Genomic DNA, 72089 nt, shown 5'->3' on the forward strand with positions numbered 1-72089 from the left:
GGTCCCCGAAACTAGTGGAGGCAGGAAACGACCCTCAGCTAGAAACCGGAGGCTGTGACATTTAATGTGGCGCAGCCCCTCGCTACACCCGCTAGGAAGGCACCACATAGGGTCAGGGAAACTGGCGCCAAGTTTACCAAGAGGAGGCCCGAGGCAGCCGGACAGAAGGGTTGGTAAGAAAGGCCAGACAAAGGACACACAAAGGGGGTCCTGTGAAGCGCTCCAAAGTTATCTGGGAGTTGTCTGAGCCCCTCACCTGGTGAGCACAGTACGACGTGGGCAGCCGTTACCTTCAGACGTGGTCTGGATAATAAGAACTGTGAGTAAAGGCCCTGGACTGCATCACTGACTCCGTGTCGTTACTGCTGCTGCCCTGCACCATCACCCCCATCCTCCGCATACACTGCCCTGAGGCTATACGCCTCCCGTGGGGAGTTATGCTACGCTCTGCTGCACCCACAACACCAGCCTCAGCGGTCTGCCCTGCAGCGGCGGTTCACTCTGACCGCAATCCACGGGTGGCGTAGTCGGACATTTAAACATCAAAACCACATAAATAGTTCCGCCACTGGTTTGACCACCCTGAGCCACGGAACCGGGTTGCCGCCACGAAGACTGCAACCACCAGCATCCACCAAAAAGGGTCCGGCTCCGGGTGTCCCAAGGCCCAGGGGGTGCATCAGAACATTTTCATCACCTTTCACAATCACCAATGGGACAAGGCAGGGATGTCCTCTGTCCCCTCTCTTATACATCCTAGTGACGGAGCACCTGCTCTCATCAATTCGCCATAACCCCAATATTAGGTGGATTGAGGAGGGAGGCACCAAGTACAAGTGCTCTCTATTTTCTGATGATGTTCTAGTATATATCACTCAATCACATATATCCATCCATGCTGTTATGGCTGAAATAGATCACTTTGTTACATGGTCAAATTTTAAAATCAATGCAGCGAAGTCTGAGGCCCTCGATGTCTCCCTCCCCAAATCCATGTAGGATTCCATCCAGTCCAACTTTCCCTTTGCCTGGCCCTCACAGGGTATCAAATACTTAGGAATTCCTATTCATAGAGACCTCTCCCATCTATGTTATCTTAATTTTGGGCCCTTTATTGAACAACTCCATACAGACCACGGTTGGCAAGTTAGAACTGTAAGATTCACTACGTGAACCACTGGTGTTTTGTGGAAAAGCACATGTACACTGTGTTCCAAATTATTATGCAAAAAGTGTTTAGGAGTGATAAGGGAAGAATTTGTTTGCTTGTCAGTTAAACTCATTGATGGTGATGTGTGTCAGGGCTCTTTATATCACTGTAAGCAATTGCAGACACCTGTGCTAATTAGTTTGGCAGGTGTGTCCAATGAAAGGCAAGACTAATGAAAGCTTAAAACGGTTGGTAGGGTGATTTTAACCAATCATCCATCTTTTACTCTCCCCAGGATGACACAGGATGACACAGTCGTTTCGGATCCATGTTTTGTTCATCTTTATGAACGTGAGTCTGTCTACATTATCAGTGGAGAACCGCGTACGCTTATCTGTCAGCACACCACCAGCAGCGCTGAACACACGTTCAGACACAACGCTGGCTGCGGGGCATGACAAGATCTCCAAGGCGTAAGTTGCTAGCTCCGGCCATTTATCCAGATTGGAAGCCCAAAAAGAGCAAGGGTCCAGTGACACAGTCATGGCTTCAATGTTTACTTGGAGATACTCCTGTACCATCGTCTCTAGGCGTTGACTATGTGTCAGACTTCTTGTCTCCTGTGGCCTTGCAAAGGATGGGCTAAACAAGTGGTGAAATGATTCTGCAAAATTGATGTTACCAGCAGATACTGTGGTTCTGTTACGGTTTGAGTGCTGAACACTTGACGGTCCCACGGTTGGCAAGTTGGAACTGTGAGATTCACTACGTGCACCACTGATGTTTTGTGGAAAAGCACATGTAAGATTCTGCAACAGTCTCTGCTGATACTCCTGCATCCGTGCATCCCTTTCTATGGTAGGAATAATTTCTGCAAATTTACTTTTGTACCGGGGATCTAACAGTGTGGCAACCCAGTAGTCAGGATTATTTCTAATTCTCACAATTCGAGGGTCATGTTGCAGGTAGTGCAGCAAGAAGGCACTCATGTGTGTTGCGCATCCAGGAGCACCAAGTCCCTGTTGTGTTGGTGGCGAGGTAACAATCATGCTTCCTTCCTCTGTCCTCTCCCCCCAACCTTGCACAACAGAAATGTGATCAAGGTCTCCCTCATCTGATGAGTCTTCCATCAGTTTGTCCTCCACTTCTTCCTGGGCTCCTGCACCTTCCTCACTAGTTTGGCTGCTACCATGCGCCCTGGTAAAACCATCTCCCCCACCCTCACATGCCTGCCGCCTTGGTGCTGCCGACCGTCTGGACCTTGCAGATGTTAGCCCTTCCGCATACAACTCCTCCTCCTCTACTTCCTCCACCTCCTCTTGTGCCACCACCTGACTCCGAATTCTGTTTAACATGTGCTCCAGCTTATAAATCACCAGAATAGTCATGCTGATAATGGCATCGTCAGCACTAAACATCTTCGTCGCCATTTCAAAACTGTGCAGAATGGTGCATAGGTCCCTGATCTGAGACCACTCCTCCAGCGTGATTTGCCCCACCTCTGGATCTCGTTGGCCCAGGCTATACGTCAGAACGTATTGCACCAGGGCTTGTCGGTGCTGCCACAGTCGCTGCAACATGTGCAGAGTTGAATTTCACCGGGTAGGCACATCGCATTTTAGCTGGTGAAGTGGCAGGCCCAACGACTTCTGTAGAGATGTAAGTCGCTGAGCTGCGGGATGCGAACGGCGGAAGTGAGCACACAGCGACCGTGCCCTCTGCAGAAGGCCATCTAGTCTGGGATAGTGGGCTAAAAATTGCTGGACAACCAGGTTCAACACGTGAGCCATACAAGGCACGTGTGTGACATTGCCCCGGCGAAGGGCCGCACCCAGGTTTGCAGCATTGTCGCACACGGCCGTCCCTGGTTTCAGGTCCAGTGGAGACAACCATTCATGAAATTGGTTCTCCAGAGCTGACCACAACTCCTCAGCTGTGTGACTCACATTTCCCAGACATTTCAAAGTAAAAACCGCCTGATGACGTTGAGCCCTACTGCCAGCATAGTAAGGAGGTGTGCAGGATCCCTTCTGCGCAGTTAGAAAGCTTGTGGCATGACCAGACAGGCTTTGGGTGCAGGTGGAAGACCGAGAGGAGGTTGAGGAGGCAGAAGCAGTGGAGGAACTTTGACATAAAGAGGATTGACGCACAGCTCGTGGGGACGGCAAGACTTGGACAGCAGCCCCTTGTCCTGCTGTCACCATAGTTACCCAGTGCCCAGTCAGCGACATGTAACGCCCCTGTCCATGCCTACTCGTCCAAGTGTCTGTGGTGAAATGCACCCTGTCACACACAGAGTTTCTCAAAGAAGAGGTGATGTTGTGTGCGACATGCTGGTGGAGCGCAGGCACACCATTCTTTGAGAAGTAGTGCCGACTGGGCATCTGGTACTGGGGCACTGAGACGGACATAAGGTCTCGAAAATCCTCTGTGTCCACCAGGCGGAAAGGCAGCATTTCTGTAGCCAAGAGCTTGCAGATGGTGAAATTCAACCTCTTAGCTTTCTCATGGCTAGGAGGAAATGGTCTTTTACTTGTCCACATCTGAGGGACCGAGGGCTGGCTATTGTGCTTAGACAGGGTTGATAAGGGTGTCCCCGGCAAACTGCCGGTCTGTGAGGAAGATGCAGGCGGACATGTTAGGTTGCCTTGATCCAAAGGTGGTGCTATCGATGTCGGACAGCGCTCAACACCAGCTGGTGTTACCACCTCCAAAGAAAATGATGACCTGCCAATCACGCTGGCTGTTGCGGGTAAAGAGGTGGCAGGTCTGTGCCCCAAAACAGGTGAGACTGCTGTCCCCCCAGTGACAGAGGATGAAGAGGACGCGGATGCACAAGATATGGCAGACGGTGGTTGGCCCGGCTGGCTAGGCCGCATTGTATCACACTGAGCTTCAAACTGCAACTTATGCTTCATGTCCATGTGCCGGTTCATGCATGAAGTACTCAAACTATGTATTTTTTGGCCTCTACTTAGCTTTTGCTGACAAATGTTACAGATAACACAAGTTGGGTCATCTTTATCGATCTGAAAAAATGCCCAGGCTATGCAAGGCTTAGCACCCATGCGACCTGAAGAGCCACCACGACTTGTGGTGAGAGGCAGAGTTGTGTTTGAGGATGCAGTTGTTGACGTGCTTCCAGTACTACGTCTCTGTCCAGGAAGGTGCAACCTGACCTCGTCGTCACTAGCATCTTCCTCCACCTCATCTGCTGACCTCATCTCTTGGCTGACTGTGGGTTGACAGTAAGTGGGATCTCCAACCTCATCATCATCACCCTGTGCGTTATCACACCCGTCGTCCTCAGAGCCAACCTGTTCCTGCCCTGACAAAAAACTAAAGTTGTTGCTCCAATCAGGTATTTGAGTCTCATCGTCGTCTTCCTCATTGTCTCCACCAACAGGAGTTACATTTTGGGAACGAGGGTCTACATTATGGTCAGAACCTTCTGCGTCTGGTCCTGGATCCGACTCATAAAGATTCTGGGCATCAGTGCAGATCATTTCCTCATCTGGATTCACAGAAGCGCTGGAGTCGACCTCTGATTCCCAGGCTATAGTATGAGTAAACAGCTCTGCAGACTCAACCATCTGTTCTACCTCATACTCAGACGGGCAGCTGGAGATTTGGGAGCTGTGAGGAAGCAAGTGCGATTGGGGTGACACCTTTGAGGACTGGAGTATTTGTGATGTTGAAGTTGATGTGGAGGAGAGCCCACTTAAAGGAGCACTTGATATCCGTTGAAGCACCAGCTGTTTTTGTGCCTCATCTGGAATTTGTAGCGATTGGCGTGGCCGTAAGAAAGGGATCGTATCACATTGTCCGCTAAAAGAAGTAGACATTTTAGTTTGGCTGGAAGATGGTCTTTCTTCTGCAGATGTTACTGTTGCTTTAACACCTACCCCACGGACACAACCTTTTTTCCCCTTCCCAACACGCCTATTCCCCTTTCCACCAGCAGCAGGCCTTTTTCCACTCATTTTGGTGGTTAACTAATTCACAACTCTGGAGTTGTTTGCACAAAAAAACAATGGATGGGAACCGAGCAGAGCTGAGTGGCCAAACTGTGGTATTAGGCCAAAACTATTGGCTGGGTTAGATGCAGAAAAAAATTATATTCAATTTGCAACCTGATGGAGGTCAGTATAGATGGACTAATAGAACAAGTCCCACACACAGCTAGAAGCCCAAATATTTTTTCAGAGGTAGATGCAGAAAAAAATTGTATTCAGTTTGCAACCTGATGGAGGTCAGTATAGATGGACTAATAGAACAAGTCCTACACACAGCTAGAAGCCCAAATATTTTTTCAGAGGTAGATGCAGAAAAAAAATGTATTCAGTTTGCAACCTGATGGAGGTCAGTATAGATGGACTAATAGAGAAAGTCCCACACACTGCTAGAAGACCAAATATTTTTTCAGAGCTAGATGCAGATATAAATTATTTTTAATTTGCAACCTGATGGAGGTCAGTATAGATGGACTAATAGAGAAAGTCCCACACACTGCTAGAAGGCCAAATATTTTTTCAGAGCTAGATGCAGAAAAAAATTATATTCAGTTTGCAACCTGATGGAGGTCAGTATAGATGGACTAATAGAACAAGTCCCACACACAGCTAGAAGGCCAAATATTTTTTCAGAGGTAGATGCAGATAAAAATTATTTTTAATTTGCAGCCTGATGGAGGTCAGTATAGATGGACTAATAGAGAAAGTCCCACACACTGCTAGAAGGCCAAATATTTTTTCAGAGCTAGATGCAGACAAAAAATTATTTTGAATTTGCAGCCTGATGGAGGTCAGTATAGATGGACTAATAGAGAAAGTCCCACACACTGCTAGAAAGCCAAATATTTTTTCAGAGCTAGATGCAGAAAAAAATTAGATTCAGTTTGCAACCTGATGGAGGTCAGTATAGATGGACTAATAGAACAAGTCCCACACACAGCTAGAAGCCCAAATATTTTTTCAGAGGTAGATGCAGATAAAAATTATTTTTAATTTGCAACCTGATGGAGGTCAGTATAGATGGACTAATAGAGAAAGTCCCACACACTGCTAGAAGGCCAAATATTTTTTCAGAGCTAGATGCAGACAAAAAATTATTTTGAATTTGCAGCGTGATGGAGGTCAGTATAGATGGACTAATAGAACAATTCCCACACACTGCTAGAAGGCCAAATATTTTTTCAGAGCTAGATGCAGAAAAAAATTATATTCAGTTTGCAACCTGATGGAGGTCAGTATAGATGGACTAATAGAAAAAGTCCCACACACTGCTAGAAGCCCAAATATTTTTTCAGAGCTAGATGCAGAAAAAAATTATATTCAATTTGCAACCTGATGGAGGTCAGTATAGATGGACTAATAGAATGATGCTATGCCCAAAAGATTTTACTTCACTAGGTGCAGTAAAAAAATTGGTATTCTATACACAGATGGTATATCTTGCAACACAGATAGGCTACTCCACTGACTAACACACTCTGCAATAGGCCAAAAAGGATTAGCTTTGCTAGATTCAGCCAAATGCTGTGAAAAAAACTTGCACAGCACTGGCACAGACCTGCCTGGCAAAAACTGATAGGAACTGATGTAACCTAGTCCTGAAAAGGACTGCAATTACAATTAGTCTTTACTCCCACAATCTATCTATTTAAGAGCACAGACCTGTCTGATAAAAGTCATAGGAAATGCTGTTATCTAGTCCTTAAAAGGACTGCAATCACAACTATTCCCTACTCCCAAGCTATCTGTAGAATTGTGCGAAAATTGGCTTGAAATTAACAAGGTACAGCGCACACAGCAACAGCGGTGCCGTCTAACACGCAGCTGCAGCAGTGAGAAAATGGTGGCAACGGGGAAAATGGCTTGGTCTTATAGGGCAAGGACATGTGACATACACTGCCAATTACACATGCCCTTGCTTGTGTGAAAAAAAGCACTTCGCTCCGTGTGTGCGCTGCTGATAGGCTGACAGATTGCACCTCCCCACTGTAAATGCGGGAAAGAGAAAAAAAAATGGAGTTCTTCATTATTCCTGCAGAGATCCATCCCCTGCCCCTCCCCCCACCCCGCTGTACACTCAAACTGCATATTAACATTAATTTTCATCATTACTGAGAAAAAATCCAGTTATGATTTTGGTGCACGAACAGTTATCGAACATAACCTCGAACAGCCGAATTTTTCTCAAATCGTTCGTGTTCGCCGAACGGCTCGAACACCGCCCAAAACAGCTCGAATTTGAGATTGGCGAACAGTTCGAGTCGAACAACGCTCATCTCTAATCTTGACACTTGACCTTCCTGTCCCAATTACTAGGGGACCGCAGAACACCATTATTGAACACAGAGCAGTGTCAAAATGTTGTTGGTTGGAGAGCAGATAATGCTCCCAGTCACTTTGCCACTACCACTCTGTTTTTCACACAGTCAAGTCTCAGTAGCAGTCAGTCTGGATTGCATATTCCTCATCCTGATTCTCCATCCTCCCACCATGCAGAGTGCCTGGAGACAACTGATCCCACACTTGGACACTCGGAAAAGCTGTTCACGTTTCCATTTATAGATTCGAGCCTCTCACCCAGCCAGCTTCAAACGGGTAAAGAGGACAATGCGTGCAGCGATGCCCAAATATTTGAGCAGCCACAGTCACATGAAACCCACGGTGGGAAAGTGCAATTACTATTACAAGAGGTGGATGATGATGAGACATAATTGCCAGAAAGTCAGGAGGAGGACAATGGTGCGATTATGGAAGAAGAGGTAGTGGATGATATAGTAACTAGTGTTGATCGAGCACTAAAATGCTCGGGTGCTCGAAGCTCGGGCCGAGCTCGCCGTGTTACTCGGGTGCTCGACCCAAGCAACGAGCCCAATGTTAGTCTATGGGAGATCCGAGCATTTTTGCGGCGGCACCCCCGGCAGTCTGTAGAAAGCCTAACAAGTGCCCAAAACGATAGTGACAGTGCTCAAATGACATGGGGACAGCATGGGGATCGCTACAGGAAGCATTTCTGACCCCCAGGTCACTGCTGTCAACAACGTGGTCAGAGGTATTAAGTAGAGATAAGCGTTGTTCTACTCGAACTGTTCGCCAATCTCAAATTCGAGCTGTTTTGGGCGGTGTTCGAGCCGTTCGGCGAACACGAACGATTTGAGAAAAATTCGGCTGTTCGAGGTTATGTTCGATAACTGTTCGTGCACCAAAATCATAACTGGATTTTTTCTCAGTAATGATGAAAATTAATGTTAATACGCAGTTTGAGTGTACAGCGGGGTGGGGGGTGGGGCAGGGGATGGATCTCTGCAGGAATAATGAAGATCTCCATTTTTTTTTCTCTTTCCCGCATTTACAGTGGGGAGGTGCAATCTGTCAGCCTATCAGCAGCGCACACACGGAGCGAAGTGCTTTTTTTCACACAAGCAAGGGCATGTGTCATTGGCAGTGTATGTCACATGTCCTTGCCCTATAAGACCAAGCCATTTTCCCCGTCGCCACCATTTTCTCACTGCTGCAGCTGCGTGTTAGACGGCACCGCTGTTGCTGTCTGCGCTATACCTTGTTAATTTCAAGCCAATTTTCGCACAAATCTACAGATAGCTTGGGAGTAGGGAATAGTTGTGATTGCAGTCCTTTTAAGGACTAGGTTACAGCATTTCCTACGACTTTTATCAGGCAGGTCTGTGCTCTTAAATAGATAGGTTGTGGGAGTAAAGACTAATTGTAATTAGAGTCCTTTTCAGGACTAGGTTACATCAGTTCCTATCAGTTTTTGCCAGGCAGGTCTGTGCTAGTGCTGTGCAAGTTTTTTTCACAGCATTTGGCTGAATCTAGCAAAGCTAATCCTTTTTGGCCTATTGCAGAGTGTGTTAGTCAGTGGAGTAGCCTATCTGTGTTGCAAGATATACCACCTGTGTATAGAATACCAATTATTTTACAGCACCTAGTGAAGTAAAATCTTTTGGGCATAGCATCATTCTATTAGTCCATCTATACTGACCTCCATCAGGTTGCAAATTGGATATAATTTTTTTCTGCATCTAGCTCTGAAAAAATATTTGGCCTTCTAGCAGTGTGTGGGACTTTCTCTATTAGTCCATCTATACTGACCTCCATCAGGTTGCAAACTGAATAATTTTTTTTTATGCATCTAGCTCTGAAAAAATATTGGGCTTGTAGCTGTGTGTGGGACAAGTTCTATTGCTCCATCTATACTGACCTCCATCAGGTTGCAAACTGAATATATTTTTTTCTGCATCTACCTCTGAAAAAATATTGGGCTTGTAGCTGTGTGTGGGACTTGTTCTATTAATCCATCTATACAGACCTCCATCAGGTTGCAAACTGAATATAATTTTTTTCTGCATCTACCTCTGAAAAAATATTTGGGCTTCCAGCAGTGTGTGGGACTTTCTCTATTAGTCCATCTATACTGACCTCCATCAGGTTGCAAACTGAATATAATTTTTTTCTGCATCTAGCTCTGAAAAAATATTTGGCCTTCTAGCAGTGTGTGGGACTTTCTCTATTAGTCCATCTATACTGACCTCCATCAGGTTGCAAATTAAAAATAATTTTTATCTGCGTCTAGCTCTGAAAAAATATTTTTGCTTCCAGCTGTGTGTGGGACTTGTTCTATTACTCCATCTATACTGATCTCCATCAGGTTGCAAATTGAATATAATTTTTTTCTGCCTCTAGCTCTGAAAAAATATTGGGCTTCTAGCTGTGTGTGGGACTTGTTGTATTAGTCCATCTATACTGACCTCCATCAGGTTGCAAACTGAATATATTTTTTTCTGTATCTACCTCTGAAAAAATATTGGGCTTCTAGCTGTGTCTGGGACTTGTTCTATTAATCCATCTATACAGACCTCCATCAGGTTGCAAACTGAATATAATTTTTTTCTGCATCTAGCGCTGAAAAAATATTTGGCCTTCTAGCAGTGTGTGGGACTTTCTCTATTAGTCCATCTATACTGACCTCCATCAGGTTGCAAATTAAAATTAATTTTTATCTGCATCTACCTCTGAAAAAATATTTGGGCTTCTAGCTGTGTGTGGGACTTGTTCTATTACTCCATCTATACTGACCTCCATCAGATTGCAAATTGAATATAATTTTTTTCTGCATCTAGCTCTGAAAAAATATTGGGCTTCTAGCTGTGTGTGGGACTTGTTGTATTAGTCCATCTATACTGACCTCCATCAGGTTGCAAACTGAATATATTTTTTTCTGCATCTACCTCTGAAAAAATATTGGGCTTCTGGCTGTGTGTGGGACTTGTTCTATTAATCCATCTATACAGACCTCCATCAGGTTGCAAACTGAATATAATTTTTTTCTGCATCTAGCTCTGAAAAAATATTTGGCCTTCTAGCAGTGTGTGGGACTTTCTCTATTAGTCCATCTATACTGACCTCCATCAGGTTGCAAATTAAAAATAATTTTTATCTGCATCTAGCTCTGAAAAAATATTTGGGCTTCTAGCTGTGTGTGGGACTTGTTCTATTACTCCATCTATACTGACCTCCATCAGGTTGCAAATTGAATATAATTTTTTTCTGCATCTAGCTCTGAAAAAAATATTGGGCTTCTAGCTGTGTGTGGGACTTGTTGTATTTGTCCATCTATACTGACCTCCATCAGGTTGCAAACTGAATATATTTTTTTCTGCATCTACCTCTGAAAAAATATTGGGCTTCTAGCTGTGTGTGGGACTTGTTCTATTAATGCATCTATACAGACCTCCATCAGGTTGCAAACTGAATATAATTTTTTTCTGCATCTAGCTCTGAAAAAATATTTGGCCTTCTAGCAGTGTGTGGGACTTTCTCTATTAGTCGATCTATACTGACCTCCATCAGGTTGCAAACTGAATATAATTTTTTTCTGCATCTAGCTCTGAAAAAATATTTGGCCTTCTAGCAGTGTGTGGGACTTTCTCTATTAGTCCATCTATACTGACCTCCATCAGGTTGCAAGCTGAATATAATTTTTTTCTGCATCTAGCTCTGAAAAAATATTTGGCCTTCAAGCAGTGTGTGGGACTTGTTCTATTAGTCCACCTATACTGACCTCCATCATGTTGCAAATTCAAAATAATTTTTTGTCTGCATCTAGCTCTGAAAAAAATATTTGGCCTTCTAGCAGTGTGTGGGACTTTCTCTATTAGTCCATCTATACTGACCTCCATCAGGTTGCAAACTGAATATTTTTTTTTCTGCATCTACCTCTGAAAAAATATTTGGGCTTCTAGCTGTGTGTGGGACTTGTTCTATTTGTCCATCTATACTGACCTCCATCAGGTTGCAAATTGAATATAATTTTTTTCTGCATCTAACCCAGCCAATAGTTTTGGCCTAATACCACAGTTTGGCCACTCAGCTCTGCTCGGTTCCCATCCATTGTTTTTTTGTGCAAACAACTCCAGAGTTGTGAATTAGTTAACCACCAAAATGAGTGGAAAAAGGCCTTCTGCTGGTGGAAAGGGGAATAGGCATGTTGGGAAGGGGAAAAAAGGTTGTGTCCGTGGGGTAGGTGTTAAAGCAACAGTAACATCTGCAGAAGAAAGACCATCTTCCAGCCAAACTAAAATGTCTACTTCTTTTAGCGGACAATGTGATAAGATCCCTTTCTTACGGCCACGCCAATCGCTACAAATTCCAGATGAGGCACAAAAACAGCAGGTGCTTCAACGGATATCAAGTGCTCCTTTAAGTGGGCTCTCCTCCACATCAACTTCAACATCACAAATACTCCAGTCCTCAAAGGTGTCACCCCAATCGCACTTGCTTCCTCACAGCTCCCAAATCTCCAGCTGCCCATCTGAGTATGAGGTAGAACAGATGGTTGAGTCTGCAGAGCTGTTTACTCATACTATAGCCTGGGAATCAGAGGTCGACTCCAGCGCTTCTGTGAATCCAGACGAGGAAATGATCTGCACTGATGCCCAGAATCTTTATGAGTCGGATCCAGGACCAGACGCAGAAGGTTCTGACCATAATGTAGACCCTCATTCCCAAACTGTAACTCCTGTTGGTGGAGACAATGAGGAAGACGATGATGAGACTCAAATACCTGATTGGAGCGACAACTTTAGTTTTTTGTCAGGGCAGGAACAGGTTGGCTCTGAGGACGACGGGTGTGATAACGCACAGGGTGATGATGATGAGGTTGGAGATCCCACTTACTGTCAACCCACAGTCAGCCAAGAGATGAGGTCAGCAGAGGAGGTGGAGGAAGATGCTAGTGACGACGAGGTCAGGTTGCGCCTTCCTGGACAGAGACGTAGTACTGGAAGCACGTCAACAACTGCATCCTCAAACACAACTTTGCCTCTCACCACAAGTCGTGGTGGCTCTTCAGGTCGCATGGGTGCTAAGCCTTGCATAGCCTGGACATTAATTCAGATCGATAAAGATGACCCAACTCGTGTTATCTGTAACATTTGTCAGCAAAAGCTAAGTAGAGGCCAAAAAATATATAGTTTGAGTACTTCATGCATGAACCGGCACATGGACATGAAGCATAAGTTGCAGTTTGAAGCTCAGTGTGATACAATGCGGCCTAGCCGGCCGGGCCAACCACCGTCTGCCATATCTTGTGCATCCGCGGCCTCTTCATCCTCTGTGACTGGGGGGACAGCAGTCACACCTGTTTTGGGGCGCAGACCTGCCACCTCTTTACCCGCAACAGCCAGCGTGATTGGCAGGTCATCATTTTCTTTGGAGGTGGTAACACCAGCTGGTGTTGAGCGCTGTCCGACATCGATAGCACCACCTTTGGATCAAGGCAACCTAACATGTCCACCTGCATCTTCCTCACAGACAAGGCAGTTTGCCGGGGACACCCTTATCAACCCCGTCTAAGCACAATAGCCAGCCCTCGGTCCCTCAGATGTGTACAAGTAAAAGACCATTTCCTCCTAGCCATGAGAAAGCTAAGAGGTTGAATTTCACCATCTGCAAGCTCTTGGCTACAGAAATGCTGCCTTTCCGCCTGGTGGACACAGAGGATTTTCGAGACCTTATGTCTGTCGCAGTGCCCCAGTACCAGATGCCCAGTCGGCACTACTTCTCAAAGAAAGGTGTGCCTGCGCTCCACCAGCATGTCGCACACAACATCACCGCTTCTTTGAGAAACTCTGTGTGTGACAGGGTGCAATTCACCACAGACACTTGGACGAGTAGGCATGGACAGGGGCGTTACATGTCGCTGACTGGGCACTGGGTAACTATGGTGACAGCAGGACAAGGGGCTGCTGTCCAAGTCTTGCCGTCCCCACGAGTTGTGCGTCAATCCTCTTTATGTCAAAGTTCCTCCACTGCTTCTGCCTCCTCAACCTCCTCTCGGTCTTCCACCTGCACCCAAAGCCTGTCTGGTCATGCCACAAGCTTTCTAACTGCGCAGAAGGGATCCTGCACACCTCCTTACTATGCTGGCAGTAGGGCTCAACATCATCAGGCGGTTTTTACTTTGAAATGTCTGAGAAATGTGAGTCACACAGCTGAGGAGTTGTGGTCAGCTCTGGAGAACCAATTTCATGAATGGTTGTCTCCACTGGACCTGAAACCAGGGAAGGCTGTGTGCGACAATGCTGCAAACCTGGGTGCGGCCCTTCGCCGGGACAATGTCACACACGTGCCTTGTATGGCTCACGTGTTGAACCTGGTTGTCCAGCAATTTTTAGCCAACTATCCCTGACTAGATGGCCTTCTGCAGAGGGCACGGTCGCTGTGTGCTCACTTCCGCCGTTCGCATCCCGCAGCTCAGCGACTTACATCTCTACAGAAGTCGTTGGGCCTGCCACTTCACTGGCTAAAATGCGATGTGCCTACCCGGTGGAATTCAACCCTGCACATGTTGCAGCGACTGTGGCAGCACCGACAAGCCCTGGTGCAATACGTTCTGACGTATAGCCTGGGCCAACGAGATCCAGACGTGGGGCAAATCACGCTGGAGGAGTGGTCTCAGATCAGGGACCTGTGCACCCTTCTGCACAGTTTTGAAATGGCGACGAAGATGTTTAGTGCTGACGATGCCATTATCAGCATGACTATTCCGGTGATTTACATGCTGGAGCACATGTTAAACAGAATTCGGAGTCAGGTGGTGGCACAAGAGGAGGTGGAGGAAGTAGAGGAGGAGGAGTTGTATGCGGAAGGGCTAACATCTGCAAGGTCCAGACGGTCGGCAGCACCAAGGCGGCAGGCATGTGAGAGTGGGGGAGATGGTTTTACCAGGGCGCATGGTAGCAGCCAAACTAGTGAGGAAGTTGCAGGAGCCCAGGAAGAAGTGGAGGACGAACTGATGGAAGACTCATCAGATGAGGGAGACCTTGATCACATTTCTGTTGTGCAAGGTTGGGGGGAGAGGACAGAGGAAGGAAGCATGATTGTTACCTCGCCACCAACACAACAGGGACTTGGTGCTCCTGGATGCGCAACACACATGAGTGCCTTCTTGCTGCACTACCTGCAACATGACCCTCGAATTGTGAGAATTAGAAATAATCCTGACTACTGGGTTGCCACACTGTTAGATCCCCGGTACAAAAGTAAATTTGCAGAAATTATTCCTGCCATAGAAAGGGATGCACGCATGCAGGAGTATCAGCAGAGACTGTTGCAGAATCTTACATGTGCTTTTCCACAAAACACCAGTGGTGCACGTAGTGAATCTCACAGTTCCAACTTGCCAACCGTGGGACCGTCAAGTATTCAGCACTCAAACCATAACAGAACCACAGTATCTGCTGGTAACATCAATTTTGCGCAATCATTTCACCACTTTTTTAGCCCATCCTTTGCAAGGCCACAGGAGACAAGAAGTCTGACACATAGTCAACGCCTAGAGACGATGGTACAGGAGTATCTCCAAGTAAACATTGAAGCCATGACTGTGTCACTGGACCCTTGCTCTTTTTGGGCTTCCAATCTGGATAAATGGCCGGAACTAGCCACTTACGCCTTGGAGATCTTGTCATGCCCCGCAGCCAGCGTTCTGTCTGAACGTGTGTTCAGCGCTGCTGGTGGTGTGCTGACAGATAAGCGCACGCGGTTCTCCACTGATAATGTAGACAGACTCACGTTCATAAAGATGAACAAAACATGGATCCGAAACGACTTTTCTACCCCTGTGTCATCCTGGGGAGAGTAAAAGATGGATGATTGGTTAAAATCACCCTACCAACCGTTTTAAGCTTTCAAATTACTAATCATGTTTATCTGTATCTTGGCTGGAAAATAATTTGGGCTTTGTAGCAGTGTGCAGCACTGATTCTATTAGGCCATCTATAATAAGCTCCACCAGATTTAATATTACTAATCATGTTTATCTGTATCTTGGCTGGAAAATAATTTGGGCTTTGTAGCAGTGTGCAGCACTGATCCTATTAGGCCATCTATACTAAGCTCCACCAGATTTAAAATTAATAATAATTTTTAGCTGCATCTAGCCCGGAAAATAATTTTGGGGCTCCGAGATGCGCAAGACACATAAGTGCCTTCTTGCTGCACTACCTGCAACATGACCCTCATATTGTCAGAATTCGAAGTAATCATGACTACTGGGTTGCCACACTCTTAGATCCGCCAAACTTTTCGATCAACCTTTTCATTTTAATAAAGACCAAAAAAATGGTCATTTTTGAAATTATAAGCATTAGCAGGATATTAGAAACTGAAATCAAACAGTTTTCAACTCAAAACTTTATTCTAGGTGATGTTACATTTTCACATAGGACCCTTTGTTCGAAAGGAGCTTCTGAACTCTCTCGTCCATTGAATTTGTCAGGTTTTGGATGGTTTCTGCTTCAATTGTTTTGCATGAGGACAGAATACCCTCCTAGAGCTGTTGCTTAGATGTGAGCTGCCTCCCGCCATCATAGACACTCCTTTTGATGATGCTCCAGAGGTTCTGAATGGGGTAGAGGTCAGGGGAGCATGGGGGTCACACCATAAGTTTGTCCCCTTTTATGCCCATATCAGCCAGAGATGCAGATGTTTTATGTGCAGCATGAGATGGTGCATTATCATGCAAAAAAATGATCTTGCTGTGAAATACACGGTTCTTCTTCTTGAACCATGGCAGGAAGTGCTGTTTGAGAAAATCCACATACATTATGGAGTTCATCTTTAGCGCCTTCAGGGATCCTAAAGGGGCCGACAATCTCTCTCCCCATGATTCCAGCCCAAAACATTACTCCACCTCCTCCTTGTTGGCGCTGTAGCCGTGTTTGCGTGGGGTGTCCATCAACCAGCCATCCTCCACTCCATCCATCTGGACCATCGAGCGCTGCACGGCACTCATCCGTGAACAAAACAGTTTTGAAATCAGTCTTCATGTAATGTTTGGCCCACTGGAGCCGTTTCTGCTTGTGTGAAGTGGATAGAGGAGGTCGACAGGATGGCGTATGCACAGCTGCAAACCTCTGAAGGACCCTGCATCTTGTTGTTCGGGGGACGTTGGAGGCACCAGCAGCTTCAAAAACTTGTCTGGTGCTATGACAAGGCTTTTTTGCCGCTTCTCTTTTAACCTGACGTAATTGCTTGTAGGAAAGAGTCCTCAATTTGCCCTTATCAGCACGCACACGTGTGTACTGAGAATCAGCTACATACTTCTTGATTGCCAAGACACTTCATCCTGATCATTGCACAATGTTGATTGTAGTCATGCCTTGACCTAAACACTCCACAATTTGTTGCTTCTCAGCAGCCGACACATCCTTTTTCTTTCCCATTTTGGCAGAAAATGTAGGCTGCTTAATAATGTGAGACAGCCTTCTTAAGTAGTCTTGCCTTTCATTGGACACACCTGCCAAACTAATTAGCACAGGTGTCTGCAATTGCTTACAGTGATATAAAGAGCCCTGACACACATCACCATCAATGAGTTTAACTGACAAACAAACAAATTCTTCCTTTATCACTCCTAAACACTTTTTGCATAATAATTTGGAACACAGTGTACATGTGCTTTTCCACAAAACACCAGTGGTTCACGTAGTGAATCTTACAGTTCTAACTTGCCAACCGTGGTCTGTATGGGGTTGTTCAATAAAGGGCCCAAAATTAAGATAACATAGATGGGAGAGGTCTCTATGAATAGGAATTCCTAAGTATTTGATACCCTGTGAGGGCCAGGCAAAGGGAAAGTTGGACTGGATGGAATCCTATATGGATTTGGGGAGGGAGACATTGAGGGCCTCAGACTTCGCTGCATTGATTTTAAAATTTGACCATGTAACAAAGTGATCTATTTCAGCCATAACTGCATGGATGGATATATGTAATTGAGTGATATATACTAGTACATCATCAGCAAATAGAGAGCACTTGTACTCGGTGCCTCCCACCTCAATCCACCTAATATTGGGGTTATGGCGAATTGATGAGAGCAGGTGCTCCGTCACTAGGATGTATAAGAGAGGGGACAGAGAACATCCCTGCCTTGTCCCATTGGTGATTGTGAAAGGTGATGAAAATGTTCTGACGCGCCCCCTGGACCTTGGGACACCCGGAGCTGGACCCTTTTTGGTGGATGCTGGTGGTTGTAGTCTCCGTGGCGACGACCCGGTTCCGTGGCTCAGGGCGGTCAAACCAGTGGCGGAACTATTTATGTGGTTTTGATGTTTAAATGTCCGACTACGCCACCCGTGGATTGCGGTCAGAGTGAACCGCCGCTCCAGGGCAGACCGCTGAGGCTGGTGTTGTGGGTGCAGCAGAGCGTAGCATAACTCCCCACGGGAGGAGTATAGCCTCAGGGCAGTGTATGCGGAGGATGGGGGTGATGGTGCAGGGCAGCAGCAGTAACGACACAGAGTCAGTGATGCAGTCCAGGGCCTTTACTCACGGTTCTTATTATCCAGACCACGTCTGCAGGTAATGGCTGCCCACGTCGTACTGTGCTCACCAGGTGAGGGGCTCAGACAACTCCCAGATAACTTTGGAGCGCTTCACAGGACCCCCTTTGTGTGTCCTTTGTCTGGCCTTTCTTACCAACCCTTCTGTCCGGCTGCCTCGGGCCTCCTCTTGGTAAACTTGGCGCCAGTTTCCCTGACCCTATGTGGTGCCTTCCTAGCGGGTGTAGCGAGGGGCTGCGCCACATAAAATGTCACAGCCTCCGGTTTCTAGCTGAGGGTCGTTTCCTGCCTCCACTAGTTTCAGGGACCGGTCTCCCCCTTTGGCCTGACCCCTCCACGCAGGTGGATTCGGGCGTGCGGTGGCGACTCACCCGTCCGCACCCCTGGGATCCCTTCATTCCTCGTTCCTGGAGCCTTCTCCGCTCCTCTTCCTTCCTTCTCAATCTTCCAGGCCTGGGCCTCTGTTATTAGGCCCGCCTCCGGAGCAGAGCTCATGCAGAGCCCCTGCTCCCTGCCACTTCTGCTCAGACTTCTCTGCACTGAACTAAGATGGTGCCCACCTTTTATACTCCCTTCTCAATGCACCCAGGAACTGCTTCCTCCCTGCTCCTGCACTACAGGGTTCCCCTTCCTCAGTGTTCCCTCCCCCCACTCCAGCCAGGGACAGGGACTGTCGTGCCCATCTCAGGGGCATATTGGTCGCCCTGCCCCACGGCAATGTGGTGTAATGCATGCAGGTGTCGGGTCCTGATCCACACTCCATCCTTACCTGAGAGTGAGATATCACACCTCTGGGTGAGGTGCAATACCTCTGTAGCAACCGAGCCCTCAGGGTAATACAGTTCCATTTATCTTCAGCCTAGGTGACGTATTGCGATACAGGGCCGTGATTTTGGCTATAAAAGCGTCCCCTAGACCCCTACCCCAAGCTTTTTAAGAGAATCATATATGGCGTGCCAGGAGACTCTATGGAATGCTTTCTCAGCATCCAACGAGAGTATCTAATTACAAATTTTTAACTGCATCTAGCCCAGGAAATACTTTGTGCCTACTAGCAGTGTCTGCTAGTCAGCGGATTATCCCGGCTGTTAAGCAAGCTACACCACCTGTAGTTTTGACACTTAATTTTTTCAAAGGAAATGCTTCGGGACCACGGGATACTCAGTGAAGAGCATCAGGAGGCACCCCAAGGCATAGGGGCTGGGACTGGAAGTAGGATGCCTTGCGGTGGACAGCCGAGCTCGATCCTTATAAAAGCTTTTTAACTGCAGCAGCTTTAGTGGACGCTACTGGAGCTGGAATTACGCGGCTGCTGGCATGAGACTTGCCCTCCAATAGATCCTTGTAAATGGATTTAAAGTGTATTCATTCAAATTAGAGAGACAATTTAAATTAAAAAGCTTAGAGCTGCCTCCACCACAGGGGGGCTCGCTCGACCCACCAGCTGAGAGGTTGAATTTCACCATCTGCAAGCTCTTGGCTACAGAAATGCTGCCTTTCCGCCTGGTGGACACAGAGGATTTTCGAGACCTTATGTCTGTCGCAGTGCCCCAGTACCAGATGCCCAGTCGGCACTACTTCTCAAAGAAAGGTGTGCCTGCGCTCCACCAGCATGTCGCACACAACATCACCGCTTCTTTGAGAAACTCTGTGTGTGACAGGGTGCATTTCACCACAGACACTTGGACGAGTAGGCATGGACAGGGGCGTTACATGTCGCTGACTGGGCACTGGGTAACTATGGTGACAGCAGGACAAGGGGCTGCTGTCCAAGTCTTGCCGTCCCCACGAGTTGTGCGTCAATCCTCTTTATGTCAAAGTTCCTCCACTGCTTCTGCCTCCTCAACCTCCTCTCGGTCTTCCACCTGCACCCAAAGCCTGTCTGGTCATGCCACAAGCTTTCTAACTGCGCAGAAGGGATCCTGCACACCTCCTTACTATGCTGGCAGTAGGGCTCAACATCATCAGGCGGTTTTTACTTTGAAATGTCTGAGAAATGTGAGTCACACAGCTGAGGAGTTGTGGTCAGCTCTGGAGAACCAATTTCATGAATGGTTGTCTCCACTGGACCTGAAACCAGGGAAAGCTGTGTGCGACAATGCTGCAAACCTGGGTGCGGCCCTTCGCCGGGACAATGTCACACACGTGCCTTGTATGGCTCACGTGTTGAACCTGGTTGTCCAGCAATTTTTAGCCAACTATCCCTGACTAGATGGCCTTCTGCAGAGGGCACGGTCGCTGTGTGCTCACTTCCGCCGTTCGCATCCCGCAGCTCAGCGACTTACATCTCTACAGAAGTCGTTGGGCCTGCCACTTCACTGGCTAAAATGCGATGTGCCTACCCGGTGGAATTCAACTCTGCACATGTTGCAGCGACTGTGGCAGCACCGACAAGCCCTGGTGCAATACGTTCTGACGTATAGCCTGGGCCAACGAGATCCAGACGTGGGGCAAATCACGCTGGAGGAGTGGTCTCAGATCAGGGACCTGTGCACCCTTCTGCACAGTTTTGAAATGGCGACGAAGATGTTTAGTGCTGACGATGCCATTATCAGCATGACTATTCCGGTGATTTACATGCTGGAGCACATGTTAAACAGAATTCGGAGTCAGGTGGTGGCACAAGAGGAGGTGGAGGAAGTAGAGGAGGAGGAGTTGTATGCGGAAGGGCTAACATCTGCAAGGTCCAGACGGTCGGCAGCACCAAGGCGGCAGGCATGTGAGAGTGGGGGAGATGGTTTTACCAGGGCGCATGGTAGCAGCCAAACTAGTGAGGAAGTTGCAGGAGCCCAGGAAGAAGTGGAGGACGAACTGATGGAAGACTCATCAGATGAGGGAGACCTTGATCACATTTCTGTTGTGCAAGGTTGGGGGGAGAGGACAGAGGAAGGAAGCATGATTGTTACCTCGCCACCAACACAACAGGGACTTGGTGCTCCTGGATGCGCAACACACATGAGTGCCTTCTTGCTGCACTACCTGCAACATGACCCTCGAATTGTGAGAATTAGAAATAATCCTGACTACTGGGTTGCCACACTGTTAGATCCCCGGTACAAAAGTAAATTTGCAGAAATTATTCCTGCCATAGAAAGGGATGCACGCATGCAGGAGTATCAGCAGAGACTGTTGCAGAATCTTACATGTGCTTTTCCACAAAACACCAGTGGTGCACGTAGTGAATCTCACAGTTCCAACTTGCCAACCGTGGGACCGTCAAGTATTCAGCACTCAAACCATAACAGAACCACAGTATCTGCTGGTAACATCAATTTTGCGCAATCATTTCACCACTTTTTTAGCCCATCCTTTGCAAGGCCACAGGAGACAAGAAGTCTGACACATAGTCAACCACTAGAGACGATGGTACAGGAGTATCTCCAAGTAAACATTGAAGCCATGACTGTGTCACTGGACCCTTGCTCTTTTTGGGCTTCCAATCTGGATAAATGGCCGGAACTAGCCACTTACGCCTTGGAGATCTTGTCATGCCCCGCAGCCAGCGTTCTGTCTGAACGTGTGTTCAGCGCTGCTGGTGGTGTGCTGACAGATAAGCGCACGCGGTTCTCCACTGATAATGTAGACAGACTCACGTTCATAAAGATGAACAAAACATGGATCCGAAACGACTTTTCTACCCCTGTGTCATCCTGGGGAGAGTAAAAGATGGATGATTGGTTAAAATCACCCTACCAACCGTTTTAAGCTTTCAAATTACTAATCATGTTTATCTGTATCTTGGCTGGAAAATAATTTGGGCTTTGTAGCAGTGTGCAGCACTGATTCTATTAGGCCATCTATAATAAGCTCCACCAGATTTAATATTACTAATCATGTTTATCTGTATCTTGGCTGGAAAATAATTTGGGCTTTGTAGCAGTGTGCAGCACTGATCCTATTAGGCCATCTATACTAAGCTCCACCAGATTTAAAATTAATAATAATTTTTAGCTGCATCTAGCCCGGAAAATAATTTTGGGGCTCCGAGATGCGCAAGACACATAAGTGCCTTCTTGCTGCACTACCTGCAACATGACCCTCATATTGTCAGAATTCGAAGTAATCATGACTACTGGGTTGCCACACTCTTAGATCCGCCAAACTTTTCGATCAACCTTTTCATTTTAATAAAGACCAAAAAAATGGTCATTTTTGAAATTATAAGCATTAGCAGGATATTAGAAACTGAAATCAAACAGTTTTCAACTCAAAACTTTATTCTAGGTGATGTTACATTTTCACATAGGACCCTTTGTTCGAAAGGAGCTTCTGAACTCTCTCGTCCATTGAATTTGTCAGGTTTTGGATGGTTTCTGCTTCAATTGTTTTGCATGAGGACAGAATACCCTCCTAGAGCTGTTGCTTAGATGTGAGCTGCCTCCCGCCATCATAGACACTCCTTTTGATGATGCTCCAGAGGTTCTGAATGGGGTAGAGGTCAGGGGAGCATGGGGGTCACACCATAAGTTTGTCCCCTTTTATGCCCATATCAGCCAGAGATGCAGATGTTTTATGTGCAGCATGAGATGGTGCATTATCATGCAAAAAAATGATCTTGCTGTGAAATACACGGTTCTTCTTCTTGAACCATGGCAGGAAGTGCTGTTTGAGAAAATCCACATACATTATGGAGTTCATCTTTAGCGCCTTCAGGGATCCTAAAGGGGCCGACAATCTCTCTTCCCATGATTCCAGCCCAAAACATTACTCCACCTCCTCCTTGTTGGCGCTGTAGCCGTGTTTGCGTGGGGTGTCCATCAACCAGCCATCCTCCACTCCATCCATCTGGACCATCGAGCGCTGCACGGCACTCATCCGTGAACAAAACAGTTTTGAAATCAGTCTTCATGTAATGTTTGGCCCACTGGAGCCGTTTCTGCTTGTGTGAAGTGGATAGAGGAGGTCGACAGGATGGCGTATGCACAGCTGCAAACCTCTGAAGGACCCTGCATCTTGTTGTTCGGGGGACGTTGGAGGCACCAGCAGCTTCAAAAACTTGTCTGGTGCTATGACAAGGCTTTTTTGCCGCTTCTCTTTTAACCTGACGTAATTGCTTGTAGGAAAGAGTCCTCAATTTGCCCTTATCAGCACGCACACGTGTCTACTGAGAATCAGCTACATACTTCTTGATTGCCAAGACACTTCATCCTGATCATTGCACAATGTTGATTGTAGTCATGCCTTGACCTAAACACTCCACAATTTGTTGCTTCTCAGCAGCCGACACATCCTTTTTCTTTCCCATTTTGGCAGAAAATGTAGGCTGCTTAATAATGTGAGACAGCCTTCTTAAGTAGTCTTGCCTTTCATTGGACACACCTGCCAAACTAATTAGCACAGGTGTCTGCAATTGCTTACAGTGATATAAAGAGCCCTGACACACATCACCATCAATGAGTTTAACTGACAAACAAACAAATTCTTCCTTTATCACTCCTAAACACTTTTTGCATAATAATTTGGAACACAGTGTACATGTGCTTTTCCACAAAACACCAGTGGTTCACGTAGTGAATCTTACAGTTCTAACTTGCCAACCGTGGTCTGTATGGGGTTGTTCAATAAAGGGCCCAAAATTAAGATAACATAGATGGGAGAGGTCTCTATGAATAGGAATTCCTAAGTATTTGATACCCTGTGAGGGCCAGGCAAAGGGAAAGTTGGACTGGATGGAATCCTATATGGATTTGGGGAGGGAGACATTGAGGGCCTCAGACTTCGCTGCATTGATTTTAAAATTTGACCATGTAACAAAGTGATCTATTTCAGCCATAACTGCATGGATGGATATATGTAATTGAGTGATATATACTAGTACATCATCAGCAAATAGAGAGCACTTGTACTCGGTGCCTCCCACCTCAATCCACCTAATATTGGGGTTATGGCGAATTGATGAGAGCAGGTGCTCCGTCACTAGGATGTATAAGAGAGGGGACAGAGAACATCCCTGCCTTGTCCCATTGGTGATTGTGAAAGGTGATGAAAATGTTCTGACGCGCCCCCTGGACCTTGGGACACCCGGAGCTGGACCCTTTTTGGTGGATGCTGGTGGTTGCAGTCTCCGTGGCGACGACCCGGTTCCGTGGCTCAGGGCGGTAAACCAGTGGCGGAACTATTTATGTGGTTTTGATGTTTAAATGTCCGACTACGCCACCCGTGGATTGCGGTCAGAGTGAACCGCCGCTCCAGGGCAGACCGCTGAGGCTGGTGTTGTGGGTGCAGCAGAGCGTAGCATAACTCCCCACGGGAGGAGTATAGCCTCAGGGCAGTGTATGCGGAGGATGGGGGTGATGGTGCAGGGCAGCAGCAGTAACGACACAGAGTCAGTGATGCAGTCCAGGGCCTTTACTCACGGTTCTTATTATCCAGACCACGTCTGCAGGTAATGGCTGCCCACGTCGTACTGTGCTCACCAGGTGAGGGGCTCAGACAACTCCCAGATAACTTTGGAGCGCTTCACAGGACCCCCTTTGTGTGTCCTTTGTCTGGCCTTTCTTACCAACCCTTCTGTCCGGCTGCCTCGGGCCTCCTCTTGGTAAACTTGGCGCCAGTTTCCCTGACCCTATGTGGTGCCTTCCTAGCGGGTGTAGCGAGGGGCTGCGCCACATAAAATGTCACAGCCTCCGGTTTCTAGCTGAGGGTCGTTTCCTGCCTCCACTAGTTTCAGGGACCGGTCTCCCCCTTTGGCCTGACCCCTCCACGCAGGTGGATTCGGGCGTGCGGTGGCGACTCACCCGTCCGCACCCCTGGGATCCCTTCATTCCTCGTTCCTGGAGCCTTCTCCGCTCCTCTTCCTTCCTTCTCAATCTTCCAGGCCTGGGCCTCTGTTATTAGGCCCGCCTCCGGAGCAGAGCTCATGCAGAGCCCCTGCTCCCTGCCACTTCTGCTCAGACTTCTCTGCACTGAACTAAGATGGTGCCCACCTTTTATACTCCCTTCTCAATGCACCCAGGAACTGCTTCCTCCCTGCTCCTGCACTACAGGGTTCCCCTTCCTCAGTGTTCCCTCCCCCCACTCCAGCCAGGGACAGGGACTGTCGTGCCCATCTCAGGGGCATATTGGTCGCCCTGCCCCACGGCAATGTGGTGTAATGCATGCAGGTGTCGGGTCCTGATCCACACTCCATCCTTACCTGAGAGTGAGATATCACACCTCTGGGTGAGGTGCAATACCTCTGTAGCAACCGAGCCCTCAGGGTAATACAGTTCCATTTATCTTCAGCCTAGGTGACGTATTGCGATACAGGGCCGTGATTTTGGCTATAAAAGCGTCCCCTAGACCCCTACCCCAAGCTTTTTAAGAGAATCATATATGGCGTGCCAGGAGACTCTATGGAATGCTTTCTCAGCATCCAACGAGAGTATCTAATTACAAATTTTTAACTGCATCTAGCCCAGGAAATACTTTGTGCCTACTAGCAGTGTCTGCTAGTCAGCGGATTATCCCGGCTGTTAAGCAAGCTACACCACCTGTAGTTTTGACACTTAATTTTTTCAAAGGAAATGCTTCGGGACCACGGGATACTCAGTGAAGAGCATCAGGAGGCACCCCAAGGCATAGGGGCTGGGACTGGAAGTAGGATGCCTTGCGGTGGACAGCCGAGCTCGATCCTTATAAAAGCTTTTTAACTGCAGCAGCTTTAGTGGACGCTACTGGAGCTGGAATTACGCGGCTGCTGGCATGAGACTTGCCCTCCAATAGATCCTTGTAAATGGATTTAAAGTGTATTCATTCAAATTAGAGAGACAATTTAAATTAAAAAGCTTAGAGCTGCCTCCACCACAGGGGGGCTCGCTCGACCCACCAGCTGACAGGCACCAGTATTGGGAGAGGGGGGCTGGCCGTCAGGCTTCACCGCGGCTCTGGCACAAACCCGGCGACACGGAGGTGGCACGGGCAGGAGCGGACTGAACGTGTCGGCTTCTCACTTTTTGGATTTTAGAAGGGCATGACATGCCTATATCTGTGTCTCCCCCTCCTTTTACTCCTCCACCTCTTTTCTTTTCGCATGACTATATGTACTTGTCACTTTTCCATGTGTTAGTTGTGTCTTCAGAGCAGTTTGTCAGCTTTTGGACACCTTTGAAGGTGTTTTCTATGTGTTTCTATGTGTTTTTGTTTGCCTGCCATTGGTTTTAACGGTGTTCGAAGGTGTTCGACGAACAGTTCGACGAACAGTTCGGTGAACACACGGGTGTTCGACGAACCGAACTCGAACACTACGGGGTTGGCTCAACACTAGTATTAAGCCACTTTTACAGGCTCACAATAAAACGTTCAAAAACGAAACTGAAACTTTTTTCCTGTGAAATATGTTAAGGAATTTATTTTCCAGGGTAAAGACTTGTGTATAAGGTAAAATAAATAACCAAAAACAAAAATACTCCTCCACACCTTGTGCCATGTTCACAAGTAGCATTTTTTATGCGTTTTTGCACTTTTGTATTGCTTTCAACTGTGACAAATGCATTCACCGGGAAATGTAATTTTAACATTTTACAACCTTATCTGGCCATGTGCTGTGTGACACATGCATAAAGTGCTGAAAAGACATGGGAACAGCATGGGGAAGATCCCTGGAAGCATCTCTGACACACAGGTCACTGTCTAATAGTATGCCCATTATAAGTGATCCTTGCCGCATCAGAAGATGCAGACTTGCAACTATCCCCGTGCAAGTTCTAGTCCCAGGGCAGTGTTCAATTGTACCTCCCCATGCCTTGCAATACAAGCACAAGTATGCAGCCTGCCACCCACCCACCCCCAGGCTGCAATACTATACTGCTTGCTTGCTTGCACTTGAAATTGGGCCTTTTAGGCATGTGGAGGCGAAATCTGGCCACCGCTGAACCATGAGGTTAAGCACATGAGCAAGACATGGTAGGTGTGTGATCTCACCTCGCCTCAGAGCCGCCACCTGGTTACGGCCATTGTCACACACGACCATGCCGGGATGTAGGTTCAGCGGTTTCAGCCACAGATCTGCCTGCTCTTTCACAGCTGTCCACAACTGACAAGCAGTGTGAGGTTTATCACCTAAGCTTATGAGTTTCAGCACAGCCTGTTGCCGCTTGGCGGAGGCAGTACTGCAGTGCTTCCAGCTTGTAACTGATGTGGTGATCTGAGATGGAGGCTGAACATGAGGAGGAGGAGGAGGATGATGCACAGGAGCTATATACTGTGGGGGCAACTATGACTGACATAGGGCCCGCAATCCTCGGTGTGAGGAGGACGTGTTCCGTCCCAAGGTTCGACTGGTTCCCGGCTTCCACTATGTTTACCCAGTGTGCCATCAGAGAGATGTACCGTCCCTGGCCACAAGCACTTGTCAACGTGTCCGTTGTCAGGTGGACTCTCCCAGTAACTGTGTTGTTGAGGGCATGGCAGATGCTTTGGGACATGGGCTTGTGTAGTGCGGGGATGGCACACCGGGCAAAATAGTGTCGGCTGGGGACCGAGTACCGAGTGACGGCCACCATCATAAGATTGTGGAAGGACTCCGTCTCCACCAGCCTAAAAGGCAGCATTTCCAACGCAAGCAGACGTGAAATGTGCGAATTTAGGACTGTGGCCTGTGGGGCGTTAGCTGCGAATTTCCACTTTCGTTCAAAGGTCTGGGATATGGACAATTGAACGCTGCAGTGGGACGTGGACGTTGATGCTGTTTCTTGAGAAACTGCCATAACAAGTGAAGACTGAGAGGAGGGGGCATCTTTACATGCAGTATGGACAGGGGATTGCCTTGCACACACAACAGGGGGTTCTATTGCACGCACAACAGTGGAAGAAGCAGTATTGACACCCGCTGACACTGGTCGTGGACCCTGGGTTTCGCCCCACAAAGTTGGGTGCTTTGCTGCCATGTGCCTGATCATGCCGGTGGTGGTCAGGCTGGTAGTTTTGTCACCCCTGCTGATGCTGGCAGGGCAGGTGGAACATATGGCCTTTTTGGGGTTATCAGCAGAGTCTTTAAAAAAATTCAAGACTCTGGAAGACCTACCACTTGTACTGGCAACGTCCCTCGTGTCGGTGTTATGGGGATCGGTTGCCCGCCTTCTGTCTGCGGCCACCACACTGCTTTTTCCTGCCTGTTGGGGTACTCTGCCTCCCTCCCCCTGTGTGCTGCTGGCCTCACTCTGCATGTCCTCCTGCCACGTTGGGTCAGTTACTAGATCATCCACCACCTCCTTCTCTTCCACTTGTGCACCACGATGCTCCTCCTCACTTCCTCACAATTGTGTCTGCTCATCGTCCACCTTTTGTGACAAATTGCCAGCGTCGACTTCCTGTGGCCGTGACTGTTCAAATATTTTGGCATCGCTTCATGGGATCTCCTCTTCCACCACTTCAAGCGTATCAGGCAAGGGGCACAAATATGGAAATGGACCAGTGAACAGCTCTTCAGAGTGTCCAAGTGTGGGATCAATTGCTGTCTGACGATACTCGGCATGGTGGGAGGAAGGAGCCTCAGGGTGAGGAGGAGTATGCTGTCGAGACTCACGGTTACTAAGAGTTGACCGTGTGGAAGACAGACCGGGGGCGGTGGTGCCCAGGTAACTGGAAGTATTATCTGCTATCCAATTAATAACCTGTACACACAGATGAGTTCTCAATATTGGTGTTGTTCTGTGCTTTCCTAGTAATTCCGTCAAGAAGTGGGAGCGAGAAGATGTGGCTGTTGGTTGTGGCACATTTTCACCTTGGCCACGGCCCCGTCCTCTGCAGGAACCATCACCAGAACGTCCACTTCCACGTCCCTTGCCACGCTCCTTGCCCATTGTAAAGGAAGTAAAATAGCTTACACTTGCACTATCAATGGAAAAAGGGTAATAAAAGTAGATTAGAACCGTGGAAGAGGAAAACCACAGTTCTATTTCTCTGGCCTACACCCGACTCTTTTAAACAATCTGAACAATCAGGGAGAAACTATTACTGTTTTTCTTTATGTAAAAAATAACAAAACCTGAATAATAGAGATTTTTTACCGTGTGATGGCAAAACCACTGTTATTGTTTACTGGGGTATACCAGACTTTTTTAAATATAAAGATTTGCGGCTGAACAGTGAGCGACACACTCAAACTGTGTTTTTTTAGATACCAAAGGCCCAAAACTGGATAGTACAGAGATTTGACCCGTGAAACTGCAAAACCACACTTGGATTTGTCGAGCCTACACCAGACTATTTTCAACAGATATATTTTTGTGTCACAACAGTCAGGAGACACTACTGTTTTTCTTTACGGAAAATATACCAAAACCTGAATAATAGAGATTTTTTACCGTGGGATGGCAAAACCACAGTTATTGTTTACTCTGGTATACCAGACTTTTTTAAATATATAGATTTGCGGCTGAACAGTGAGCGACACACTCAAACTGTTTTTTTTTAGATACAAAAGGCCCAAAACTGGATAGTACAGAGATTTGACCCGTGGAACTGCAAAACCACACTGGGATTTGTCGGGCCTACACCAGACTATTTTCAACAGATATATTTTTGTGTCACAACAGTCAGGAGACACTACTGTTTTTCTTTACGGAAAATATACCAAAACCTGAATAATTGAGATTTTTTACCGTGGGATGGCAAAACCACAGTTATTGTTTACTGGGGTATACCAGACTTTTTTAAATAGATATATTTGCAGCTGAACAGTGAGCGACACACTCAAACTGTTTTTTTTTTAGATACAAATGGCCCAAAAGTGGATAATACAGAGGCTTGAACCGTGGAAGTGCAAAACAACACTTCTGTTTCTCTAGCCTACACCTGACTATTTTCAACACATATATTTGTGTCTGAAAAATCAGAGACACGCTTTTTTTTTGGGGGGGGGGGGTGGGACGCCAAAAGGTTAATAAGACGGGTATCTGTACAGTGTGAAGGAGGAACAAAAAAGAGGATTTAGATGAAAAAAAAAGGATTTTTCCTGTCCCCTGAGACCTGGAGCTAAGTCCAGCAATTTCAGCAACAGGAGCAGCACACAGGACTGTAATGCAGCGTTTGCTGGTATAACCACTGCGTCTCCTATACAGCCTGCCTGCCTGATATCTGGGATGGATATTATTCCTGAGAAGGACTGTTTGTTTGATCTGGCAGCCTTTACAGACCCTACACTAACTATTTCACAGTTTATATCTCTCCCTAAATCAGCAGCTCTGTCCCTACACTGTCTGATCCGGAGCGACTGTGTCCAAGATGGCGGCGCCCGGTTTTAAATACTCGAGGTGACGCTGTGCGGCCAGCCAATCACTGTAATGCCCACAACCAACATGGCTGCGGCATTACAGTAACTGGCTGGCAATCCCTGCATGTTCATTGGCTCTGTAAAGAGCGCCAAACATGCAGGGTGGAGACCCGAGCTCCCGCCCGAGTAACCCGGAAATGCTCGGTGCTCGCCGAACATCCCGAGTAGCGCGATGCTCGGGCGAGTACCGAGCAGTGTCGAGCATGTTCGCTCAACTGTAATAGTAACTAATCCAACCTGGCAGGGGGACATGCAGAGTGAGGACAGCAGCACACAGGGGTAGGGAGGCGTAGCACCACAACAGACAAGTAGCAGTGTGATGGAAGCAAACACAAGGCAAGCAAGCATTCTTCATAATGCCAACACAACGGAAGTATCCAGTGCAACTGTTAAGTCTTCCCGAGACTGGTTGTTTTTTAAAAGACTCTGCAGATAACCCAAAAAAGGTCATTTGCATCACCTGCCAGGCCAGCATCAGCAGGGGTTGCAAAACTACCAGCCTGACCACCACCAGCATGATCAGGCACATTGCAGCAAAGCACCCGAATAAGTTGGCTGAACACCAGGGTCCAGAAACAGTGTCTGCGGGTGACACCACTGATTCATCTGCTGTTCTGCGTGCACAAAAATCCCATCCATGGCGCATGCGAAGATGCCTCCCGCTCTGCACATGTCATTGCACACTCTCAACTAGCACCATCAGCAAGCACGTCCATGTCTTTGTCCCAGTGAAGCATTCATTTGTCCCTACCCAAGTCATTGGAACGCAAGGGCAAATACGCAACCAATGCCTCACAAGCGACACTACTAAATTCACACATTTCGCGAATGCTTGCACTTGAAATGTTGTCTTATAGACTAGTGGAGACTGAAGCTTTCCGCAATCTGATGGCGGTGGCCGTCCCTTGGTACTCGGTCCCCAGCCGCCACTATTTCTCCCTGTGTGCCATCCACGCATTACATGAGAACATGTCCCAAAACATTAGCCGTGCCCTCAACAAAGCAGTAACTGGGAAAGTCCACCTAACCACGGACGCGTGGACAAGTGCTTGTGGGCAGGGATGGTACATCTTCCTGACAGCACACTGGGTTAATATTGTGAAAGCCAAGACCCAGTCGGACCTTGGGACGGAACAAGTCCTACTGAAGCCGAGGATTGCGAGCCCTGGGTCAATGAGGGTTGTTCCCACATTCTACAGCTCCTGCACCACCTCCTCTTCCACTATCTCCGAAAAGTCAACCACATCAGTCACAAGCTGTAATCACTGCAGCACTGCCTCGGCCAAGCGGCAACAAGCTGTGCTGTAGCTAATATGCTAAGGTGACAAACCAAACAATGCTGAAGAGTTGTGGACAGCTGTGAAAGAGTAGGTAGATCTGTGGCTGACTCCTCTGAAACTACAGCCAGGCATGGTCATGTGTGACAATAGTCAGAACCTTGTGGCGACTCTGAAGCAAGGCGAGCTCACACACTTACCATGCCTAGCCCATGTGCTTAACCTCGTGGTTCAGCGGTTTCTCAAAACCTACCCAGAACTTCCAGATCTGCTTGTCAAAGTACACCTCATGTGTGCCCATTTTAGAAAGTCAACTACAGCTTCCGCAGCCCTTGCTGTGCTTCTTCAGCGTTTGCAGCTTCCAGCTCACCGACTGGTGTAAAATATCCCCACGCATTGGAACTCTGCATTGCAGATGTTGGGAAGGATTTGTAAGCAGCAGAGGGCAGTTGTTGACTACCAGCAGGTCAGATTCCACACATAAGACCTCAGAAGTGGACATGGATGTCAGACAAATGTACCATCCTCCAAAACTTTGAAGACTCCATCAAGATGATGAGCGGCGATGAAGCCATAATTAACATCACAATCCCGCTTCTCTGTCTTCTGAAACGCTCTCTGCTCACATAAAAGAGGATTTATTGCAGGTGGAGCATGATGAGATGCAGCAAGGAACCATACAGGGTGATTCCACACAGCCCAGCCTCATCTCATCCCAACGTGGATTGGGTGACAATGAGGAAGAGGAGGAGGAATAGCAGGAGCTAGTTTCCTTCACTATAGACGGTACTACCTGCACAACTGTCATACCATCTGATCAGCGTGGATGGCATGAGGACAGGGAGGAGGATGAGGAGGAGAGCATGGTCAGTAGTCCTCTTGGTAAGGACATGGAAGTCTTGCCTGTTAGCAGTCTGGCACACATGGCTGAGTTTATGTTAAGCTGCCTTTCCCATGACCCTTGCAGTGTCCAAACTTTCCATGACTGTCATTACTGGTTGGTGACACTTCGAGACCCACGCTACAAGGAGAACTTTCTATCTCTTATTCATTCGCCGAACAGGCCTAATAAAATGGGGCAGTACAAGAAGGCCTTTGTTGCGGAATTATTAAAAAACTCCAATCAGAAAATGGTGACGGTAGAGGTCACAGTTCATTGGACAACCAAGGGGTACAGACGAGAGAGACACAAATCCAATCCAGCAGTAGCAGAGAACACTGTCAAAGTTCTGGGACAGTTTTCTCAGACCCTCCCATCGCACAGGACCTGATGCGAGGGGTACTCTCACAAGGAGGGAAAAGTTTGGGAAAATGCTGAAGGAGTACTGAGAGCCGTGATTCCTCTGTGCCTTATAATTATTGGGTATCCAAGCTGGACACGTGGCATGAACTGTCTCTCTACGCTTTGGAGGTCCTGGCCTGCCCTGCCGCTAGCATTTTGTCAGAGCGGGTTTTTAGTGCCACTGGTGGAATTATAACTGATAGGTGCATCTGCCTGTTATCTTAAAATGCTGAGAGGCTGACTCTTATAAAAAATGAACAAGGCCTGGATTGGACCAGACTTCTCAACACCACCGAATGATAGCAGCATAACATAAACTCAAATATAGTGTCTTTTTTTTGGGAGCATGGGAATATGCTTCCTCATTTTGTCTATTTGTTATTGTCCTCCTCCTTTTCCTCATCCTCCTCCTCCACCATCATATCTATCATATCACCATATCTACATCTCTTGCAAGGGGCATTGGAGTGCCTTCAAATTTTTGGAAGCCGTTGTACTCGCTGCATACCCTATATAGAGGAACCGCTCCTTTCTAATGGGAAAATGTCATACTCGTTACTGAGGCACACCTCTTTGTGTCTTTAAATTGTTATTGTGGTTTTTACAAAATGTTGGCAGCCATTGTACTCACTGCATACCCTATAAGTCACTGCATACCCTATAACTGTATAGCAGAACCGCTCCTTTCTAATTGGAACATGTCGTTACTGAGGCCCACCTCTATGTGTCTTTAAATTGTTATTGGGGTTTTTCCTAACTTTTGGCAGCCGTTGGACTCACTGCATACCCTATAACTGTATAGCAGACCTGCTCCTTTCTAATGGGAACATATCTTACTCGTTACTGAGACCCACCTCTATGTGTCTTTAAATTATTATTGGGGTTTTTCCCAAATGTTTGCAGCCCTTGCAGTCATTGCATGGAGATTACCACTATAGGGGACCCACTCCTTTATAATGGGAACATTTTTTTTACTAAGGCCCTCCTCTATGTCTCTTCAAAGGGGTATTTTTGGCAGCCCTTGCAGTCACTGCATATGCAATAACAGTATAGGAGACCCACTCAATAATGGGAACAACAGAGCATAGCCGGCTGATGACTCTCTAACAATAGCGTGGGCCGACTGCTGGCCTCTTAAGAATAGTAAGGGACATCTGATGGCCGTATAAAAATAGGCTTTGTGACTTTCATAAATGAAACAGGATAAGTCTGATCATGTTTCACACACCACTAGGCCAAATAAGGTAATTAAATGTTAAAATGACATTTCCTGGTGAATGTATTTTTCACTGTTGAAAGCAATGCAAAAGTGCAAAAACGCATCAAAAACAGTACGTGTGAACATAGCCCAAGGTGTGGAGGATCATTTTTGTTTTCTATATTTATTTTGCCTTATATACAAGTCATTACACTGGAAAGGATGTTCCTTAACATTTTTCCCAGGAAAATTCATTTTGGTTTTGTTTATGTTTTTTTGTGAGTCCATAAAAGTGGTGTAATACCTCTGAAAACATTGGGAGTCAGAGATGCTTCCAGGGGTCTTCCCCATGCTGTTCCCATGTCATTTGAGCACTGTTTCCATCGATTTGGGCAATCTCTAGGCCCTCTGCTGACCGCCTGGGGGAGCCGCCGGAAAAATGCTTGAGTTTCCCATAGACTTACATTGGGCTCTTTGCTCGGGTTGAGCACTCGAGCATTCCAATTTGATCAACTCAACAAGTACCCAAGCATTTTAGTGCTTGCTCATCACTAGTGTTTATATTTATCCAATTTTTTTTACATACGACTTTTTGATCGCTTTTTAGTCACTTTTTTGTTAGTTAGTATAATGAAAGAGCGACATTTTTGGCATGTTTTTCATTTTTTTTTTGGTGTTCACCGTACAGAATACATAATGTGTAAATTTTATAGAACAGGTCGTTCCGGACGTGGTGATACCAATTCTGTGTACTTTTCTTTGTTTATTTTTGTTATATCACAAAGGCTGCGTTTTGAGTGGCGAAACAGCTTTTCGTGATTTGTATGCTCTCTTTTTGTGTTTTTTTTTTTTTTTCCTTTTTTACATATTTTATTTTACTTTGTCCCTTTGTGGGACATGTATAATCTTTACTTTGAACACTTGTCTCATAGACTGCAGTACACGTGTACTGCAGTGAATGAGACTGTCAGTATCTCACTGACTGTGCCTGTGAGACCCAGCTTTTAGCTGGATCTCACCGGCCACTGTACTCTGGGGTCATACCATGCTAACTATCGGCACCAGAGATTAATATCGTGGGGGTCCAATGGTTACTAAAGGGGTATTGCTAGCACTTAAATACCTCTGTTGCAATTAACAGCAGTATTTAAGGGGATAATCGGCCCCGATCAACTTCAATACTGGCCAGGGCCCATACTGCAAAATGTCAGCGGTCACATAAAGCTGACACCTACTGGAATTTCAGCCATGGCGTGGCACTACACTCTTTCCTCAGCGCCCTTAAAAAGCGTCACTGAGGAATAAGGCCCCTTAAGGCGTATCAGGAGTTAATAGTAGTAAATAAATAAAAAAAAAACTACATGGGGGTGCCTCCCATTTTTGATAGCCAGCCAAAGGAAAGCAGAAATCTGGGGACTGGTGTTCATATTCTGGGAAGGGACCAATATCCATAAAGGTTTGCAGCCTTTTAATAATATTTCACAGCTGTCTGTGTAGCATTTACTGGTTATTAAAATGAGGGGACCCCAAAAAAAATAAATGATGTGGGGTCCCCTCTATGTTTAATTTTCAGCAAAGACTAAACAGACAGCTGCGGGCTGACAGTTAGAGGCTGGGAGGGGCCATGGATATTGGCTTCCTCCCAGACGAAAAACATCAACCCTCAGCAGCCCTAGAAATGGCACATCCATTAGCTGCAGAAAATCTGGCACTTAGCCTTGACTCTTTCTATTTGCCCTAGTGCGCTGGCAAGCATGGTAATATTTTGGGGTTGATGTCAGCTGTCATCAAGCTCAGGGGTTAGTAATTTAGAGATGTCTATAAGACACCCCCATTACTAACCCCATAGTGAAAATGAATAAAGACACACATAAAGCAAAGTCCTTTATTTGAACAAAACACTCCCCAACCCTCTTTTACCCATTTATTTAGATAAAAATAAAAAAAATAACAGTATTTCTCACCAGTCCGCCGATAATCCTTATGTCCCCATGACGAGCTCCAATACTGCTACATCAGGATGCATTGCTGAGCAGTGACATAAGTAAGGCGATCGCTCAGCCCGGAATTCAGGACACATTGAGCTGAGCATCAGAACATGGCTGCGTGTGACCAGCGATAATCTTAATGATGTCAGCTCAATGTGAACTGGCTGGCATGGTGAGAGGTCACATCGCTGATGTGACTGCTCACCAAACCATCTGGATCATCGTGGGACATCAGCATTAATGGATTATTGGCGGACAGGTGAGGATGAGTTTGATCTTTTATTTTTGTTTTATGGTTAATAAATGGGTAAAAGAGTGTTATTGTGGGGGAGTATTTTTACAATTAAAGGACTTTTTTCTGTGTGTATCTTTCTTACTTTTTATTATGGGGTTAGTAATGGATGTGTCTGATAGATGCCTCTCCATTACTAACCCCCAGCGAACATAAAACAGCTGACATCAACCCCAAAAATATGACCCCACTTGCCACTGAACCAGGGCAAGTGGTAGAAACCAGGTAAAGCGCAAGAATTGGCACAATTAACGGATGTGCCTTTTCGGGGACAGCTGCGGTCTGCTATTTTTAGGCTGGGGAGGGTCAATATTTATGGCCCCTTTCCAGTCTGAGAATACCAGCCCCTAGCTGTCTCCTTTAGCTTGGCACCAGTACATGTCACACAAACAGCATACGGATGTGTCACATGGACACATGGATGTCACATGGGTGTTACCTACGTACGTAAGGATGGCACATGGACCATGGATCTCACCATTAGGCCACGGTCCCACTATCAGTATTTGGTCAGTATTCGTTCAATTTATTTCTCAGGAGTGGCAGCCAAAACCAGGTGAGGAACAATTTGAGAAAAGGTATAATAGAAGCAAGTGCACCAATTCTGTATTTATCACCCACTCCTGGTTTTGGCTCCCACACCTGAGAAAAAATTGTGACTGAGTACTGACTAAACACTGATAGTGGGGCCATGGCCTTACTGTGTTTTTCTGTATTGGAATCACCAGGACATGTGAAGGAGGCTTTAGACAGCTTGACAGCACTTCAGCTTACACACATAAAAGTAGTGAAATCAACATTCTACCTGTTACTGTTGATAATATGGAGATGTCTATTGAGGAGGATGTGAAGGATAAAAGCCGTATTGTGTTGTAACTAGTGTTGAGCGAGCACTAAAATGCTCGGGTGCTCGAAACTCGGGCTGAGCTCGCCGTGAAACTCGGGTGCTCGACCCGAGCAATGAGCCCAATGTTAGTCTATGGGAGACCCGAGCATTTTTGCGGCTGCACCCCCGGCAGTCTGTAGAAAGCCTAAAAAGTGCCCAAAACGATAGTGACAGTGCTCAAATGACATGGGGACAGCATGCGCATTGCCCCAGGAAGCATTTCTGACCCCCAGGTCACTGCTGTCAACAACGTGGTCAGAGGTATTAACTTTTACAGGCTCACAATAAAACGTTCAAAAACGAAACTGAAACGGTTTTCCTGTGAAATATGTTAAGGAACTTCCTTTCCAGGGTAAAGACTTGTGTATAAGGTAAAATAAATAACCAAAAACAAAAATTTTCCTCCACACCTTGAGCTATGTTCACAAGGAGCATTTTTTATGCATTTTTGCACTTTTGTATTGCTTTCAACCGTGACAAATGCATTCACCGGGAAATGTAATTTTAACATTTTACAATCTTATCTGGCCATGTGCTGTGTGACACATGCATACAGTGCTGAAAAGACATGGGAACAGCATGGGGAAGACCCCTGGAAGCATCTCTGACACCCAGGTCTCTGCCTAAGAGTGTGCCCATCAGAAGTGATACTTTCCGCATCAGAAGATGCAGACTTGCAACTATCCCCGTGCAAGTCCTTATCCCAGGGCAGTGTTCAATTGTACCTCCCCCATTACTTGCAATGCAAGCGCAAGTATGCTGCCAGCCACCCACCCCCAGCCTGCAATACCATACTGCTAGCTTGCTTGTACTTTAAATGGGGCCTTTTAGTTGGAGGAGGCCGAAGCTGGCCACTACCTAATGGCTGCTTCGGCAGCGAGGTATCGATACTCAGTCCCCAGCTGCCCGACGGCTGGGGGTCCACGCTCTGTCCCTAGCCCCCAGGGGGCAGCCGGGTGTCCATATTCGGTCCTTAAACTGTCCCAAGCCGCCCCTATTTCTCCTTGGAACATCCCCCCACACTTTTCTTAGCCCGGCCTGCTTAAGGGCAGCATTGGATGAGCCCACCAGAGAGCCAGACTCCTCCGGTGGGCCCTGGCTTTTCCATCAGGGGAGTTGAAAGTGCCAAGGTGAGGAGCATGATGATGATGATAGAAGTTAGCATCTGCTTTGTTTTCTTGGAATGCAAGCGTAAGTGTGCAATCTGCCACCCACCCACTGCCAGGCTGCAATACCATACTGCTAGATTGCTTGCACTTCAAATTGGGCCTTTTAGGCATGTGGAGGCAGACGCCGGCCACCTTCTCATGGCTGCGGCGGTGGCCTTGTATCCATACTCAGTCCCCAGCTGCCCGGTGGCTGGGTGTCCACGCTCGGTCCCCAGCTGCCAGGGGGTGGCCGTGTGTCCATACTAGGTCCTCAGCTGCCCCGCGGCCTGGTGTCCACAAATGGTCCCCAGCCGCCTGGGGATGGCCGGGTGTCCATCAACGGTCCCCAGCCACCCCTATTTCTCCTTGGAACATCCCCCCACACTTTTCTTAGCTCGGCCTGCTTTAGGGCAGCATTGGATGAGCTCACCAGAGAACCAGACTCCTCCGGTGGGCCCTGGCTTCTCCATCAGGGAAGTTGAGAGTACCATGTTGAGGAGCATGATGATGATAATAGAAGTTAGCATCTGCTTTGTTTTCTTGGAATGCAAGCACATGTACAGTACAGACCAAAAGTTTGGACACACCTTCTCATTTAAAGATTTTTCTGTATTTTCATGACTTTGAAAATTGTACATTCACACTGAAGGCATCAAAACTATGAATTACCACATGTGGAATTATATACTTAACAAAAAAGTGTGAAACAACTGACAATATGTCTTATATTCTAGGTTCTTCACAGTAGCCACCTTTTGCTTTGATGACTGCTTTGCACACTCTTGGCATTCTCTTGATGAGCTTCAAGAGGTAGTCACCGGAAATGGTCTTCACTTCACGGGTGTGCCCTTTCAGGTTTAATAAGTGGGATTTCTTGCCTTATAAATGGGGGTGGGACCGTCAGTTGTGTTGTGCAGAAGTCAGGTGGATACACAGCTGATAGTCCTACTGAATAGACTGTTAGAATTTGTATTATGGCAAGAAAAAAGCAGCTAAGTAAAGAAAAACGAGTGGCCATCATTACTTTAAGAAATGAAGGTCAGTCAGTCCGAAAAATTGGGCAAACTTTGAAAGTGTCCCCAAGTGCAGTTGCAAAAACCATCAAGCGCTACAAGGAAACTGGCTCACATGAGGACCGCCCCAGGAAAGGAAGACCAAGAGTCACCTCTGCTTCTGAGGATAAGTTTATCCGAGTCACCAGCCTCAGAAATCGCAGGTTAACAGCAGCTCAGATTAGAAACCAGGTCAATGCCACACAGAGTTCTAGCAGCAGACACATCTCTACAACAACTGTTAAGAGGAGACTTCGTGCAGCAGGCCTTCATGGTAAAATAGCTGCTAGGAAACCATAGCGAAGGACAGGCAACAAGCAGAAGAGATTTGTTTGGACTAAAGAACACAAGGAATGGACATTAGACCAGTGGAAATCTGTGCTTTGGTCTGATGAGTCCAAATTTGAGATCTTTGGTTCCCACCACCGTGTCTTTGTGCGACGCAGGAAAGGTGAACGGATGGACTCTACATGCCTGGTTCCCACCGTGAAGCATGGAGGAGGAGGTGTGATGGTGTGGGGGGGCTTTGCTGGTGATACTGTTTGAGATTTATTCAAAATTGAAGGCATACTGAACCAGCATGGCTACCACAGCATCTTGCAGCGGCATGCTATACCATCCGGTTTGCGTTTAGTTGGACCATCATTTATTTTTCAACAGGACAATGACCCCAAACACCTCCAGGCTGTGTAAGGGCTATTTGACCAAGAAGGAGAGTGATGGGGGGCTACGCCAGATGACCTGGCCTCCACAGTCACCAGACCTGAACCCAATCGAGATGGTTTGGGGTGAGCTGGACCGCAGAGTGAAGGCAAAAGGGCCCACAAGTGCTAAGCATCTCTGGGAACTCCTTCAAGATAGTTGGAAGACCATTTCCGGTGACTACCTCATGAAGCTCATCAAGAGAATGCCAAGAGTGTGCAAAGCAGTCATCAAAGCAAAAGGTGGCTACTGTGAAGAACCTAGAATATAAGACATAATTTCAGTGGTTTCACACTTTTTTGTTAAGTATATAACTCCACATGTGGTAATTCATAGTTTTGATGCCTTCAGTGTGAATGTACAATTTTCATAGTCATGAAAATACAGAAAAATCTTTAAATGAGAAGGTGTGTCCAAACTTTTGGTCTGTACTGTATGTAGTAGCGGCTAGGCCTGAGATGGTCAGCGTTTTGGCGCATATTCAACCTCCTCTGAGGATTGCTTGATGTTTTCCTGCTACTATCCCAGTTCTATGACTCCAATTAAAACAAAGGTGATGAATGATGGATGAGGTGGTGGCAAAGGAGAAAGAGCAGGAGGAACAGAGACCATTCACATCAATATCAGGCCAGTCAAGCACACATGTCTAGTAGGATATGTTTCTGTTTTAAAAGGAGAAGTTTGGCAACACAGTTATAGGGCATGCAGTGAGTGTAATGCCTACCAAAAATTTTGAGGCACTCCAATGCCCCTTGGAAGTGACATGGAGGTCAGAGGGCCTTAACTAAACCGTTTTTTCCATTTATAGCAACTGGGTCTCCTGTGCACTGTTGGCCTAAGCAGTGAATGGAAGGCTTTCCAAAAATTATGAGGAACTGCAATGCCCCTTGAAACAGACGTGGATTACAGCATACTGAAAACCTTCTAACCATTATTGGGGAGTTGGTCTCCTTTAGTGTTCACCTATACATTGAAAAACAAAAGCTGACTAAAATTAGGAGGAAATGCAATGCCTGTTGGAAGAATGGTGGAGTTCGCAGTGGAATAAAAAGACAATATCAATGCCCCTGGGAAAAGTGGTGGAGGTCGCAGTAGCTTAACAAGACGGTTTGAATGCCCCTTGGAAGAGATGTGGAGGTCGCAGTGGAATAAAAAGACAATGTCAATGCCCCTGGGAAAAGTGGTGGGGTTGCAGTAGCTTAACAAGATGTTTTTTGTAAATCTGTGATTAAAACATATTGCATTGATATATTTGTATTATATGATAATAACTAACATATGTTATATCTACAATAACCACTCTGTATAAAATAATACATGAAATATTTACAGTTTTGTTAATTGAAAAATATTTTAAAACAAGACGGTTTTAATGCCCCTTGGAAGAGTAGTGGAGGTCGCAGTAGCTTAACATGACAGCTTTAATGCCCCTTGGAAAAGTGGTGGAGGTCACAGTAGCTTAACAAGACGGTTTTAATGCCCCTTGGAAGAGACGTGGAGGTTGCAGTAGCTTAACAAGACGTTTTTAATGCACTTTGGAAAAGTGGTGGAGGTCGCATTAGCTCATTAGCTTAACAAGACGGTTTTAATGCACCTTGGAAGAGAAGTGGAGGTTGCAGTAGCTTAACAAGACGGTTTAAATGTCCCTTGGAAGAGACATGGAGGTCGCAGTGGAATAAAAAGACAATATCAATGCCCCTGGGAAAAGTGGTGGAGGTCGCAGTAGCTTAACAAGACGGTTTTAATGCCCATTGGAAGAGACGTGGAGGTCACAGTAGCTTAACAAGATGGTTTTTATGCCCCTTGGAAAAGTGGTGGAGGTCACAGTAGCTTAACAAGACAGCTTTAATGCCCCTTGTAAAAGTGGTGGAGGTCGCAGTAGCTTAACATGACAGCTTTAATACCCCTTGGAAAAGTGGTGGAGGTTGCAGTAGCTTAACAAGACAGTTTTAATGCCCCTTGGAAAAGTGGTGGAGGTCGCATTAGCTTAACAAGACGGTTTTAATGCCCCTTGGAAGAGACGTGAAGGTTGCAGTAGCTTAACAAGACGGTTTTAATGCCCCTTGGAAGAGACGTGGTGGTCAGAGTGGCTTAACAAGACCGTCTTAATGCCCCTTACAAGAGCCATGCAGTGCAGCATATTAAAACCATTATTCCCATTATTGTGGAGTGGGTCTCCCATAGTCTTTGCCTATGCATTCCAAGCAAAAGCTGCCAATAATTAGTACGGAGGAACTTGCAATGCTGGCAACATGGTCCACGGTCAACCTGGTGGTATAGTGGTGGTGGAGGCTGAGGATAAGGAGAACAGCAAAAAAAAGCTGAATTGAGGAAGCGTATACCCATGTGTGGGTGTGAAGCGATGCATGGGAATACACCTTTCGAAATAACACAGTGGATTTGACTTTATGTTACTCTGCTGTCATTTGGTGGTGATTAGAAGTCTGGCCCAATCCAGCCCTTGTTCATTTTGATAAGGGTCAGCTTGTCAGCATTGTCAGTTGACAGGCGAGTGCGCTTATCAGTTATAATTCCCTCAGCGGCACTAAAAACACACTCCGATAACACGCTAATGGCAGGGTAGGCCGGACCTCAAGGCGTACAGAGCGAGTTCATTCCAAGTGTCCAGCTTGGATACCCAATAATTAAAAGGCACAGAGGAGTCAAGGAGGACGCTGGTACGGTCGGCAAGGTACTTCCTCACCATCTTTTGAAACTTTCCACTCCTTGTGAGAGTACCCCGCGCCTCAGGGCCTGTAAGCTGGCGGGTGTCAGAAAACTGTCCCAGAACGTTGACAATATTTCCTTGCCTCTGCTGGATTAAAGTTGCGTCTCTCTCGCCTGTAAGCCTTGGTTGGTCAACGAACTGTGACCTATGCCGCTAGCGTGTTCAGATGGGAAATTTTTTAACAGTTCTGCAGCAAGGGCATTCTGGAACTGCCCCATTTTTGTAGACCTCTCCACCTCAGGAAAAAGAGAGTGAAAGTTCTCCTTGTAGCGGGGGTCTAAAAGTGTCACCAACCAGTAATGACTGCCACCCAACATTTTGGCAACGCGAGGGTCATGGTTAAGGCACCACAACATAAAGTCAGCCATGCGTGCCAGACTGGTAACGGGCCAGACTTCTGTGTCCTCACCAAGATGACGACTGACCATGATCTCCTCCTCCTCCTCCTCCTGCCCCCCCTGTCCTCAGGCCACCCATGCTGAACCGACGGTATGACAGTTGTACAGGTACTACAGTCTACAGCGCATGATACCAGCTCCTATTCTTCCTCATCCTCCTCCTCCTCTCCCTCATTGTTCCCCAATGCACGTTGGTATGAGATGAGGCTGGGCTGTGTGTAATCGCCCATTACGGGTTCTTGATCCATCTCATCATACTCTGGCTGCAATGCCTCCTCTTTAATTCTCTGCAGAGAGCTTTGCAAAAGACAGACAAGTGGGATGCTGACGCTAATGATGGCGTCATCGTCACTCACCATCTTGGTGGACTCCTCAAATTTTGTCAGGATGGTACATATGTCAGACATCCAGGTCCACTCCTGAGGTCTTATGTGTGGAGTCTGACCTGAATATCGACGGCCTTGTTGCAGCTGGTACTCCACAACTGCTCTCTTCTGCTCACAAATCCTTTGCAACATGTGGAGGGTAGAGTTCCAACGTGTGGGGACATCACACACCAGTCGGTGTGCCGGAAGCTGCAAACACTGCTGCAACACAGCAAGGGCTGCGGAAGCTGTAGCCGACTTCCGAAAATGAGCTGACAGGCGGCGTACTTTGATGAGCAGATCTGGGAACTCGGGGTACGATTTAAGAAACCGCTGAGCCACGAGGTTAAGCACATGAGCCAGGCATGGTACGTGTGTGATCTCGCCTCGCCTCAGAGCCACCACCAGGTTACGGCCATTGTCACACACAACCATGCCTGGATGTAGGTTCTGCGGTCTCAGCCACAGATCTGCCTGCTCTTTCACAGCTGTCCACAACTCACAAGCAGTGTGAGGTTTATCACCTAAGCTCATGAGTTTCAGCACAGCCTGTTGCCGCTTGGCTGAGGCAGAACTGCAGTGCTTCCAGCTTGTAACTTATGTGGTGATATCTGAGATGGAGGCTGAACATGAGGAGGAGGAGGAGGATGATGCAGAGGAGCTGTACACTGTGGGGGCAATTCTGACTAACATAGGGCCCGCAATCCTCGGTGTGGGGAGGATGTGTTCCGTCCCAAGGTCTGACTGGGTCCCGGCTTCCAGTATGTTTATCCAGTGTGCCGTCAGGGAGATGTACCATCCCTGGCCACAAGCACTTGTACACGTGTCCGTTGTCAGGTTGACTCTCCCAGTAACTGCGTTGTTGAGGGCACTGCAGATGTTTTGGGACATGTGTTTGTGTAGTGTGGGGATGGCACACCGGGCAAAATAGTGTCGGCTGGGGACCGAGTACCGAGGGACGGCGACTTCCATAAGGTTGCGGAAGGATTCTGTCTCCACCAGCCTAAAAGGCAGCATTTCCAATGCATGCAGTCGTGAAATGTGCGAATTTATGACTGTGGCCTGTGGGGCATTGGCTGCGAATTTGCGTTTTCGTTCAAAGGTCTGGGATATGGACAATTGAACACTGTGGTGGGACGTGGACGAGGACATTGATGCTGTTTCTTGAGAATCTGCCATAACAAGTGAAGACTGAGAGGAGGGGGCCTATTTGCATGCAGTATGGACAGGGGATTGCCTTGCATGCACAACAGGGGGTTCTATTACACGCACAACAGCGGAAGAAGCAGTGGTGACACCCGCTGACACTGGTCGTGGACCCTAAGGCTCGCCCCACAAAGTCGGGTGCTTTGCTGCCATGTGCCTGATCATGCTGGTGGTGGTCAGGCTGGTAGTTTTGTCACCCCTGCTGATGCTGTCCTGGCAGGTGGTACAGATGGCCTTTTTAGGGTTATCAGCAGAGTCTTTAAAAAAATTCCAGACTCTGGAAGACCTACAGGTTGTACTGGCAACGTCCCTCGTGTTGGTGTTACAGGGAACTGCTGCTCGCCTTCTGTGCGTGGCCACCACACTGCTTCTTCCTGCCCGTTGGGGTACTTTGTCTCCCTCTCCCTGTGTGCTGCTGTCCTCGCACTGCGTGTCCTCCTGCCACGTTGGGTCAGTTACAAGATCATCCACCACCTCCTCCTCTTCCACTTGTGCACCACGATCCTCCTCCTCACTTTGTGGCAATTGTGTCTCGTCATCGTCCACCTCTTTTGACAAATTGTCAGCGTCGACTTCCTGTGGCCGTGGCTGTTCAAATATTTGGGCATCGCTACATGGGATCTCCTCCTCTTCCACCACTTCAAGCGGAGCAGGCGACTGGCACAAAAATGGAAATGGACCAGTGAACAGCTCTTCAGAGTGTCCAAGTGTGGGATCAGTTGCTGTCTGACGACACTCGGCATGGTGGGAGAAAGGAGCATCAGGGTGAGGAGGAGTATGCGGTCGAGACTCATGGCTACTAAAACTTGACCGTGTGGAAGACAGACCAGAGGTGGTGGTGCCCAGGTAACTGGAAGCATTATCTGCTATCCAATTAATAACCTGTTCACACTGATCAGTTCGCAATACTGGTGTTGTAGTGTGCTTCCCTAGTAAATCGGTCAAGAAGTGGGAGCAAAAAGATGTAACTGTTGGTTGTGGCACATTTTCACCTTGCACACCAATAAGTCATTAGGGCAAAGAATCTTATAGACACCAATGAGAGATAAAAATACACATAGCCCAAATGTGCCAAAGCTTTATTGAAAACATATACAAGTAAATACACACAATAAAAAACAATAAAAGACACACCACAGAAAGAATCCGGAGGAGAGTCTGGTCCACGAAAAGTATCAGGTATAATATCCTGCTTGTAACTCCCCTAGGAAAATATATACCAATATACAAATGAAGGGCCTATAAAAAGTAAGGCAGCACATATATATATGTAATCCTATACACAGATAACCAAGTGGAATTTAATAAATAGCATGAGAAATATCAATAATAACATCCCCCACTAGTGTATACATATATCAAACATCAATACGGCTGCATATGTCAGTGACCAGTGTCAGTAAAGGACAGGCCCACAATATCCTACTTGTAACTTGAAAATATATACCAAATGCAGAGATAAAGGGCAAATCAAGGAAAAGCAGCAGATATATATATGTAATCCAATATACAGATAACCAAGCGGAATTTAATAAATAGCATGATAAATATCAATAACATCCCTCACTAGTGTATACAGGTATCGAGAAATCAATACAGCTGCATATATCAATGACCAGTGTCAGTAAAGGGAAGGGCCATAGTGTACTTATGAACAAATAACCATAGTTACCTAGGAGCATTAGTCAATGGTCCAGGCACCCACCACGCACCCGATGCGCGTTTCGCATAGGAAATGCTTCGTCCAGGGGTGATGGGATGCTGGAAGGGGTAAGTATATAAATGAGCCCTAACCAATAGCTTTCCAAACCATGATTGTGTGCAGCTGCGTCCCAAAGTAATTTCAAATTGCTGTTACCATCGTTACTTATGTGTATCACTCAGATGTGCCAGAGACGAATCGCTGCCGTAACGCCGCTCGCAATGACAGAGCCACCGGAAAAACACGTGAAACACACTTCCCATCACGTGACCGCAAATGGTCACGTGATCGGGACCAGATCACGTGATCAATAAGTAAAGCGCATGCGCGGTGGCATTCAGGATCTGAGCGGAGATACCGCTAGGAAGAGAGTAAACAGGAAAGGAAAGAGGCCACCCAAAGAGGGAAAAAGTGAGTGGTGAACACAGAGAAGAGAAAAATGGAAGAAAAATAATAAATGAAATAATGGAAAAATAAATAGACCAGAACTGACACCAACAAAGTGCGTAGCAACAATAAAAAAATAATAAGAAATAATAATCAATAAGGAAAGAAAGAATAAATAAAAATAATAAAGAAAAAGGTAGAAAGTGGCAAAAAGAGAAAATATATATAATATATAGATATATACATAAATATACACAAATTAGTATAAACAAACTCACACAAAGAAATACAAAAATGAAATAGTGAATGATAAATAATCTACTTATCCAAAAAGATATGTATATATAAATTAATAAGTACATATATTGATATGTGCAAAATTAGAAAAATATATAGTTAATTGATATAAATAGGCAAACAAACACATATAAGTATGTGTTAATAAATATATAAATACTATTAAATATATATATAAAAAAGAGGATATGTGAGTGAGCACCAAGAGTATCTGGGGTGTGGGTGACATAAAAGTAGACAAGGTATGAAGTTAGAAATATGAAATATAATCTCATAAAATATATATATATATATATTTTTTTTTTTTTCAATATGTATAAAAACATATATAAAATATGAAGATGTGAAGGAGGGAAGAAAGGGCGGCTAAAATAACAAAGAAAACTACCGGATCAGGACCATCAAAAGAAAAAACACATATAAGACAAACAAACAAAATTGAAATACATACAAGAAAAAATGTTAAATGAATATAAAATAAAAAAGATAAAACATCAGAAGAACTCAGTTCAGAAGGCGGAAAAGGACCATATTTCAGAGAAAAGGAACAAAACTATTATGGTCATTCAATCCGAAAGGTGATATGGTGTTTAATTTATAAATCCATTTTGTTTCTTTTTGAGACAGTAATTTCTTTCAGTCACCACCTCAGGGGCTCAAAAAAACCCGATCAATTCCCCTAAAGACTAGTCCAGTCGGATCACAGTTATGGGTCACTTTAAAGTGACTTGGAATAGATTTCAGTAAGGACAGATCACTAATTTGTCTAGCCCCCTCAATATCCAATACGTGTTCGTGGATTCTCCTCCTGAATTCCCGTGTCGTCATGCCAATATATATTAATCCGCATGGACATGTGACATGATAGATCACAGTCCTAGTAGTACAATTAATGTTGTAGGTGATTTTATATCTTGTGCCGTTGGAATCCAAAAAGAATTACGCGGTATCAACATTCTTACATGCAACGCATTTGTTGCATGGTGAACAGCCCCATTTTGGGCCTTTGGAGCCAAAAATGTACCCCATGCCAGGTCCTTCATGGTAACTGTGTACCAAATGGTCACGGAAATTTCGAGCTCTTCTTTATGCAATAGATGGCTTCACATCAATAAATTGAGAAATGGTTTTATCCAAAGACAGGATGGCCCAATGTTTCTGCATAATTGAGTATATCTCCTCACTGTGGGAGCTATAGTCAAAGACGCAGCGTACCTTAGAGTCCAAAGAAACATTATGAGGTTTGTGTTTTAACAGATCTGTTCTTTCACTATGACAAGCTCTTGTATAGGCTTTGCAAATCGATTTCTTCCCATATCCACGGTCTATAAATCATCTATGTAGATCGTTTGCCTGTTTTTTAAACAGAGAGATGCTGGAACAGATTTTTCTGGCTCTCAGAAATTGTCCAACCAGAATGTTGTTGACCAAGTGCCTCGGATGTTGTGATGAAGCATGGAGGAGGGTGTTGGCAGAAGTACTTTTTTGAAATAGATCTGTCTCGATATTGCCATGACAGTCCACCTGTATAAGAATATCCAGAAATTCAAAGCATTCCCTACTACTTTGATAAGTAAGTTTAATATTAAGGTCGTTTTTATTAAGATCCGTGAAAAAGGAAGATAGATCTTCCTGTGAGCCCTGCCATATAAGAAGTACATCGTCGATGTAGCGCCACCACGATATCACACGAGTCACTAAGGGTGGAGGACATGTCAGAAAAATATTTCTCTCCCACAGCCCCAGGAATAAATTAGCATATGAGGGCGCACAAGATGCCCCCATTGCTGTGCCTTGGAGCTGCAGGTAGCGAACGTCCCGAAACATGAAAAAATTGTGCGTAAGCACAAAGTTCAAAGAAGCAAGAAGGAATGAACATAAGTCACTATCCAAACCACTCGAGCTTAGAAAAAATTGTACAGCATCCAAACCGTTGGCATGTCGGATGGATGTCTACAATGACTCAACATCACAGGTAACTAACCACATGTTCGGTTCCAATTGAATATCCTCCAATTTGCGCAATACATCATTAGTGTCCTTTAGGTAAGACGGAAGTGTCTCAACCATAGAACGTAGAAAGTAATCAATTCATTTGCAAAGAGGATCACATAGGTTATTAATCCCCGATACTATTGGCCTACCTGGTGGTGACAAGGGATCCTTATGGATCTTTGGGAGTAGATATATTCCAGCAACAGTTGGTTCATCAATCCAAAGACCTTCCTTTTGCTTTGTTGTAATAATCCCTCTTGCCACAGCATCCATCAGTATGAGATGTAATTCGCTCCTAAACTTAGACAATGGATTAAATGTCAGTCTGCGATAGCAATCAGTATTTTTAAGCAATCTGTACATTTCTTTCTCATACATAGCTGTCGGCCAGATGACCACATTGCCTCCCTTATCGGATGGTTTAATAACCACACCTTTAAGGGTTTCAAGATCCTTCAAGGCCCACCTTTCCTGTCTGTTAAGGTTGTCATTTTTGATTGTTTCGGGGACCTTATCAAGGTCCTGTATGACCATTCGTACAAACAAATCAATTTCAGGAAAACCTGATATTTGAGGAAACTTTTTAGTCTTGGGAAGAAGATGTTGTGGATAAAGAACTTTACTGGTACCTGATGATTCCTCCTCTAACTCCTCCAATATCCTCAACATTTCAATTTCCATTGGTGTAGATAAAGTAGATTTGTTAAAATATAGTTTTCTGTATACCAATTTTCTGGCAAACTCCTGTAAGTCCTTGACCGCCGAAAACCGGTCAAAACTAGATGATGGGGAGAAAGGAAGACCCCGACCCAATATCGAAATTTGATCATTGGACAATATGACATCTGACAGATTAATTACCTTTAAAGAGGTCTTTGGTTGGTTAACCTCAAAGTTATCCTGGTGTCTCTTCCCATTAAATTGGCGGTGTTGATCTACACGACGTCTGTTATATCGAAGATAATAGCCACCATTGTCCGTGGATGAAGCACTTGACGCACCAGTGGTAGATATATCCCTTGAACTTATAGTGGGGGCATCTGTCTTGTGGGTCTTTTTGGAGAAGTTCCATCTAAAAACTCTATTTGATTTCTTATCTTGTAAATCTCTTTGGAATTTTTTAGTTTTAACATTGGAGATCTAATTTTCCCATTCAACACAGTTTTTATCAATCTCTTTCTTATACTCCTCCATCTCGTCCTTGGAACACTCCAACGGTAATTTTTTCTGAACTTCCTCTATCTCAACCCCCAATTCATCCAAAGTTCTACCATTAATATCAATCAATATTTCCATAAATGTAGCAGAACAGGTATTACAGGCTGTTTCCCAACGTAATCTCATATTATCGTCTTCAACAGAGAAAGACGGGAACACCTGAACTCGTAACCCCCGAGGAGTTAACCCTTTGGCAAGGTAATTTTCAAGTGATACCTTATTCCACCATGTCCGCTTCCGACGACTAAGTAAATGTGAAAGGGTATTTTTGAGAGTCACCTTCTGAACTGAGTCCTGCATCTGTGGTGTGTCATTAGCAAAAACCGTTTGAGCACGAATACGCCAGGATGCTTCTCTGCTCCATTAATCCATAATGGATATAATCAATACTGAAAAATAAATCAATACACACCAATAAGTCATTAGGGCAAAGAATCTTATAGACACCAATGAGAGATAAAAACACACATAGCCCAAATGTGCCAAAGCTTTATTGAAAACATATACAAGTAAATACACACAATAAAAAACAATAAAAGACACACCACAGAAAGAAACCGGTGGAGAGTCTGGACCACGAAAAGTATCAGGTATAATATCCTGCTTGTAACTCCCCTAGGAAAATATATACCAATATACAAATGAAGGGCATATAAAAAGAAAGGCAGCAAATATATATATGTAATCCTATACACAGATAACCAAGTGGAATTTAATAAATAGCATGATAAATATCAATAATAACATCCCCCACTAGTGTATACATGTATCAAACATCAATACGGCTGCATATGTCAGTGACCAGTGTCAGTAAAGGACAGGCCCACAATATCCTACTTGTAACTTGAAAATATATACCAAATGCAGAGATAAAGGGCAAATCAAGGAAAAGCAGCAGATATATATATATGTAATCCAATATACAGATAACCAAGCGGAATTTAATAAATAGCATGATAAATATCAATAACATCCCTCACTAGTGTATACAGGTATCGAGAAATCAATACAGCTGCATATATCAATGACCAGTGTCAGTAAAGGGAAGGGCCATAGTGTAGTTATGAACAAATAACCATAGTTACCTAGGAGCACGAGTCAATGGTCCAGGCACCCACCACGCACCCGATGCGCATTTCGCATAGGAAATGCTTCGTCCAGGGGTGATGGGATGCTGGAAGGGGTAAGTATATAAATGAGCCCTAACCAATTGCTTTCCAAACCATGATTGTGTGCAGCTGCATCCCAAAGTAATTTCAAATTGCTGTTACCATCGTTACTTATGTGTATCACTCAGATGTGCCAGAGACGAATCGCTGCCGTAACGCCGCTCGCAATGACAGAGCCACTGGAAAAACACGCGAAGCACACTTCCCGTCATGTGACTGCAAATGGTCACGTGATCGGGACCAGATCACGTGATCAATAAGTAAAGCGCATGCGCGGTGGCATTCAGGATCTGAGCGGAGATACCGCTAGGAAGAGAGTAAACAGGAAAGGAAAGAGGCCACCCAAAGAGGGAAAAAGTGAGTGGTGAACACAGAGAAGAGAAAAATGGAAGAAAAATAATAAATGAAATAATGGAAAAATAAATAGACCAGAACTGACACCAACAAAGTGCGTAGCAACAATAAAAAAATAATAAGAAATAATAATCAATAAGGAAAGAAAGAATAAATAAAAATAATAAAGAAAAAGGTAGAAAGTGGCAAAAAGAGAAAATATATATAATATATAGATATATACATAAATATACACAAATTAGTATAAACAAACTCACACAAAGAAATACAAAAATGAAATAGTGAATGATAAATAATCTACTTATCCAAAAAGATATGTATATATAAATTAATAAGTACATATATTGATATGTGCAAAATTAGAAAAATATATAGTTAATTGATATAAATAGGCAAACAAACACATATAAGTATGTGTTAATAAATATATAAATACTATTAAATATATATATAAAAAAGAGGATATGTGAGTGAGCACCAAGAGTATCTGGGGTGTGGGTGACATAAAAGTAGACAAGGTATGAAGTTAGAAATATGAAATATAATCTCATAAAATATATATATATATATTTTTTTTTTTTCAATATGTATAAAAACATATATAAAATATGAAGATGTGAAGGAGGGAAGAAAGGGCGGCTAAAATAACAAAGAAAACTACCGGATCAGGACCATCAAAAGAAAAAACACATATAAGACAAACAAACAAAATTGAAATACATACAAGAAAAAATGTTAAATGAATATAAAATAAAAAAGATAAAACATCAGAAGAACTCAGTTCAGAAGGCGGAAAAGGACCATATTTCAGAGAAAAGGAACAAAACTATTATGGTCATTCAATCCGAAAGGTGATATGGTGTTTAATTTATAAATCCATTTTGTTTCTTTTTGAGACAGTAATTTCTTCCAGTCACCACCTCAGGGGCTCAAAAAAACCCGATCAATTCCCCTAAAGACTAGTCCAGTCGGATCACAGTTATGGGTCACTTTAAAGTGACTTGGAATAGATTTCAGTAAGGACAGATCACTAATTTGTCTAGCCCCCTCAATATCCAATACGTGTTCGTGGATTCTCCTCCTGAATTCCCGTGTCGTCATGCCAATATATATTAATCCGCATGGACATGTGACATGATAGATCACAGTCCTAGTAGTACAATTAATGTTGTAGGTGATTTTATATCTTGTGCCGTTGGAATCCAAAAAGAATTACGCGGTATCAACATTCTTACATGCAACGCATTTGTTGCATGGTGAACAGCCCCATTTTGGGCCTTTGGAGCCAAAAATGTACCCCATGCCAGGTCCTTCATGGTAACTGTGTACCAAATGGTCACGGAAATTTCGAGCTCTTCTTTATGCAATAGATGGCTTCACATCAATAAATTGAGAAATGGTTTTATCCAAAGACAGGATGGCCCAATGTTTCTGCATAATTGAGTATATCTCCTCACTGTGGGAGCTATAGTCAAAGACGCAGCGTACCTTAGAGTCCAAAGAAACATTATGAGGTTTTTGTTTTAACAGATCTGTTCTTTCACTATGACAAGCTCTTGTATAGGCTTTGCAAATCGATTTCTTCCCATATCCACGGTCTATAAATCATCTATGTAGATCGTTTGCCTGTTTTTTAAACAGAGAGATGCTGGAACAGATTTTTCTGGCCCTCAGAAATTGTCCAACCAGAATGTTGTTGACCAAGTGCCTCGGATGTTGTGATGAAGCATGGAGGAGGGTGTTGGCAGAAGTACTTTTTTGAAATAGATCTGTCTCGATATTGCCATGACAGTCCACCTGTATAAGAATATCCAGAAATTCAAAGCATTCCCTACTACTTTGATAAGTAAGTTTAATATTAAGGTCGTTTTTATTAAGATCCGTGAAAAAGGAAGATAGATCTTCCTGTGAGCCCTGCCATATAAGAAGTACATCGTCGATGTAGCGCCACCACGATATCACACGAGTCACTAAGGGTGGAGGACATGTCAGAAAAATATTTCTCTCCCACAGCCCCAGGAATAAATTAGCATATGAGGGCGCACAAGATGCCCCCATTGCTGTGCCTTGGAGCTGCAGGTAGCGAACGTCCCGAAACATGAAAAAATTGTGCGTAAGCACAAAGTTCAAAGAAGCAAGAAGGAATGAACATAAGTCACTATCCAAACCACTCGAGCTTAGAAAAAATTGTACAGCATCCAAACCGTTGGCATGTCGGATGGATGTCTACAATGACTCAACATCACAGGTAACTAACCACATGTTCGGTTCCAATTGAATATCCTCCAATTTGCGCAATACATCATTAGTGTCCTTTAGGTAAGACGGAAGTGTCTCAACCATAGAACGTAGAAAGTAATCAATTCATTTGCAAAGAGGATCACATAGGTTATTAATCCCCGATACTATTGGCCTACCTGGTGGTGACAAGGGATCCTTATGGATCTTTGGGAGTAGATATATTCCAGCAACAGTTGGTTCATCAATCCAAAGACCTTCCTTTTGCTTTGTTGTAATAATCCCTCTTGCCACAGCATCCATCAGTATGAGATGTAATTCGCTCCTAAACTTAGACAATGGATTAAATGTCAGTCTGCGATAGCAATCAGTATTTTTAAGCAATCTGTACATTTCTTTCTCATACATAGCTGTCGGCCAGATGACCACATTGCCTCCCTTATCGGATGGTTTAATAACCACACCTTTAAGGGTTTCAAGATCCTTCAAGGCCCACCTTTCCTGTCTGTTAAGGTTGTAATTTTTGATTGTTTCGGGGACCTTATCAAGGTCCTGTATGACCATTCGTACAAACAAATCAATTTCAGGAAAACCTGATATTTGAGGAAACTTTTTAGTCTTGGGAAGAAGATGTTGTGGATAAAGAACTTTACTGGTACCTGATGATTCCTCCTCTAACTCCTCCAATATCCTCAACATTTCAATTTCCATTGGTGTAGATAAAGTAGATTTGTTAAAATATAGTTTTCTGTATACCAATTTTCTGGCAAACTCCTGTAAGTCCTTGACCGCCGAAAACCGGTCAAAACTAGATGATGGGGAGAAAGAAAGACCCCGACCCAATATCGAAATTTGATCATTGGACAATATGACATCTGACAGATTAATTACCTTTAAAGAGGTCTTTGGTTGGTTAACATCAAAGTTATCCTGGTGTCTCTTCCCATTAAATTGGCGGTGTTGATCTACACGACGTCTGTTATATCGAAGATAATAGCCACCATTGTCCGTGGATGAAGCACTTGACGCACCAGTGGTAGATATATCCCTTGAACTTATAGTGGGGGCATCTGTCTTGTGGGTCTTTTTGGAGAAGTTCCATCTAAAAACTCTATTTGATTTCTCATCTTGTAAATCTCTTTGGAATTTTTTAGTTTTAACATTGGAGATCTAATTTTCCCATTCAACACAGTTTTTATCAATCTCTTTCTTATACTCCTCCATCTCGTCCTTGGAACACTCCAACGGTAATTTTTTCTGAACTTCCTCTATCTCAACCCCCAATTCATCCAAAGTTCTACCATTAATATCAATCAATATTTCCATAAATGTAGCAGAACAGGTATTACAGGCTGTTTCCCAACGTAATCTCATATTATCGTCTTCAACAGAGAAAGACGGGAACACCTGAACTCGTAACCCCCGAGGAGTTAACCCTTTGGCAAGGTAATTTTCAAGTGATACCTTATTCCACCATGTCCGCTTCCGACGACTAAGTAAATGTGAAAGGGTATTTTTGAGAGTCACCTTCTGAACTGAGTCCTGCATCTGTGGTGTGTCATTAGCAAAAACCGTTTGAGCACGAATACGCCAGGATGCTTCTCTGCTCCTTTAATCCATAATGGATATAATCAATACTGAAAAATAAATCAATACACACCAATAAGTCATTAGGGCAAAGAATCTTATAGACACCAATGAGAGATAAAAACACACATAGCCCAAATGTGCCAAAGCTTTATTGAAAACATATACAAGTAAATACACACAATAAAAAACAATAAAAGACACACCACAGAAAGAAACCGGTGGAGAGTCTGGACCACGAAAAGTATCAGGCATAATATCCTGCTTGTAACTCCCCTAGGAAAATATATACCAATATACAAATGAAGGGCATATAAAAAGAAAGGCAGCAAATATATATATGTAATCCTATACACAGATAACCAAGTGGAATTTAATAAATAGCATGATAAATATCAATAATAACATCCCCCACTAGTGTATACATGTATCAAACATCAATACGGCTGCATATGTCAGTGACCAGTGTCAGTAAAGGACAGGCCCACAATATCCTACTTGTAACTTGAAAATATATACCAAATGCAGAGATAAAGGGCAAATCAAGGAAAAGCAGCAGATATATATATATGTAATCCAATATACAGATAACCAAGCGGAATTTAATAAATAGCATGATAAATATCAATAACATCCCTCACTAGTGTATACAGGTATCGAGAAATCAATACAGCTGCATATATCAATGACCAGTGTCAGTAAAGGGAAGGGCCATAGTGTAGTTATGAACAAATAACCATAGTTACCTAGGAGCACGAGTCAATGGTCCAGGCACCCACCACGCACCCGATGCGCATTTCGCATAGGAAATGCTTCGTCCAGGGGTGATGGGATGCTGGAAGGGGTAAGTATATAAATGAGCCCTAACCAATAGCTTTCCAAACCATGATTGTGTGCAGCTGCATCCCAAAGTAATTTCAAATTGCTGTTACCATCGTTACTTATGTATATCACTCAGATGTGCCAGAGACGAATCGCTGCCGTAACGCCGCTCGCAATGACAGAGCCACTGGAAAAACACGCGAAGCACACTTCCCGTCATGTGACTGCAAATGGTCACGTGATCGGGACCAGATCACGTGATCAATAAGTAAAGCGCATGCGCGGTGGCATTCCAGATCTGAGCGGAGATACCGCTAGGAAGAGAGTAAACAGGAAAGGAAAGAGGCCACCCAAAGAGGGAAAAAGTGAGTGGTGAACACAGAGAAGAGAAAAATGGAAGAAAAATAATAAATGAAATAATGGAAAAATAAATAGACAAGAACTGACACCAACAAAGTGCGTAGCAACAAAAAAAAGTAATAAGAAATAATAATAAGGAAAGAAAGAAAAAATAAAAATAATAAAGAAAAAGGTAGAAAGTGTCAAAAAGAAAAAATATATATAATATATATAGATATATACATAAATATACACAAATTAGTATAAACAAACTCACACAAAGAAATATAAAGATGAAATAGTGAATGATAAATAATATACATATCCAAAAAGATATGTATATATAAATTAATAAGTACATAAAGTGATATGTTCAAAATTAGAAAAATATATAGTTAATTGATATAAATAGACAAACAAACATATATAAGTATGTGATAATAAATATATAAATGCTATTAAATATATATATGAAAAAGAGGATATGTGAGTGAGCACCAAGAGTATCTGGGGTGTGGGTGACATTTTCACCTTGGCCACGGCCCCGTCCTCTACATGCACCATCCCCAGAACGTCCAGTTGCACGTCCCTTGCCCATTTTAAATTAAGTAAGAAAGCTTACACTCTCACTATCATTGGAAAAAGGGAAATAAAAAGGAGACTAGAACCGAGGAAGAGGAAAACCACAGTTCTATTACTCTGGCCTACACCAGAATCTTTTAAACAGATATATTTGTGACTGAACAGACAGGGAGACACTATTACAGTTTTGTTTAATGGCAAAAAATGCAAAAAGCAGGATAATACAGAGATTTGACCCGTGGAACTGCAAAACCGCAGTTATAGTTATGTGGCATATACCAGACTCTTTTAAACAGATATATTGGTGTCTGAGGAGTCTGGGAGACACTATTACTGTTTTTCTTATGGCAAAAAATGCAAAAAGCAGGATAATACAGAGATTTGACCCGTGGAACTGCAAAACCACAGTTTTATTTTTCTGGCCTACACAAGACTCTTTTAAACAGATATATTGGTGTCTGAACAGTCACAGACACACTCATTTTTTTTTTTGGGGGGGGGGATACCAAAAGGTTAATAATAATTTTTCCTGGCCCCTGAGACCGGGGTGATAAGTCTAGCAATTTGACCAACAGGAGCACACAGGACTGTAATGCAGCGTTTGCTGGTATAACCACTGCGTCTCCTATACAGCCTGCCTGCCTGCCTGCCTGATATCTGGGATGGATATTAGTCCTGAGAAGGACTGTTTGTTTTATTTGGCAGGCTTTAGAGACCCTACACTACTTATTTCACACTTTATATCTCTCCCTAACTCAGCAGCATTCTCCCTACACCGTCTGATCCAGAACGACTGTGTCCAAGATGGCGGCGCCCAGTTTTAAATACTCGAGGTGATGCTGTGCGGCCAGCCATTCACTGTAATGCCCACAAACAATATGGCTGCGGCCTTACAGTGACTGACTGGCAATCCCTGCATGTTCATTTGCTCTGTAAAAAGCACCAAACGTGCAGGGCGGAGAGCCGAGCTCCTGCCCGAGTAACCCGGAAATGCTCGGTGCTCGCCGATGATCCCAAGTACCATGATGCCCGGGCGACTAACGAACAGTGTCAAGCATGCTCGCTCAACACTAGTTGTAACACTACTTAGTGCTCGTTTGTGTAGGTGTCCCTAGCATCTGGCCTCATTACTTTGGTGCATCACAGTCAATGCATTAACCTAGTGAGCTGTGAAAGACGTAGACTGTGCTTGGAGGTAATTACTTCTCCACAACATGATGATGAAGAGCACCTGGCCAATGACAATTCCAAAGAGCAACCCATTATCTCCCTCTAAAATGCCTGAACAATATAAGAATGGCTTTCTTGAAGAAGAAATGGCAGTTTGGTATCTTTTATGAAGGCTGAGCATACACCATCGAAAGGCAGATGATTCTACTAAAGTGGTATCGCAGTGACTAGGGTAAACTTGGCCAGGTAGAAGATGAATTTCCACATAAGTGAATGGATTCATATTAATGGTGACAATGTCTGTGCAGTACTTCATATTTTGGCACTATCTTAACAACAGGAAATGCCAACATGTCAGTTTCATTAACATTTGAATCAAACATAACATATTTACTATAATGATAACTATGAAATAAAGAATTGTAGCTTTTCCTAACCACTTCACATGATGCTGGAAGACATCTTATTTCAGAAAACTGCAACATTATATCTTCAATGGTTTTTGCTGTTTTATGTGTCAAATGTGGCACTCCAGAAGTCCGATTGCCACATTGTCATTGCCTCCCTCACAGAGGGTGATGCCATGCCTAGAAGCAAGGAGGGGTCCCCTTATCAGGTAACACCAGCATCCAACACTTTTCATGGCTCCAGACCAGAAGGGGGAGCTCTAACCAGGTTTAAGGGGAGCTTCCCCTTTAAATTGGAGCCTGGTGGCGGGGTTTAGAAAAGTTGGTTGGAGTGAGAAAAGTCAGTTCTAGACAGGAGACCGATGAGGGAGAACCTGGGGAGGGGAGCTGTGACCAGGCTCGCCCAAGAGAAAAGCACGAGAAACGGGACACTGGAGTCCGTGGTTGTTCGGGTACTGAAGTCCCGGCAGCTAAATCCGGAGGGCAGGAGACTGCAGGTCTCCTGGCCCCACCAAACGCAAGGCGGATCAGCAGCATGCTAGAGCCCGGAGCCGCCACAATGGAGCGACACATGAAAAATGCTCGAGCTGCCTGCCATACTGGCGAGGATTAAACGATTGCTTAGGAAAGAGGACCGCAGCATAGCTTTAGGCAGCAGGGCCAAAGAGGACAGCGCAGAAGGAAGGCCTACAACTCCAACTGGCGAGGTGGATCCCCAAATTGCTTCTAGGCAGCCCGGATCTCTATTATCTTCTGTTGCCAGTGCCCGGTCTACACCATCAAACCTCAAGTAAAGGTAGAGGAAACCGCCATTCTTGTGTTATCTGGTCATTATCTGCACCCTCAGTTCTGCACCCCAACATCCAACAGCCCCCTACATAAACGTACTGGTAGCCCTGGGGCCCCGCCCTATCAGTGGGGAGCAAATCCATCCCAGCTGCGTCATCAATGGCCCCAGCGGTCTCTTTCAGCAGCGGAGGCCACCTATAGCCGCATACCACTGGTGACGTCACAAAACTTTTCCCCTAAACAAACTGTCCTTGCTTTTTAATGACCACCTAGGTCTCTGGACCTGGTCAAGCGCCCGTGACAATCCCAAGGAACCGACCGATCTGGTGGCGAGTACCCCATGGTCCTAGGGGGCACGTCAAAAGCTACAGTTTTTTGCATCAAGATATTTTTCTACATGATGGTGTAGTAAGACTGTTTGCATATGGAAGTTTCTGCATAGTTGTTTTAATGTGCCCTTTAAGAAAAACTTTGGGTGGAAACTGATGTACAAAATAATCCTATTGTTTGCAGTGGGATCATTCCCATCTGTATGGAACATCAGTTTTTGCAGTGGACAAAAGCAGATACAAGTGGAGTCCCCTAATCACAACCTTTCATGTAATGTTGGGATACAACCCTGGACCAGCACTTGGGCCTATATGGGAAAATACCTCAAGGCAACTAATACATTTTAGCCAAGGTTTTTTAAGTAGTTTTTATCACTGCATACAAACTGGTATGGCTGAGATACCACGCATACTGTAGTCTAGCTAGAATCTCCTCTGAGAAGTAAGTACACCCCTAGTGTTCAACTAGTACTCACAGATCAGAGTTGCCTTTATAGCTGCATGACCGAATGCCTGTGCAGCTTGTAAACTCCATCGTGGCACAAGAGATGGTCGCATTGGACAGTGGAATGGAGATTAGTGGAGAAAAACCTGGGATGATGTCACAGTCACGTCACCTGAAGGGGCAGAGCTTGTACGCAGAGACTGGGAAAGAAAGTGAAACAGACCATCTCCTCATGTAGTTAGTGCTCTCTGTCTGATCCTGGGAAATGCTGGGAGACAGTTGTGGTTCTAGATAGTATATATCCTCCCTGTAATATCACTGTCACATAGCCTGGATATTTTGAGAATTGTAGTTCTTCTTATACCTCCTCCCTCCCTGTAATGTAATTTTCTTGTTATAAATTTCTCTAATATCACTTATCAACAGCCCGGGCATTCTGGGACCTTTTGTTTTCATATTAACTTCCTGTAATTTTCTCTGACATCCCAAAGTGGCCTGGACATGCTGGGAGTAGTGATGAGCGAGCATGCTCGCTACTGCTCGGTGCTCGCCCGAGCATCGCACTGCTCGAGATGCTCGACGCTCGCCGAGCAATTCCGGGGTTTCTCGCCGGGAGCTCAGGTCTCCTCCCTGTATGAACATGCAGGGATTGCCTGCCACTCACTGTAATGCCTGCCACTCCAGAATCAGACAGTGTAGGGAGAGCTGCTGTTGAGCTAGGGAGAGATTTGCTTGTTTCTAGTTAGTGTAGGTGTACCAAACTATATTAGAGATACATATCCATCTCAACAAACAGTCCTTCTGAGGACTAATCCATCTGCAGAAATATCAGGCAGGCAGTGTATATAGGCAGGCAGGGTATTTAGCAGACTGCAGTGCATATAGCACAAGAGGCTCCATTCCAGTTCTGTGCTGCTGCTGTAAGATATTTCTAGAAAATAGCCCAGGTCTTAGGGGCCAAGAATATTTTTTTTTGGATCTTAATCCTCATTATTTGCTTAAAAAGCAATCCAGAGAACACAGTTTTACTGCGCCATTTGCTTGTTGACACTGCAGAATACAGCCAGGTCCTTTCCATATTACAGCGCTAAAAGTCCAGCTATTTAAAACTGTGGTTTGTCTGTCACGCGGATCACATATAATTGCGCTGAAAATACTGCCATTTCTGGCCTCCATTAAAATATTTTCAGTGTGTCAGTGAAGCAATTGACACCAGTTTGCTGTTCAAAATAGTAACCTACTGGACAGGTATTTAAAACTGTGTTTTCTTCGTCACACGGATTACATATACGTTTTCAGAAAATACTGCCATTTGTGGCCTCCATTATATATTTTTTTTCAGTGTCAGTGAAGCAATTGACACCAAATTGCTGTTCAAAATAGTTACCTATTGGCCAGGTATTTAAAACTGTGTTTTCTCCGTCACGCCGATCACATATATGTTTTCAGAAAATACTGCCATTACTGGTCTCCATTAAAAATTTTTCAGTGTGTCAGTGAAGCAATTGACACCAGATTGCGGTTCAAAATAGTTACCTACAGGCCAGATAATTAAAACTGTGTTTTCTCTGTCACACGGATCACATATACGCTTTCCGAAAATACTGCCATTTCTGGCAACCATTAAATATTTGCTTCAGTGTGTCAGTGAAGCAATTAACACCAGATTGCTGTTCAAAATAGTTACCTATAGGCCAGGTATTTAAAACTGTGTTTTCTCTGTCACACCGATCACATATTTGTTTTCAGAAAATACTGCCATTTCTGGCAACCATTAAAAAATTGTTTCAGTGTGCCAGTGAAGCAATTGACACAAGATTGCTGCTCAAAATAGTTACCTCTCTGACAATAGTGAGGGCCGACTGCTGGTCTTTTAAGAATAGTAAGGGCCACCTGATGGCCCTATAAAAATAGGCTATATGACTTTCAGAGTCCCTCCATCTTAAATGCAACAGTATGTGTCTGATGATGTGTCACACACCACATTTCCAGATAAGGTTGTAAAATGTTAAAATGACATTTCCTGGTGAATGCATTTGTCTTAAAATAATAACATAAAAAAAAAAAAAAATAGGATCTTTCTTTAGTATAAAAACAGCATCACCAATATAACCTCAATGTAATCAAACTGTTCAGCTCCTGCACCTCCTCCTCCATCTACGATATGACCACATCAGTCACAAGCTTACAGCACTGCAGCACTGCCTTGGCGAAGCCCAGGTCTTAGGGGCCAAGAATATTTTTTTGGATCTTAATCCTCATTATTTGCTTAAAAAGCATTCCAGAGAGCACAGTTTTACTGCGCCATTTGCTTGTTGGCACTGCAGAATATAGCCAGGTCCTTTCCATATTACAGCGCTAAAAATCCAGCTATTTAAAACTGTAGTTAGCGCTGAAAATACTGCCATTTCTGGCCTCCATTAAAAAAAATTTCAGTGTGTCAGTGAAGCAATTGACACCAGTTTGCTGTTCAAAATAGTTAACTACCGGCCAGGTATTAAAAACTGTGTTTTCTTCGTCACATGGATCACATATACGTTTTCAGAAAATACTGCCATTTCTGGCCTCCATTAAAAAAAAATTTCAGTGTGTCAGCAAAGTTTTTGACACTGGTTTGCTATTCAAAACAGTTACCTACAGGCCAGGTATTTAAAATTGTGTTTTCTCCGTCACAAGGATTACATATATGTTTTCAGAAAATACTGCCATTTCTGACCTCCATTAAAAATTTGTTTCAGTGTATCAGTGAAGCAATTGACACCAGATTGCGGTTCAAAATAGTTACCTACAGGCCAGGTATTTAAAACTGTGTTTTCTCCATCACACGGATCACATAAACGTTTTCAGAAAATTCTGCCATTTCTGACCTCCAATAAAAATTTGTTTCAGTGTGTCAGTGAAGCAATTGACACCAGATTGCTTTTCAAAATAGTTACCTCTCTAACAATAGTGAGGGCCGACTGCTTGCCTTTTAAGAATAGTAAGGGCCGCCTGATGGCCCTATAAAAATAGTCTTTATGACTTTCAGAGTCCCTCCATCATGTCTTTTCAGCATTGCATGCATGTGTCTGATGATGTGTCACACACCACATTTCCAGATAAGGTTGTGAAATGTTAAAATTACATTACCCAGTGAATGCATTTGTCTTGGTTGAAAGCAATGCAAAAACGCATCAAAAACGCTACATGTGAACATAGCCCAAGGTGCGGAGGAGTATTTTTGTTTTTGGTTATTTATTTTGCCTTATATACAAGTCATTACCCTGGAAAGGATGTTCCTTAACATGTTTCCCAGGAAAATCCATTTTGGTTTTGTTTTTGTATGTTTTATTTTGAGTCTGTAAAAGTGGCGTAATACTCTGACAATGTTGTTGACAGCAGTGACCTGGGAGTCAGAAATGCTTCCAGGGGTCTTCCCCATGCTGTTCCTATATAATTTGAGCACTATTCCCATCGAGTTGGGCAATTTTTAGGCACTCTGCAGACCGCGGGGGGGATCCACCTGAAAAATGCTCGAGTTTCCCATAGACTTACATTGGGCTCGTTGCTCGGGTTGAACACCCAAGCATTCCAATTTGCTCGACCCGAGCAACGAGTACCCGAGCATTTTAATGCTCGCTCATTACTAGCTGGGAGTTTTAGTTTGCTCCTTTTTTATACAGGGAGGGAGGTTGTAGTTTGGGGTGTTGGCAGCTAGGGTATGTACCCCCGGTGGGCTCAGTTAAGATTTTCCTGCCCTAGGACCACAACAATATATACCTTATTAACCCCTCACCATTCTACATCACTGTGGCTGTGCAGATTAACCCAAAATTTGTTTTATTACTGCCCATATTTGGTTTATTACTGCACAATTTGTGTATTACTACACACTAAAAATACTCAACATTTTAGCATTAGTTTTGAATATTGCCTCTGCGGAGATAAAGAGGACTTGTACTCTCTAGCGCCAGCTATTGGAAGTAGCAATCCTACAAGTCACAATCAACCCTTTAACGAGTCGTGCAATATGACTTAGGATAAAAGCCAAATCAGAATCTCAGTTTGCAGACACGGTGTGTCGGTCTGTTGGCCCTCGTCAGTGCAAAGTATGAGAACTGATTTGGCTAGGTGAGAGGCTCTGGTCTGAGGTCTGGACTCAGTCCAGAGCCTCTCACCTAGCTAAATCAGTTCTCATACTTTGCACTGATGAGGGCCAACAGCCCAAAACACTGTGTCTGCAAATTGAGATTCTGATTTGGCTTTTATCCTAAGTCATATTGCACGACTCGTTAAAGGGTTGATTGTGACTTGTAGGATTGCTGCTTCCAATAGGTGGCGCTATAGAGTCCAAGTCCTCTTTTTCTCTGAAGAGGCAATTTGCATATTAAATTTCCCAGAGGAGCATTGCATGGCGAATAAGCTTCATTACCTTGACGTGCCTGTGCTGGTGTGTCACTCTCCATAAGAAGAAAAGCTACCCCTTAGACCTTAAGCATTAGTTTTGCAATCAATTCTGATTCATTGCATTGCCTCAGGCACAAAAAAACTGAGCCTGATGCAAAGTATATATGTGAACACAGCTTTAACATCTGAATTTAGTCCAAGTTGAAAAGAAAAAAATAACACTCACTGGTCCTTAAAATAAAGTTTTTATTCCATCCATTAAAAAATGGATACAGGGGAGTATGTGGAGCACATGTCGGACAACGGCCGTTTCACACAAACTGTGCTTCTATGGGTCCTGAGAAATGGGGGAAGTGACGAGGGTACAATTTAAATCGTGAAACCGCCCTCCAGTCTACATCTTTATCATTAACCTACTTCTCCTGACATTGCAAACAAAGAAAGAGTACCTACAAAAGATCCATTAAAACACCAATTAAAAAACATTCAGCTGAATTGATGACACACACATAAAAAGACTGACATGTTTAATTTATTGTTAAGAATTAAGACCAATTGGACTTTGTGCCCACTTACTTATAATCCATCTGGCTTCCCTCCTCAATAGGAGCCTACGGAGGTCACCTCCCTGTACGGGTAGGTGGACCTTTTCCAAACCTGCAAACCTGTGCCGGTTTTTTGTTTCTTTATATTGTTTAACATTTGAATGTTTGCTGAAAGCTTTTATGCATCTTTTTATTTGGATAAATAAGCAACAGTTTTGTCTGGATTAGGTTTCTCATACAAAGTTCTATTTTTGGTGTATGACAAGGCCACTTTAAGTTTTCATATTTGGATAAGAAACATAAAGAGTTGTGACCATAAAATCAAATATAACATCTCTTCAGTCTGTAGGGTGAGCAGTGATCTGTGAAATGAAGAGGAGATTATGCTGAAAATAACAATTGATTTTTTTTTTCTATTTTTTTCCTCTCTCTGAAATAAACTTTAGATTTCCTGAAGTCACTGACTGTTTTAAGCACACTGGTTTTTGAAAATCAATGCTATCTAAACCTAAGGTTACTGTGAATAGATCAGCTAATTGTGGAATTTTTCATACTTTAAAAGTAGAGAAACAGTTATTCTTTTTTTTGTAATATATTTTTTAATTATTTCATCTTGTAAAGAAGTTAATACAAATTATATTTACATTACAATTAAAAAATAACAAAAATAAAAAAACATGAACTATGGATTTACTTATGCATTTGCATCTGTAACATACTTCCTTTCTCCTGTGATAGCATTTTGGAAGGTGTTGGAGAGTGTCTGTAGCACTGATGCTCAAATAAAAGGATTGACAGTTGTCAAAATTGTCATGCACAACAGGATGCAGCATTTCCCCTATGATAAAGGCATGGGCAGCACAAATGCAAAAAATGCTATTACAACAACCACTTACTAACCCACCAAACATCCAATGGGTGGCTGCCTAGTAGTGTAATTGTGAATTTTGGCCAAAATATATACTAATACCTCATGCATTATATACATCTTTTTTGCACTTTTTCTTCATTGGTGGCTGGGTAATGTAGGATGTCTGTCCTGTGGGTTTACATATGATATAGGCCGTTCACCTGATGTATTTGTAGGGGCATTGGTAATAGACTGTTATGCAGACAGCATTGCATCTGACGAAATGGTTTGAATGCCACACTAAGCAAGCTTGTATACATTTTGAATACTATGTAGCCATTCCATAGATGTTTGTTTTGTTAGTAAGTGGTAGTTTTATTTGTATTTTTTGCACGTGTGCTGTACCCACCTATATCACCACAGGGTACTACACATCAGCCTCCTATTGACTTTAATAGAATTATATATTATATTCAAATCAATAATTATTTATTCATTTGAATATATTTAAAAAAAAAATAGAACAGCAGTTAGATATTATAGTTAGAGAAGGATAGGGAATTTTTAATTCAAGTAAATTAGAAAATAGTTTAGATTACAGCATTAAATAAACAGGGATTTAGGATGAAAATTAATTTGTACTTCGGACCATCCTTTAAAAACATTTCAGAAGTAAAAACAAAAACAGTTGAGTAGAAGCAATGTCCAGAGCAAGAACTGTAGCAAAGGCACATGTGGAAGGATTAGCTGGAGTCCCCATTGTACATAATAATCTCTAAAATATATTTAAAAATATTTATTTGAATTATAATTACCTTTTTGCACCCTTTTGAACACTATTATATTTCTGATTTTGATACCTTTTCTGACTATATCCCTCTATTAGTCTTTCCAGTTGTTGATCTGGGTAATTTGACCCATCTTGCTTGCTCCTCCGGCCAACATTTGTTCTGCAAATATAACTGAGGGAGCCTAGTGCAAGTGCAAATCACTGTATATGGGTTAAAGAGTGTAGGCCAGGGCCGCTTTCGCCAAGTCTGAGTTAGTCTTTTTGAGTCAATGGCCTCAGACAGATTCTTATAGAATTTTCAAGATCTGCTTCAGCACTCAGCACCCCATTCTGTGATATTGAGAGGTCTAGCACTCTATTGCTGAGCTGTTGACCCACAGAAGCATTCTCTTTAAGTACTGTAATAACTATTATATTTAAATTTGTAACTGTAATTACAGGAAAACCCAAACAAAAAAAAATCTATGCAATCATTTTCTGATTACTTTTTGGATTAGACTTCTAGAGACCACTTAAATGCTCCATGCAACTTAGATATGGCCACACGAATGAGACCTGGCATGCAAGTTCTTACATGTTATGGCAACAATTCATTTTGAATAAAGAAAATATTAATGTAAATCAAAGGTAAGACCAAAATCCAACACATAATATGTACTTAAAAGTAAAATATTGCTCAAAAAAAGCATAACATATCAACAAGAAATTTGTGAATGATATTGTGCTGGTGCAAACTCCAAGAGTTAGGTATCAATAATAGCATGGGTTTTAAAGTTTTGCAGTAATAGATGAAGAAGCAGTTTTCAAGGAGATTATGTGGGTAATTTTTAGTTGATGAAGATTGTGGTGGTTAAAGTTGGAAATGGGTTTTAAGGTTGTTTTAGAACACAAAGAATGTGCAAGGTCATACAGTTGGTACGGAAAGTATTCAGACCGCTTTAAATTTTTCACTCTTTGTTTCATTGCAGACTTTTGGTAATTTCTAAAAAGTTCATTTTTTTCTCATTAAAGTACACTCTGCACCCCATCTTGACTGAAAAAAGAAACAGAAATTTAGAAATTTTTGCAAATTCATTAAAAAAGAAAAACTGAAATATCACATGGTCATAAGTATTTAAAGGAACAATGGGAGAGGATCCCCAAATCCAGGTGTGAAAAACTTGTTGCATCATTCCCAAGAAGACTCATGGCTGTACTAGCTCAAAAGGGTGCTTCTACTCAATACTGAGCAAAGGGTCTGAATACTTATGACCATGTGATATTTCAGTTTTTCTTTTTTAATAAATTTGCAAAAATTTCTACATTTCTGTTTTTTTTCAGTCAAGATGGGGTGCAGAGTGTAGTTTAATGACAAAAAAAATGAACTTTTTCGAATTTACCAAATGGTTCCAATGAAACAGAGTGAAAAACTTAAAGGGGTCTGAATACTTTCCGTACCCACTGTAAATACAAAAAGGCACAATTTTATTGCTGACTATTATATTTTATGTCAAAATTTAAGGTTTTGAGATGCTCTGGATAGGGACAGAAGAATACACAAAATAGGGCAACACCATCTGGTAAAGGATAGGTATAAGCAATTGTAGCACTCACTGAAAGGTATTGAGTGCAGGCACAACACCTATATAAGCTTGGAAGGCTGCTGCGCTGCTGCCCCGTGGCTAGAGAAAATGGTTCTTTAAGATGTATAATGGCAAAAAATGAAAGCTGGCAGGTTCAGATGGGCTGCATGGGAATAAAGAGCCTTGGGATCCCAAAATGGTTTTTATTAAAACCAATGCGTTTCTACATCGGACCGGCGCCTTTCTCAGGGTATAAAAAACAAAATTAAGGTTTTTTGCATTTTTTTTTATTCAGGGATGAGTAGATCGGGCATAATTCAAATTTACCTGTTTCATGAATTTAATGTTCCTTATTATGCTCTGGGCTCTCTCAAGCCCACAGAGTATAATAAACAGATGTTAAAAATAAAATAATACTTTTATTCACCTTACCACTCACTTCTCTGGCCCCCCTGCACTATTATCCATCTGATTCTCTCCTAATTTCTTATCAATGCCATGAGTGCTGAAACCCCAGGCCTCCTTACCTATGGCTGGGACTTCTGCCTCTGATGAGGACCAGGAAGGTTCTGCACAGGCATGTGTAAGGTCACAACATTATGAAGTCACAGCATGTGCTGTGACATTGCCGATGCACGTGCAGAACTGTCCCAGGCCTTATCAGAATCCTAATTTCTGGCCTAGCGTGATAAGTATGTGAATATCAGCTTTTGTGGCAGTGATAAAAAGATGTCAAGAAGACTAGATTGTGTATGGTAAAGAGTAAAGGGGCCTGAGCTGTGAACACTTGGGTGAGTTGAAGTATTTATTTTTTTTAATCTTTTGAAGGCCATTTGCGGTTCAGAAAAATAGATGCCAATGTCTTCCATTTTGCTGAATCTATACAGAAGCAAATTTAAAATAATCCACAATTTGTCGAATGCAGATTTTTTTTGTAATATTTGAGTAGCATTTAATTCTACTTGAATACATTCACTCATTTCTAGTCTCGCATTTCTAGTCTATATTATTTTTTGTTGTTTTTCATGCTTACAGATATTTGGATAATTTCTAGTTGGTAATAGGTGGTTCTGGCTGTTTAAAATAACTTGCTATGACATCACAAACTTATATGTTGACAGCATTTTTTACTCAGAATAATACTTGATAAAAATCTAGGGATATATTTATTATTATATGAAGAATTGCATCAAAAGGGCTTTGGTACATTGAACAGTGTTTGTGTTGTATAAAGCTACAGGGCTGGTAGCAGAGAATGCATTCTTAATTCGTCTCTGACTATATTGAGTATTGAAGAGAAACAGACAGCTCTTGGCATGATGAGCACCATTTTTGGCTTGCATGTGCTATTCTTTTGATTCTTATGTTTGATTTGAAGCTGAATGTTGGCTAAGGGAGACTTCTATAAAATGTATTTGTCTGATGGGTACAGTGCAGATGAAAAAATGTCAAAGTAGGGAGCTACAAAGAATATATCAAATTTTCCAATAATTTCACATTGTATTCAGCAAGAAGTAGGCATTGTATTATCAATTCTGTATCTCCTCGACCAAAGCCAAAAGCAGCTGTTGTATGGTGAGGAATTTTAATAGAGAAATGAATGAGTGAGTAGTGATTTATGTTCTGCATGTTTTACAATAGCAGACATTCTTTAGGGTAAACAAAGAACATAAAGACAGTAAGTACAATTTAGCAATATAGAAAATTGTATATTGAAAAAAATACCCAGAGTGTTAATAACACTGCCATACAAAATGTGCAACTGCTGGAGTCATAGATTGAAGAACACTGGATTATAGCATTAAAATATGTGAAGGTCAATATAATGTTTGATGCTGAATATTTTATGAGCCTATTTTATAAATAATAAGAAATATACTGAAATAAATTAATAATAAAATGAATGAAATAAAACAAGGATTAAAGTTGTTTCTTTATGGCTCTGTCACAGATTTAATTATTTGTATTGTAAAAGGCAAAACTTTATTTAACCACAAACCAAAAATATATCATGTGGATTGCTAGCCATGGACTAAAGACTTTTGGACCAAAGGACGTAGAGCGAAGTCCACGGCTCTAAGGGATACAGACTTTTTCCAGCACAGAGCATTGGTACGTCGATCTTATTGTTGAGTTTTATTTCAGATTTGCACAAATCTCTCCTGGAAAGTGTTCAGCCTCACGAATCAATGTTTCCATTCAGTGACAGTAAGTAGAGGAAGACATGCGGGCTGGATCTCATGTATACATAAGGCCTATATTAGCATTTCTGTCTTGTATCTGGTGGGGGCATGTGTGTCTTTGGTCCTCTCTGCTGGGGGCATCACTAATACACAACCCCGCAGACAGGCTGGAGACTAGGCTTCTGGAACATTCTTCAGCTAATGTTTAAGAGGGAGGGCATGAAGACTTCTGCCCATCCAGTGGGCTGATCCCAGGAGAGGATGAACATTAAGCCACATGTTTAGTGAGGGAGTTGATGCAGTAACTTCAAGGGGTGAGGATCTGTTGCTGTGGTCCTGGTGCCTATGTATGGATGGCCTGATTACACTTGCTACGATCGTGGAATCTGTCACCTGGGTTTGAGGAACTATCCTAAGGACTGTTGTTGCTCGTTGGAGTGGTATTCATATGCTACGGTTATGATCTCCATCATCTGGAGGAGCATGCACTATGACTACAGACTATACTTGAGGGAGATACAAAAGCTGTGGACCAACCAAAAATTGGGAGACAGTGGGTATCACCTGGTACAAGGGCAGTAGAACTACCGGCCCCCGGTTGGGATCTTGTGGACTGAGGGGCATTACATTGTGGCCATCTACCCAGAATTGCTGTAAGACCATGGATGTAAAGAATAAAAAATAGTTGTATCATTAACCTGCCTAGGTGATTATTACAACCCACAACATTCGATCCTCACATACCATATAAACTGTTCTGTGGATTTACAAATCCATAGTAAATGAGTTCTGTGAGTCTTCATTTTCTTACTTTGCATATTGTAATATAGTGAAGCCTTTAACTGCTGAATTCTGCACCAAAAGTCTGCAAAGTTAAAAGGTTATCCCCAGTCATAACTCTGTCCGATATGTGGCATACTCTCTGAGGGGGCACCTTTTCTATTAAGTTCTAATGTGAGAGAATAAAAGTAAAGAAGTACGTCAAAAGTAATCTTTTATTTTCATTTTTAGTTCATAAATCAGTAATACACAAGAAAATAAGAAACTTTGAAATATATCTTTACAGAAAAATGTGTTTCTTTCTTCTCTTAGACTGATTTTTAAATCTCAATTCATGGGAAAAATTGTAATATTTGTGTTCA

Source organism: Phyllobates terribilis, unplaced genomic scaffold (genome assembly GCF_046119375.1).
Source record: "Phyllobates terribilis strain yellow unplaced genomic scaffold, ASM4611937v1 Scaffold_1__5_contigs__length_1240528914, whole genome shotgun sequence".
NCBI classification, from domain to species: Eukaryota; Metazoa; Chordata; class Amphibia; order Anura; family Dendrobatidae; genus Phyllobates; species Phyllobates terribilis.